General features: G+C 37.4%; 6 protein-coding genes across 7 annotated transcripts; 4 read left to right on the top strand and 2 right to left on the bottom strand.

Annotated features, from left to right (window-relative positions):
* Nucleotides 1-1,227, top strand: LOC116179464 (the record flags this gene model as incomplete). The annotated part of the gene is given in 1 exon segment (XM_031499257.1): nucleotides 1-1,227. A coding segment is annotated over 1 exon segment (1,227 nt), but the record flags the coding sequence as incomplete, so codon positions are not given.
* A 6,856-nt stretch (nucleotides 1,228-8,083) lies between these two features.
* On the top strand, nucleotides 8,084-9,286 carry LOC116179466. The gene has a single exon (XM_031499258.1). It carries the CDS (start codon nucleotides 8,084-8,086, stop codon nucleotides 9,284-9,286), a length of 1,203 nt encoding a protein of 400 aa, XP_031355118.1.
* A 10,338-nt stretch (nucleotides 9,287-19,624) lies between these two features.
* LOC116179467 lies at nucleotides 19,625-20,302 on the bottom strand. Its single transcript, XM_031499259.1, has 3 exons — nucleotides 20,104-20,302; nucleotides 19,866-20,051; nucleotides 19,625-19,819 (listed from the first exon to the last, which is right to left on the bottom strand). Exons 1-3 carry the CDS (start codon nucleotides 20,269-20,271, stop codon nucleotides 19,625-19,627), a joined length of 549 nt encoding a protein of 182 aa, XP_031355119.1. The 5' UTR covers nucleotides 20,272-20,302.
* A 29-nt stretch (nucleotides 20,303-20,331) lies between these two features.
* Nucleotides 20,332-25,101, top strand: LOC116178751. The gene is made up of 4 exons (XM_031498336.1): nucleotides 20,332-20,526; nucleotides 20,578-20,657; nucleotides 20,706-20,865; nucleotides 24,922-25,101. The coding sequence occupies exons 1-4, from the start codon at nucleotides 20,370-20,372 to the stop codon at nucleotides 25,017-25,019; spliced, it is 495 nt and encodes a 164-aa protein (XP_031354196.1). The 5' UTR covers nucleotides 20,332-20,369; the 3' UTR covers nucleotides 25,020-25,101.
* On the bottom strand, nucleotides 25,094-58,571 carry LOC116178749 (histone-binding protein N1/N2-like). Its single transcript, XM_031498332.1, has 3 exons — nucleotides 58,383-58,571; nucleotides 29,364-30,221; nucleotides 25,094-25,404 (listed from the first exon to the last, which is right to left on the bottom strand). The coding sequence occupies exons 2-3, from the start codon at nucleotides 30,219-30,221 to the stop codon at nucleotides 25,228-25,230; spliced, it is 1,035 nt and encodes a 344-aa protein (XP_031354192.1). The 5' UTR covers nucleotides 58,383-58,571; the 3' UTR covers nucleotides 25,094-25,227.
* Nucleotides 30,221-58,216, top strand: LOC116178750. 2 transcript variants are annotated; one of them, XM_031498335.1, is made up of 6 exons: nucleotides 30,221-30,614; nucleotides 32,804-32,823; nucleotides 40,367-40,927; nucleotides 45,366-45,485; nucleotides 56,272-56,409; nucleotides 57,450-58,216. In XM_031498335.1, the coding sequence occupies exons 3-6, from the start codon at nucleotides 40,600-40,602 to the stop codon at nucleotides 57,722-57,724; spliced, it is 861 nt and encodes a 286-aa protein (XP_031354195.1). In that variant the 5' UTR covers nucleotides 30,221-30,614; nucleotides 32,804-32,823; nucleotides 40,367-40,599; the 3' UTR covers nucleotides 57,725-58,216. The 2 variants fall into 2 exon arrangements, with proteins under 2 accessions (XP_031354195.1, XP_031354194.1); XM_031498334.1 differs by lacking the exon at nucleotides 32,804-32,823.
* Nucleotides 58,572-67,957: the final 9,386 nt, after the last annotated feature.

The raw sequence follows: 67,957 nt of genomic DNA on the forward strand, positions 1-67,957 counted from the left end.
AAGTTTCAAATTTATCGAGGTGCCAATGCCCCAGTGCAGTTTATAAATATGCTACAGAATGATATTCTAACCATATACAATCAACATTTTAAGCAAAGTAAACCTTTACAAATTTTAACAGAAGAGGAACGGAGACAAATTAATCTTGCCACAAGTTGTGGGATTTGTGAGAAACCTTTTGTTGAGGGAGATGTAAAAGTGATCGACCACGACCATCAGACTTCTTTCGTCAGGGCCGGATTATGTCATTCTATATGTAATTTACAGCTTCAAAATCCAAATTTTATCCCTGTATTTTTCCACAATTTGACCGGGTACGACAGCCATCTTTTCGTTAAATCCCTGGCTTTAGAGAATGAAACTATAGACGTTATTGCCGGAAATAAGGAAAAATATATTTCTTTTTCGAAGCATATTGTAGTAGATCAAATCGTGGAGAACGGAGTTCCAAAAAACCTAATATGGAGAATACGTTTCGTCGATAGTTTTCGTTTTCTGGCCAGTTCATTAAATGTTCTTGCCAAAAATTTGAGTGATAGCGAGTGCACTGAAATTACACAATTTTTTGGATCTGGACGTGAATTTGAATTAATTCGACAAAAAGGTGTTTTTCCGTATTCGTTTGTAGACTCATACGATAAGCTTAATCTAACTACGATCCCCAATAAAAGCGATTTCTTTGATATGTTGCACGAGCAGGACATTACCGATGAAGAATACAGACGTGCTCAGGAAGTTTGGAATTTATTTAATTGCCAGACGTTGGGCGAATACTCGGACATTTATTTAAAATCTGATGTGCTTTTATTGGCCGATATATTTGAAAACTACAGAGGCGTGTGTTTACGCGAGTACGAAATTGACGCTGCCCAATATCTGACCGGTCCTAGCCTTAGCTGGGACGCTATGTTAAAAAAGACGGATGTGGAATTAGAATTACTGACAGATATTGACATGCTTCATTTTTTTAAACGTGGTATTCGAGGCGGCGTCAGTACGTGCACCAAACGCAAAGCAATCGCTAACAATAAATTTCTTCCCAATTACGATCCTTCCAAACCAAGCTCTTTTATTATTTATCTGGATGCATGCAATCTTTATGGCCATTCCCAAACACAATTTCTCCCACAAAGTGACTTTGCTTGGCTCACACCCGAAGAAATTCAAAATTTTAATGTTTTCGAAATATCAGATGAGTCACCGATCGGGTATGTCTTAGAATGTTGATCTACTGTACCCTGAGGCCCTCCACAATTTGCAAAATGACATGCCCTATTGCCCCGAATCTATAACCCCGCCAAATTCAAGGTCAAAGTATAAGAAACTAATTCCAAATTTAAATCATAAGGAAAAATACGTTTTACATTATAGAATGCTAAGACAATGCCTGCAACACGGATTAATTTTAAAAAATATTCATCGCGGGGTTAAATTTATGCAATCGCCTTGGTTAAAATCATATATTGATCTAAATACGGAACTGCGTAATCGTGAAACTAGCGAATCGGGCCGTGACACTATAAAAACTATGAATAACAGCATTTATGGTAAAACTATGGAAAACGTTGACAAACGAGTTAACGTTGCACTTGTAAGTCACTGGGAGAGGATCGGTAAGAAGCCTGGAGCTGAGGGCCACATATCTAAACCAAATTTTAAAAATTTATCGGTGTTCTCTGAAAATCTCGTGGCAATTGAAATGTCCAAAGTATCCGTAAAGTACAACAAACCGGTGTATGTTGGTTTTTCAATTTTAGATTTATCCAAAACAGTTATGTACGAGTTCTTTTACGATTTTCTAAAACCATTATATCAAGATAAAGTATCTTTGTTGTATACAGACACCGATTCCCTTATATTGGAGATTTTTACTAATAATTTCTATGATGACATGAAATTATATTTGGATAGATATGACACATCTAAATTTCCCCTTGATAATGTACACGGTATTCCACGCAACATTTCAGTTGTGGGGAAGATGAAAGATGAATATTGCGGTGTCCCCATCGCTAGTTTTTACGGTGCAGGTGCAAAGTCATACTGTGTCAATGTAGGTGATCGTGTAGATAAGAAAGCTAAAGGGGTAAAAAAGTATGTAATAAAGAACGGCTTAAAAGAGGAAGATTATAAGAAAGTAGTCGAAGAAGGTGGCGTGATTATGAAGCAGATGAGCGGTTTTCGATCTCACTTGCACACCATGTACACAGAAATGACAAACAAAATAGCCTTATCATCAACGGACGACAAAAGATACATTATCCCTGGCACCTGCAGAACATTGGCATGGGGACATCGCGATATTAACGCAATTCAAAGTTTGGAAGATTTTCTTAATTCTTTGTAATCATCAGTAACAAGCTAAGTTATTTAAAATGTTTATTTAAAATGTTTACAATACCATGTGCCATAATTACAATAAAAAAAATAAATCGCATTGTTTTATTAAATAAGATGAGCGCCCGGACTACAACCACAAACGCAGTAGGTCTTCTCTGTTTCATTAATCTTCAAGCAGGCCATACGATTTAATAATCTTGCATATCTGCAACGTGACGACCAACGAAGGTGCTCAGCTAAGGGTACATCGGAGGCCTCCCACTTATTAATGCGCACTTTACAATAAAAGCATTCCACCGTATCGCCGCTATGCGTGTAGAAAAATCCAGCATTAGCAAGTTCAACTGCCGATGGAACTCCTACCCATGAATGAAATGATAGGAGTCGATCTTCAAAGTTGGTATAATCAGCTGCGCCGTCTTCTAAACACATCTTACTTGAAGTACAGCTTTGAAATGCCAAAATTTATAGAATATCTTTATTTAATACCCAAGAATTGTGAGAACTGTCAAATCCTAACCACTTCACTAAGGATTTCTGGCCCTTTCTTCGAATTACTCGCTCAACCAAGTGGATGTCGGGGTACTGCGCTTTTTGTAATTCTTGTTCGTAAAATCTTCCTTTTATTTCTTGATTTGTACTATCTTTTAGTATATATGTCGTAGGATTTGAACGTTTCACTTTAGCAACTGTGAATGTCTCGTAAGTCCAATTTGGCGTGTAACCTTTTGCGAAAACGGTTCTGTATTTACTAATTCTCACAGAATCGTCCACTTTAAATTTAGGTGGTTTTGGGTTAATCACATTTATATGACTGTAAACTCTCTTCAAAATACTTGAGGCGTTCTTCTCGTTAACATCGATAGGTTTATATCCCGTAGTTCGATGTTTAGTTGAATTGTATTTGTCAACTATTTGAGGTAAAAGTGATAGCCACTTGTAGGAACCCTGTAAGCTGAATTTCTTGAACATAATTGACTTAAGCGTTCTGTTAACGCGCTCAACAATAGAGCTTTTTAGGGTAGAATAGCTACTATAATGATTAACATTGAATTTCTTCATTACATCTCCAAAATCCTTGTTATAAAATTCCTTTCCCATATCTGTTTGTAAATGTTTCGGGGTCGTTTTAAGTCCCGATAAAAGTTTATTCATAACATCTGCCACCAGTTTTCCATTTTTTCGTTTTATAGGGTACGCCCAAACAAATTTAGAAAATGTGTTTATAACCACCAAAATGTAACGGAAACCTTTGTTCATTGGCGCATAAGGTATCATTTCCACCAAATCGGCTTGGAATAGGTCATTTAGTCCTTTAATAATTACGTGCCGCCTAGGAAAGTTCCTTCTTGCAGGTTTATGTAATTCTTCCACTAGCTGTACTTTACTCATTTCCTGAGACGTGATTGTAATAGTAGTTCCAAGCAAAATAACTGCCCTGCATTATTCTTCGGACATTTGGCTTTGATGATGTCACCTTTACGTAGTGTTATCCCTATTAACTTCAACGGAGTATTGTACAAACGTTCGTTTATAATAATAGTAGTTCCATGGCGCGGGGACCAGGAACTCTTAATTACAACACATTCCGTTAGAGGAAATGCAAACGCTTGTGGTGTTCTACTCGAGGTGTGCCAACGTATGAACGGCGTATTCTCGGCGTGCGTTCCCAACAGATACAAGTATGACTCATACGTATAAGAAGACACCTCTTCAGCTTTTGATTGATTTAGAATGTGTTTACCGAACTTGTCAATACTCATCTTTGCTTCAGACTGATCGATTAAAGATACAATCTCACTATTTATTTATTAAGAACACATTACCAACTAAATTACTTTATTATTTCAGCATTCCGCAATTCATCTATGATGTATATGATTTCATTGTGATTGTTCGTGTTCCCTGCGGATTGAGATCCCAATAAAACCCGCAGCCAGTTAACTAATTTGTTGGGGTTGCTCCAGGGCATAAATTCTATTCGCTTGTTGTTTAATTGTAACATTTGAATACCTTTCCCTTTCCTTGTGCTAACAGAGGAAGTTTGAATTCTGGGAACTGATACACGGGTACTAAAAAGTGGTTTAATGATGCTGCTGTACTTTTTTCCGGTGCCTTGAATTTGTTCATTTGGATTGTAATGACGTCGTATTGCATTAGTGCGGAGCAATATGTCACGATAGTTATTCTCATCTGCGGTTTTGTACCCAAGAGGTTGCCTCTTAAACAGTAGCTCGTATAGACCAGGAGTTCCGTTATATGCTACTGTGTCTCCTGTAGGAAGTTTGAGAACCAAATCTTGTTTGTCAAAGTCCAACTCGGAATCTCCAACGTAGAATTTATTGGCTTCCGGGATGTATCGTACACCATATCGATGATCAAATTCATTCTCTGTAGATCTGAACATCTGCTCCACATAAATCTTCGCCAATCCATCGTATTGATCTAAGAATTCCGTAAAAGATGGATGGTCGCCAGCCCGCGAGAGCTCAGCTCTTAATTCATCTAGAGTTGGCGTTTCATCATCGCGAGTGGTGTCGGCAATCACGCTCGTGTCTAAAAAGCTCGGTTGTTCCTCGTGTTCCGAAAAAAGGGTTTTAGGGATTCGTTGAGCAGTAGACGCTTTTAGAGGGGTCCGAAGTAGGGTCTCTGTAGATGAGGTCACGTCGGCACTATCATGTTTAATATTTTCACGTTTAAAATTCTGAGGTGTAGCTTTAGTAAGTAGTTGCTTCAGCGGTTGTGTAATGGGTTTAAGATGTTGCTCGGATTTACGTTCTGCCAGCGCAAAATCACGCTTTAAGGATATGTATTTATGTTTAACAGATTTTCTGGCATCAAGGAGGTCTTCTATTAAACGCTGTTTCATATTGACTGCATTTTTTCCATATGAAACATCGATATTTATATTAAAATGTAACAATCAAAACCTTTCCTATATCGACCCGAGTTCATGTCACTTTCTTTATCGATAACTAAGAATCCATATTTATCATTCCAGCACCTCACGCACATTTCCTTAAAGCGATCAAATGGCATATCGACATTCACGTGATCTTCGTGCACGTGTTTTAAATTAGTTTGATCCTGTTGAAACAACACAATTAGATTAGCATTGTCTCGAATAACTGCTTGGGGATGGCCGAATACGTTTGACATAAATAAAAACAATCGTTATTTTTATGTCTACCAAAACAGAAATGTTCTCTAATCTCGTTTTGCTTATGGCAAGCAACGTCATCGAAAATCATTACCGAGTTGCTACGTGCGAGGTTAGGTGGGACGATGTCTGCACTGTCAGTATATTCAAAATACCCAATTTCCTTAATTGGGGACAACAACTGACGCAGATATTGGTATTTCGGTTGCGGCAGCGATTTACAATACACGTATACATTTTCAAAGCGTAAACCGTTGGATTGTTCTAATAATGCAATCATAACATTCGTTTTACCACAACCTGATCTACCTACAATGATGCCACGTTTGCAACCACCCTGTAACAGGCTACTGTGTTTTGAAACTCGTTTATCTCTCGAACACGCGTCGTAATTTTTTATAGGTAGTGCCGTTTCTTGCGGTTTGAAGCGTATGGAGGCCATTGCTCTACTGGAAGTGTATAAAACACTGAAACCTACTATATAAGTCCGTATATGCTTAGGAGCTCAGTAGTTGCCTGTCAACCAGCGAGCATGAACTTTCACTCTAACGTTAAGAAAAGAAGAATAACGTCTAAAACGGGGAAAGGTCTTATTAACAATTTAATAAATAACCTGCCAGTTGAATTGCATCTGCCCGGATACCAATTTTGCGGTCCTGGCACTCGTCTAAGCAAGCGATTGGCCCGCGGCGATCGAGGTATAAATCCGTTAGACGAAGCGTGCAGAGATCACGATATAGCATATTCAAGGTCTAGCAATATCAGTGACCGCCACGAGGCCGATAAAAATTTACAAAAAGCTGCGTGGGAGAGGTTTCGTTCGAGAAACGCCACTTTTGGCGAAAAAGCAGCCGCCCTTACCGTTGCAGGCATTATGAAAGGTAAAAGAACGTTGGGTATGGGTACGCGACGACGTACCATCAAAAAAAGAAGAAGAAACACAGCATCAATTTCGTTTAACAAAGGCGTTCAACTAGCTAGAAAGTATACTGGTGGTAACGTTCACTATGATCTGAATACAACTGTTCGACGAGCATTTAACGCGTTAAAGAAGAAAAAGGTCAAACCGCCAAAACAGCGCATTTTACCCATACCTAAGACTGGCGGATTCATACCGTTAATTCCATTGTTTGCTGCACTGGGAGCGGCAGGTTCGTTAGGAGGAGGAGCGGCTGCTATTGCTAGAGCAGTAAATGGCGCGAGGAATGCCGCCAAACAATTGGAGGAGAGCAAACGTCATAATGAAGTGATGGAGGCCGCCGCGATAGGAAAAGGTTTATACTTAAAACCGTACAAGACAGGGTTAGGCCTTTATTTAAACCCCTATCAAAAAAACTTCCAGTGAAGCTACCACGCCGTCCGTTAACAGACTTGGATTTGTCGAAATATGTCAACAATTTAGGAATACAACATTTTAGAGGTATTTTTATGCGGAATACCTTACCGAAGAAAATAAATCGGAACGAATGCGGTATCGTAAACCTAGACGATGAAAATAACGACGGTACACATTGGACAGCGTATGTTAAGCTTGGCACACGTATTTCCTATTTTGATAGCATAGGACGGGTAAAACCACCCCACGAGCTAGTGCGCTATTTTCGAAGCGATGGTAGCAGGAACATTATTAAATACAATTACGATCACATACAACTTCCTAATTCTTTTAATTGTGGACATTTAGTGCTACGATTTTTATACAATAACGCACACTGATTGCGTTAGTTACATTATTATTGTCAAACGACAATGTCTTATACATTGACATTTACTGGTACGACATCTATTTTAAAAGCCTTCTTTCAACCGCCGCTTTTACTCAATGATGACGATTATGTAATGGGGCTAACAAACTTTGAAACCTATAATAGTATACACAACGTTACACCAACAAATAATAAATTCAAATATGGTAATCAGATGATCACAATACCGCCAGGATGTTACGAGATATCCGACATAAATAACTACATAAATGCCCAATTAAACAGGACATCTGGAGATTATGTCGAACTTCAAGCTAACAATAACACTATGCAGTCGGTTATTAAAGCGAACCGGCCCATAGATTTTACTATAGAAAACTCGATAGGAGAACTGTTAGGGTTCGAGAAAAAAACTCTCAGTGCAGAAGAAACTCATACTTCCAGTAATACCATCAACATCTTAAAAGTTAATTCTTTGTTAGTGGAGTGCAGTATTACCACTGGAAACTTTAAAAATGGCGTACCAGCCCATACAATTCACCAGTTCTTTCCAAGTGTGCCAGCGGGGTACAAAATAATCGAACGACCTCTTACTGTAATTTATTTACCTATTAATGTTTCTTCGGTTACCAGTATAACCCTTAAAATACTTGATCAAGACGGCGACATTGTCAATTTTAACGGAGAAGTGATTACGATAGGGTTACACCTTAAAAAGGCGAATCATGGTTAAACGATATAATCAATGTGGGTGCAAGCACGATCACAATAAAAAGGCTCAAGTTGTTCGGTCGAAGATTAGTAAGGGTGCAACAGTCAAACCACTCACAGCTGTTAACAAAGCTTTTCTAAAATCTCTCGGCTTTACTACTTTACAATGAATATATTGGACGTAAATGAGAAAGTGCTTGTAGATAACAGCATAATAAATTATCAATATCATACTCATCAACCGTACACTACGAGATTTGGAAATAATGACGAAATTAGAATTCCAATACAAGAAGATATGTGCACTCTTCCTTCGGAAAGTCATCTCTACATTGAGGGAAAATTACTGCGAGAAGATGGGACGGCGTCACTTACCGCAAGATTTGTAAATAACGGTGTAGCATTCTTGTTTAGTGAAATTCGTTACGAAATAAACGGGATTGTAGTGGATTCCCTTACTAAAGCCGGATTATCATCGACAATGAAGGCTCTAGTTTCTTTAACCCCTAACGACAATACGCGATGTCAAATTTCCGGATGGTTTCCTACTGCTAATAGTACGGTTACTAGTCCAACGGGCCATTTTAACGTTTGTATTCCATTAAAGATGCTCTTGGGTTTTGCGGAAGACTACAGAAAAGTCATATTAAATATACGACAAGAACTTGTTCTAATCCGAGGTAACACAGATAATGACGCCGTAATATCTACAGCTGCCGATGAAGCTCTCAATGTTGACATCGAGAAAATCTATTGGAAAGTACCTCACATTATTCCGGCGCTGGCCGAAGAATTAGCTTTGACCAAATACATTGACAAGAAATCGGAGACGCAGATAGCGTTTAGAAGTTGGGAAACGCACCTATACCCAGCTCTTCCACAAACTGATAAACATACGTGGGCGATAAAGACAGCAACTAGTTTAGAAACGCCCCGATATATTATCGTAGGTTTACAAACAGATCGGGATGGACAAGTTAGTAAAGATATGAGCAAATTTGATCACTGCGATATTAAAAATATTCGAGTCTTTCTCAATACAGAACGTTATCCTTACGATAATTTAAATATTAATTTCGGCAATAATCGATACGCAACTTTATACGACATGTACGCGAAGTTTCAATCTTCTTACTACGGCACAGAGAATCGACCATTACTTACACCGAAGCAATTTAAAGATTCTGCTCCTTTAATCGTAATTGATTGTTCAAACCAAAAGGAGGGTTTAAACTCGAAATCGGTGGTATTACGAATTGAATTTGAAACTAATGCGAACGTAGCGAATAATACTACAGCGTATTGCTTGATTTTACACGATCGGCTGTTTACGTACAACGCATTAACGAAAGCCGTAAGACAAATATAAAAACACCAACATAGGAAACGGATATACCACAACAAGAATGATGGTCGTAGTTGATGTACAAAGTTTTAAAACTTCAAAAAAGTGTTTTTCGCCAAAAGAACTTGCAATTTATAATGGAAAACAGATGGCTCATTTTGTCTTCAAGCCTCCATTTCCTTGGAGCAGCTTAGATAACGAGTTTCAACGTCAAGCTAATTGGGTAACTCACAACCATCATGGAATTAAATGGGAAAGTGGCCATACACCGTCTCACCTATTTCCACTCATACTTCGTCATTTAATATCACCGTCAGATCACGTATACGTCAAAGGAAAGGAAAAGGCGGATATCATCCGAAAAGCTCTATCGCGGGACGTTATCGAGGTGGAAGAAGAACCAGCTCTTCCTTCATTAGAACCAAATTGCTATTATCATATACGATCACCTTGTCATTGTGCTTTATCTAACGTCTATTACATTTATAACACCTATGTAATGCAGTAATTTTTATTAAATAAACAAAATATATTTTTTTTACTTTATTTATTGTACAGTTGGGACATTTTGATATGATTACATAATATGGGTTCTAACACAGATTCCGTGTTTTCAATTCTACATTTAAAACGATATCGATCTAAAGCAGCAGTTTGCCATTGGCCTTTCCTTGCTTCTGTGTAAGCAAAGGACCAAGCTCTTATTACATGAACTGTATTTTTTGTTTCGTCAAAGCTAACACGTTTCATTTTACAAAGTCTTTCAGACCCAATACACACATTTGCGTTTTAAAACATTTATAACAACCGTTTCCATTAATAAACTTATAACATACACGTTGAGCAGTTTTGTATACTTTAGCTAGTCTTAAACGATACACTTTTCTAAATATGAAATGTCTGTTATAGGCATCCCTTTCTAACTCTACAAAATTATCCAGCAAGCAACTAACATTCATCTTGCTCTTCGTTATCTTCTTCTTCTTCTCCTTCGTTTTCTGCTTCATTTTCCTCGTCACTGGAATCTGAATTATCCCAATGCTTCAAATCCTCTGCGGCACCTTCCAATCCAGCTTCACAAAGTTTACGTCTCAGACAAGTTAAACAGTATTTGCCGTTCAGGAATAAATTACACAATTTAATACCGCGACTATATTTTTTAACAAGATCATTACACTCTTCTTCAGTACAAAAACGACCTAGTCCGTACACCGCTTCGTGTTCTGCGTCCTCCACTAAAGCTGACAATTCTTGTACTAAACGTTCCACGGCCGTGTGTGCGTCAACTGCTTTCGTCCAATTTTCGGCAGCGTAACACATCCACATTTTGTCAATTACACAAAAAATACTAAACTAACATGCTACACGAATGAGTATTACTTAAATACTTTTGCCACCTCCACATCAAGTTCCACTTTGCCAGGTAACGAGACCAATACTTCTAGCATGATAGCTGCATTATTACAGTTGATCGCCATTAAGGGTTCTAAAACACTCATGATGTTGTTTTTGAGATCGCCACCTATTTCTGCAACTCCGGTGATTAAGTTCCCATAGAAATGTCCAAATTCTTCAGACGACAAACACTTTAGCCGATACTTTATAACATCCAACTTATTCCACAATTCCATTACGCTTTCCCATCCTAAATACACCTCCGATGGTCCCTCATCGCGAATTTTGATAACCTTCCTTTCGTGAATTGTTATGAACTCAATCACCTTTGAATTTACCTTGATTGGCTGCCAAATGGGATCCGTTGAGTAAAAATAATGGGTAAGTACCCCCTGTTGATCCACAAATGCTGCCCATTCATTTTCATTAAACAAAATAGATTGATTTTTAACGCCACTAATTTTCACAATGGGCGAAAACAAGTGATTTGCAGATAGGGCAATCCATACATGCTTCGTTTGCGATTTATTTAAAGGATACACATGTTGAGCCACTAATTGCACGATTTGCTCTTCATTCTTCTTCTTATTTTCTGACACTTTCTTTTCTGCACTTTCCGCTTTCTCTTTAGCGCCTTGAATTAGTTTAGCAAGCTGATTCATTTTGCATTACTACTACTATTACACGTATTTTCAAACAAATATATACTTTAGGAGCGCTTGAAATCCCACCCGAGCTAAACGGCTCATTTGAGACCCCATCCGTTAAGGAAGGATCATTTGAGACCCCATCCGTTAAGGAAGGATCATTTGAGACCCCAATGGGTTGTAACTAGGTCATCGAGGATTCTCTGAGACCCCACTCGCATTTTAAAAGTAGGTCAGAGGATTCTCTGAGACCCCACTCGCATTTTAAAAGTAGGTCAGAGGATTCATTGAGTCCCCATAGGATTCTGATCAGGATCTGCGCATCCCCATCCATATAGAGCCCATATGCGCGGAACCCAAGGTCAAAGAGGATCTGCGCACCCCCATTCTTTCCCTACTAACAGAAACACAACTAGAGCATCCTGCAATAAAAATTCTAAGACGACATACGACCTTTTTGTACACAACCCGTTCACAGAACGGACATATCAAAAGAAAACAAAACAATTCAAGAGATCTCAAGAAATGAAAAGTGAGTATTCACAGAAGTTCAAACAATATCCAAATTAAAGTGATCTGTCCAAGATGAAACACTTTCACATTGCAGCTTTTACAAATTCAATTCGTAAAGAGCAGCTTCTTCTACAACCTCGTAGTACGTACGCGAAGTGTACCGGGTGACCCAATAAGACTGTTCCACGGCCATATCTTGGGAACCGTTCGTCGTATGACTTAGGGGTAAAAAAATATCGGTCATGAAGAATCGCTGGAAAATATTTTCAAGTTCTAAAAATGACCACCAGAGGGCGTATTCTATTCTATTCTCAGGGGAGCCCGACCGGGCAGCACTTAGGCACATCAGAGGCCCATTGTGCCTACCCCCTTTCTTCGCAACTGAGTTCAGAGCCCGTTCCTCTCAATGAAGGATAGGACCCTGTTTAGCCTAAGTTGCTTCACCCTCCTCGGTTCCAGGTATCTGTCTCCAAGGAGTTGATATCTGTCCCTGATCAAAGCGTCACAGTGACAGACCACATGCTCGGTAGTTTCATCTGCCTCGCCACAGAACCTGCACGTGGACTCCTCCGCGAGCCCAATGTTATGCAGGTGATAGTTGACCATCCAGTGTCCCGTAAGGACACCGGTGATCTTCCTAATCTGGCTTCTATTCAGTTTTAGAAGCTTAGAAGACCCCGATTTGCCAAGGGGCCCTGTTAAAAAGGCCTTGGACTGCCGGAGTCCGGTTACTTGTTGCCACTGAGCCTGGAATTGACTGGTCAACCAATCTTTAATCCTGGCCCTAACAACGGAGGGAGCAATCCCTAGGGTAGGCTCGGGCCCGACGAAGACCCCACCACTGCCTTCGCGAGCCAACTCGTCCGCCCTTTCGTTGCCCCCTATTCCGCAGTGCGCTGGCACCCAAATCAAGCTTACCCTATTAGACTCACCTAATCTATCTAGGGTTCGCCTGCAATCAAGCGCCGTAGCTGATCGGAACCTGTCTACCGACAGGGCCCTCAACGCCGCCTGACTATCACTGCATATGTATATATGCTTGTTACGGTAACCTCTACGGAGGTTTTCCTGTGCACAGGTCATGATGGCTAACATCTCTGCCTGAAACACGGTGCTATGCTGACCAAGGGAGACGCTGACGCTGGCTCTCGGTCGATCACCATATATACCCATGCCCGTTCCCCTTTCTGTTTGGGACCCGTTTGTAAACCACACGAGCCCCTCAGGTTTGAGGAACGAGCAATCCGAGTTCAGCCACTGCTCCCTATCCGGGAGAATTACTTTATAACGCTTTGGTCTTAGCAAGATAGCCCGGATCACGTCCCTCCTTGCGAGGAGGGGATCGGTCCTGAGGGTTTCCTCCCAGATCCGCCCGTGCCCAAGGCTGCCTCGATCCTTCCATTCATCCCAATCGTTTAGCCGTATGGAAGCCTTCCGAGCCTCTGCCTCCACAGCTAAGTGTAGAGGCTCTAGGCCCAGAAGTGCCTCCATGGCCAAGGTTGGCGTGGTTTTTAGGGCTCCAGTGACTCCCAGACAGGCGAGTCGCTGGACCTTTCCTAGCTGCTTCCTGTAGGTTACCCTGCGCATGGCAGGCCACCACACAAGTGCACCATACAGTATTATTGGCCTTAACACTGCAGTGTAAAGCCAGTATACCAGTCGAGGGTTCAAGCCCCATGTACAACCAAAAGCCCTTCTACATGCCCATAGACATGCAGTGGCCTTTTTGCTTATGCGCTCAATGTGTCCTTTCCAGGTCAGGCGGGAGTCAATGATGACTCTCAGGTATTTCACTGACCTGGTCAGACCCAGTTGACGTCCTCGAAGAGCGAGTCCAGCAAGATCCGCTTTCCTTCTATTCGTGAATGAAACAACCTCGGTCTTTTCCGGGTTAACGGAAAGGCCATGGCTACTGCACCACCTATCCACCTGTTCGAGAGCCCCCTGCATGAGCTCTTTCACGGTGTTTGGAAACTTCCCAGTTATGACGATCGCGAGATCGTCCGCGTATCCCTGTGTATACGCTCCCCCCTCGTTCAAGATGCGGAGGAGCCCGTCTAGTACCAGGCACCACAGAAGTGGAGACAACACCCCACCCTGCGGACATCCTCTAGTAACCGATGAGCTCATCTCCGTCATCCCAATTGAGGATATAATGACTCTGCTTTCGAGCATGGCTCGGATCCATCTTACGATCGACCCATCAATACCAAAGCTCTCAGCAGCCTCACTAATCGAATCGAACGTGGTGTTGTTAAACGCACCCTCGATATCTAAAAACGCTCCCAGAGCTATCCCCCCGGAAGACATTCCCTTTTCCAGCCTGCACACCAGGCTGTGTAGAGCCGTCTCCGTGGACATACCAGCCCTGTAAGCATGTTGGAACGGATGTAGTGGTCTACTAACCAGTACGCCATTCCTTATGTATGCATCCACCAGCTTCTCCACCGTTTTTAGAAGAAACGATGATAGGCTGATGGGCCTATAGTCCTTCGCCACGTCATATTTAGCACGACCCGGCTTAGGTAGGTACACAACTCTTACCTTCCTCCAGCTTTCGGGGATATACCCTAAAGCCAGAGAGGCTCTGAAGAGATGCAACAAGTGTAAGAGCAGCGGCTCCAGGCCCTTCTGTAGAAGAGCCGGGAATATCCCATCCGGTCCTGCACTCTTAAATGGGCTGAACGTGCTGACCGCCCATCTCAGAGATCCCTCGGTAACCACCCGGGAAGCTACCTTCCAGTTGATCGGCCTTACACCGACCCGAGTAGCTCCCTTTGGTGGGTCCGAAGTTAAGTAGTCCCCAGAGCCTGGAAAGTGTGTTTCCAGGAGACATGTGAGAGCCTCACCCGCGGTAGACGTATATCTACCGCATGGAAGCCTCAGTGTCCCCACCTTTTGCCCCGGGTCCTTCAAAAGGATTTTACGAAGTTTTTGAACTTCAGGAAGACCTTCCATGTTACCACAGAAAGTCCTCCAAGATCCTCGTTTCGACCTCCGAATATGGTCCTTATACCTGCGCTGGGAGATCTTAAGATCTTCCCAGTCCGCAGGTAACTTAGTTCGCATGGCCCTATTAAAGAGCCTGCGAACCTCCTTACGAGCCTTTTCAAGGTCTGAGTTCCACCAAGGTGTTCTCTTCTTCCCTCGAAAGGTACGCAGTTTACAGCTGTCCTCATAGGACGCTGTTATGGCGTCGCTTACTAATGCGGCCGCCTCTTCCACCTGCCCTGCTTTCCGACAGAGCAAAGGTGGTCTATCCAACCGGTCCGACAGTTTTGCCACATAGCAGTCCCAGTCAGTGGATCGGGGATTCCGAAACCGGCAGGGCCCGCAGTGCAATGACAGGTTCAGTTGGAAAAGAATATGCCTGTGGTCCGAAAGCGACGGCTCATCAGACACTCTCCAATTCGTGATCATGTGAGCTATTGAAAAGGAGCCCAGCGTCAGATCAATGACCTCCTGCCTCCGCGCTGTGACGAAGGTAGGGGCTGCTCCCTGATTTAAAACATTCAAATCAGTTGTTTGCAAGTACTCCAGAAGGTGGTCGCCCCTCGAGTTCGTGTCCGTGCTGCCCCACACAACATGCTGTGCGTTTGCATCACAGCCAACCACAAGAGGGAGCCCACTACTTCGACAGTACTCTATCAACTCAGCCAGCTCCTTGGTTGGTGGAGCCCTTTCTGAGTCGTACGGGAGATAGGCGGAGCAGACCACCAAGTGCCTGCCCCGTCCTCTGTCATCTTTCAGCTGAAGTCGTAGAGCTACGAGATCCCTGAAACAGAAATCAGCCATTAGATAAGACTCGATTCGTCTATCGACATAAATCCAAGTCCTCGGGTTCAGTTGGCTGTCCCTCTTATAATAAAGAGAGTCCTCCACCTGGCCCAGACCTCTTACTCGTCCCTTGTAAACCCAAGGTTCTTGTATGAGGCATACGCCTGTCTGCTTTACAGCAAGTTGACGACCTATTAGACAGGTCGTCCCCTTACTGTGCTGCAAATTGCTCTGTAAGAAGGTTACTTTGTCCATCACTGATGTACTAGGTTCCCTCCTCCGTTAGCGATGCCGACGGTTCCGACCCTTGGTCGGAGCCAAGAACCGCCACACGAGCCAAAAGCTCGCTGACATCTTTCTCGATCTCTTCGGGTGCCGGGAGCAATTCCGCCGCCTCTTCGAGATAAACACCGCGAGGTTGAGCCCCCTCCGTCGCAACGGAACTAGGTCCCGCTGCTTCGGTGGAGCTCTCTCCCTTACCTTGCGCAGCCGAAGCACCCGCTTTCGTCACAAAAGTGACGCGCGAGACCCCCGCGTGCGCCTGAAAGTTCTGTCGCTGGAGTGCCTGATAGGACGTCTCATCGACACCAAATGCGAGGAGAATCCTACCAGGCTCCTCCCTGCGAAAGAACGTCCTCCATAGACTAGTCCTGAAACCAGGATTTTGCCACCAGAGGGCGTAACTACCATCTTAAATTCTAAAATTGCATTTTCTTTAAATTTCGCATAATGAAGTAAACATTCTTTTTTCACATTTTTAAAGAGAACCAGTTTATCTATCATTTTCGTAAAAACAAAATTTTAAAAACAAAGATGGTGTGGGGCGTTCAATTGTTTTTGCAATCACCTGCTTTAACTTCTTAACCGTTGGACTGATTGTAACATGTAAAAGAGCATTCCTTGGGCAACAAGAATCAACCAAAATATAGTTAATTTAGTTGAATCCTTCTCCGCCAGGGGGCTAGTTTTGACACTATAATCCAAAATCCTAAAAAAATAAAAGAATAAAAATGCTTAAATTGTATCTTATTTGACGTATTTCCGGTATTTGTCGATGGCGTGAAAGAAAAGCACCCTCTACACTTTTAGGTAGGCATTAGAAAATTAAACAAATGAAACATGATGCATTATAAAATAATGGCCAAATAGGCTACTTTTTTATAAAGAAAAAGTCATATCATTCCATTTGATTTTTTTGATTTTTTTAGGATTTTGGGTCATATTGTCAAAAATAGCCCCAAGGAATGCTCTTTTCAACAATACCAAATTTGTTAAAATCGGTCAAACGGAAGTTAAAGCAGATTTATTACAAAAACAATTAAACGCCCCACACCATCTTTGTTTTTGAAATAACTTTTTTTTTGTTTTTACGAAAATGATAGATATACTGGTTCTCTTTAAAAATGTGAAAAAAGGTTATTATAGGAAATTTAAAGAAAATGCAATTTTAAAATTTAAGATGGCAGTTACGCCCTCTGTTGGTCATTTTTAGAACTTGAAAATATTTTCCAGCGATTCTTCATGACCGATTTACCCAATAATTTTTGTTACCCCTAAGTCATATGACGAACAGTTCTCGAGATATGGCCGAGGAACAGTCTTATTGGGTCACCCGGTACATTATCAATTAATTGACGTTTGTAATTTAAAGGTTGACAGTCTCAAATCGTGTCTCATCGGACAACTTCGGACAGACTTTTTTTACCCTGAAACTCGCATACACCCAGGCGACGTCATTGCCCATATTTGACTTGCAATTAGCAGTCCATGGTCTAAGATAACATTTCACTTAAAAATGACGTACGTACTCTTTCAAAATAACCCCACCAACAGCGTACTTACAGGCCGCGCGCTATACCATAACGAGCGCGCAGTGAACGAGTTTGCGCGGTTTGAGGTCGATTCGTATTTTACGGAACGTCAACGTCACGTCACTGACCGGTAACGTCACGTCAAAATATTGTATCTAAACTTATCTCGACGGTTCGTGACGCTGACAGTGCCCTCCGTTACGTCTCTATGTGAGTGTTATCATAAGAAATATAAAGCGTTTTCGAAAATTGAACCGGTTTAACCAGGTTGGTAAAAATTACCATGGAAACAATTGTGGCAATAATGGTTACCATAGCAACATCTACCAACTCCCTAAACCGGTTGAATTTTCGAAAACAGATTTAAGTTACGCAATTGAACTATACTGGCATTCATTATAAGAAGGTAGTAGATGGCGCTGTGTTTGAAGATAAACACACACAAGAAAAATATAAAACGGCACCAAATTATTGTAGAAATATTCAGCACTGCGAACAGAAATAAATCTTTGACAATAACAACCAATGACACTTCGGCAGTTACTACCACCTTACAAAATTCACCAGTCGTTTTATGTTTCATTGTAATACTGACTCGTGTTTTAACCAATCACAGTGAAGGTCAAAGCCTCCCTATGCTTTCTACCGCTACCTTCTTAAAATGAATACAGTATAGGAATCTCAATCCATAAGTGTTCCCGACAGTTGCCGATGCTATATTCGGTCTGCGCCGTTATTCTCCACGATATATAGCGCGCGTCCTGGATCTTGCTCACTTATTTAAGCATTCACCACCTATACTTCATTATCCGCATCGTTGTTGATCCCCATATGCGTACGATTATCATGCAGGTGTTATTTTATCACGCCCAACCAATTAATTCGTCCGATAACGGCTTGTATGGACATAGGTATTTGTCCAGATAAAAATTCTTTCTTGCGTCGATTTCAAATAAAATGAAGGGTGAAGGGTATTATTATTTTTTTTTTCACCCTTCATTAGAGACCTATTAACGAAATGGAGTCATTCATCAAGCATATTCAAATAAAATGTTTCCTTATTTATGCGTTCCCTGAATTTCTGACGCTCATTAAATACAATAACAACCCTGACTTACACAAATTCTAAATTTACAATACAAAAAAACTAGCATTACAATGATCATTAAATAAACTCAGCAAATTCTGTGTCCATTTGACAGAGTTTCCCTCAGGCCGTAGCCAAATAAATTAAAACATTGTGCAAGATGTCCCGCCTGAAACCTCTAATGGGCTCGTTCATAAGACACAACAGTTACCGATACGCTACGAGGTAGCGTATCGGTAACAGTTGGGGTCTTATGTCACGTTCCCTACTTTGACATATGTAGCGCTACTAAAAATGGCCAACTGCTCCGTAAAGAGCGTAAAAGTAGCGACATAATTATAAGACGTATCAGTAACTGTTCCACAACAGTTGTGTCTTATTAAATTACGTTTACAGCACGTAAATTTTCAACTGCTGATTGGCTCGCTCCCATCGTCGGCATTATTTCAACATATAGAAACGGGCAGTTTAAACAACAATATCTTTGGCGAGCAGACCGCATGTCTCTTAGTTAAATTACTGCTTGCAAAACAGGTTTTGTGGTCGGTAACGTTGTTTAATCAGAGTCGGATTTCCTGTTGGATTACGTCTATGCATCCTATCAAGCGGTCAAAATGTGCCTACTCGGTAACAGCAAAGTCTTAGGTAATAGGCCAACGGAGCAACCAGGGACACAGAGTAGGTACGGCTCGGTATAATATTTTTCGTTCTCGAAACCAGCACACTGCCAAAGAAGATATTGCCACTTTTCATGATTAAGTATCTGTGCGGGATAGAAAGTCCCTTCTCAGGAGTACGCCATATACCAAATCGGGAAGAAAATGTACCTACTCTATATTTATGCTTTATCAGACGAGGACACCTGGCGACGCCACCGCCTTGTGCTCCAGACTGCTACCGCAACCGCACCTGTCAACGTTTTTGGGTCACCGTTTTGTATATTTTCTTTGTGACGGATATGCCCCGTGGGAGGAGCACAGTGAAGTTTTTTGAGAAACGTGAACCCAGTCAGGAGATCTGCGTAAAGGCGGCTATGTCTCCATATTTCGTAACAGTACACAACAACCCGTCCGAGTGAAGGGAAACCTTACCTACAGTATGTCCTATACTACCAATTAAGAAATTTTAATTGTCATCTTCCGACATTCATATGGACAAACATACAAAAAATGGCCAGCCAATTGTAAATCAATACAATGGACGAGATCAAGAATCGCTTCTCAAAGTCGATCCCTTCCTTAAACAGTTGTATGGTAACCACTGTCATATCTCCGGCGATTACAAGAGCGTATAATGCCAGCCATGGCAAAAATAAGTACGGATTTCTCTGAAAATGAAATAAATTAATATTTGTGTGATTAGACGAACACTACCATTGTAGAGCCAGCGACCAGTAGAGCGTAAGATTGAAAAGACAGAACCAAGTTAATTAATTTACAATCTCTTTCGTGTTCGGGCGTTAGGCATTTGATGTGGAGATCGATCTTCCCACGATAGAACGAGCAAGGTAACGTTCGACCGCCTTGCACTATCTTCAACATATCGTACAAACACACTCCCTAAAAACGGCCGATACAATGCTAAATCCTGATCGTGAAAGGCAACTTAAACCATGCCCAACAGTCCAACAAATGCTCCATACATATTACATAAATCTAACAAGGGAAAATGACAGGCTTTTTTCAAAGCGCTTTGATCTCTTCTAAGCGACGCAGCCAAAAATTGGAATGGGTTCGGAAATCTGGAACTTCTACACATTTTAAATTTGAAAGAGAACATTTTCGGAAATATTATATCAATCAATTTTGCAAAAAAAAATACAATCAATTGTTATGTCAAAATTTTGAGACGGTGTAACAGTCAGTTTTCGATCCAAAATGAATTGCTATGAAAATAAGACTGCGGATAACAGTCCTGTGCTAGAAAAACCTGCGAAAAAAGGTAGTCTCTATGGCGGGCTTAAATTTATGTGTCTATGGTTAGTTTCTTCTCTAATTACAACTGCGTATACCAACACAAGTACTAGAATATCAGGTAAGGGTGAACTATATTCGATAGTGGTTGGTAATTATCGTTGTATTTCAGCATTATGGCTGATTTTTAACACAAGCGATACGTTTTTGATGCTATTATCCACTATGCTGTTGGGGTACGGTTTGAACACTGTAAGTTATTTTTTGCCTTAGTACTTTTTATTTCGTGTAATCGTCTAGGAGAATCCATATGTGGTACTTCCATGGATCGCTGTATCTGGTTGGAATATGTATCATTTAGAACTGAACGGGTTTTTAAACTTCTACAATATCTTTACTAAAGCAAAATATGCTTCGAGACTGGGATCGCTAACATGTGGAATCATGTTTTTAACAATAGGTATGTTTTTCTGATAATTACTATCAGTACATATCACTTGCTGTCCATGGCCCGTATGAATAAAAGTAAGCAAATGCTTATACTTGCAAAATTCAAAGTAAATACTCGTAACTGCCCCTTCATACTGGTCTATTTAGCATGGTTTAGCAGCGCTGCACTGCGTCCTGTCCTTCTGCTTAGCAGCGCTGCTAAGTCGCCCAGTGCGAAGGAGCACTTACGAGTATTTACTTTGAATTTTGCAAGTATAAGCATTTGATTACTTTTATTCATACTTCACCATGTATGTATTCGAAGTAGGCCAACGATAGCTCTTCAATGCACTCTATTCTGCTCGTATGATACACTAAATTTCGAAATTAAATTGAGAGATTTAGGGCCAATCTTTTCATCTCCCCATAAACTTATTTGGTAAATAAGTACCTTGACAACGATTGGATCAACAATGGAATTTATTCGGAAAATAAACCCAATTCACATTATCGACCACGTCACGGTCAGGTCAATGAATTATTGCAGCGTGTATTCCTGAAGGCCCATTCGCATTTAGGTTACGGTCAGAGCATGTTCATAAGCAATACACGCTACAGTAATTGACCGCACCGTGACGTGGCCGATAATGTAAATCGGGCTTAAAGTTATTGTGAAGTAGAAAGAGTAAGCTTTGATAAAACACCTAAAAATACGAGCCCCTACGGACCTGTGTGACATCCTACGTCAACGTTGAACATTAGTCTGCTCAAATGTAGAAATAGTAAAATATAAAATTTAAAAAAATTCTACGTCGACTGGGAATCGAACCCGGGCCGCCCGCGTGGCTACAACAATTAGACGAACGACGACGACGACGGCTAGCATCTTACACGACGATACTGTATCTGTCGTCAGAATTCGTGTCCAATACGCTTCTCGAGAACAGGCATTCTAAACTGCTCTTGCGCAGTGAGGTACTTTTCCGGTGAAGCGTTTTGAGTGAAATGAAAAAGTATCCTCACTCCATATGGACCAATAGACCATTAGTCCACCAAAGTTGTAAAATCTCCGGGCGACTGGCACTAGCAAGAGAGCGAAATTAAGTCGCCGATACTGTGTACGTGCGTGAATCCGAGGATACAGTCGCCGTAGCACTCTTTGCACGGCATAACTTAACACAGAAGGAAACCAATTAATAGATGGTGCCTTTAGTAATTATTATTCCATAAGAAGTCTTTAACAGCACCGTTAAAGGCAAAGTAGTGAATTCATCTACCTACCGCGAGTGGTCTTCAAACCGGTTTGAACATCTTACCGCTAGTACCAGTGAAACACCCGAGTGAAAAGGAACTCCCACGAACCGAAGAGGCACGAAGTAGCGGTAAGGTGTTGTTTTCAGAGCAGGATATCCCTCGAAGGGGTAACCGCCATCAAACCCGCTACAGCCGCCACCAGATCGATAAACTCTACCGACGTGGACGCCCACCCCCTCACCAGCACCTACAGCGCAGTCATTTAAGGTACCAGTCCTCAACCCACCAGCGCCGCCACCACCGAAAATCCAGCCGACGAAACGACGGACGATGAATAAGAACTCCGCCGACACGTCTGATATGCACACCGGTAACGAAACTGCCGCCAAAATTGCCAAATAGGAAAGGAAGCTCGCATCGCTGCCGACAGCCCGGACGAATTCTGCGTAATCCAAGATTTCGTACGGAAAAATCAGGTCGAGTTCCACACCTACGCACTGCCATCTGAGAAAGAGCTGAAAGTTGCAATTAGAGAATTAGCAACCTCCAAGAAAGAGAATCTATTAATCGGTCTTGAGCCGTCGCAAAGATCACGTCAAAATAGTGATTTTTTAGATTCGCGTTGGAGCTTCTGTGGGCTCAACTAAAAGACCCGTAACTAAAAGAATAGTGATAAATAATCGAATTCGGAAAATGATTAGTCACTTCGCGTACATTGTACAAAAACAGTGAAAAGAAGTGTAACCAACAGGCAGTGGGTTCGTATTTAGAACTTTGGATCAATTATGAAAGTACTAAGGAACTTTTCCCGACGGCGAATATGACGGGGAGAATTTTCCTGTGGGCGAATATTCCGCAGGTGAAATTAACTCCTCAAATCTTTACGAACATTCCATGTTTACGGATTATTGCATCCTCGCATCTAAAGAGCAGTAGAATGCGGAAGAATGCACCCGAATCGAGGAAATCTCTCGAGAAATTCAAACTTTCCGTCGAACTAAAAGAGAACACATCGCAGTGCACGTATTGTCAGTTACCAGAACAGATACAAGAAATCTGCCGAAAGCAAAAACGAGGCGAAGCTAACACCACCATTCAGGCGGCAACCGTTGCCTGCCGTCAAATCCGACCACACGGAACCCATTTATGCCTACTTAAGGCGAATCTGGAGTAATCCGTAGTTAGTGCCACAAAAGCAATCCTTCGTCTTCAACCACCGCCGTGACAGATGTGCGAATGTTCCTCGCAAGCCCCGTGTTCATTATGTGCTATGCTCCTGGGAAAGCCAAAGTGGTCACACCAGACCGCCGAACGAGCTAAAGAAAATAAATTGATAGTTTCGAGCATTCCGGAAAGTCCCCCGTCGACTTCTCCCAGGACATATTATCGCCGAAATAGACAGGTGTGACTTTTTTCGGTGACGCAATAATTTGGTACCTAATGTACCGTTTCGGTAGGACATAAAACATACGCAAACATTTACAAAAAAAAGTAAAAATTATGTAATCATTGTGAACACATACGTTGGTTTACTACCTACTATTCAACATTATGAATTATGTATGTATCTGTTATGTTTTTGTTACGCTTATGTCCATTGTGAACAAGCACTAAGTTTTGTGTGTGTGTTTGGCAATTTTGCCGTTATCGAAACTTTTTGAAAAAACAGTCAGAAGAAAGTTAGAAAATGTTTAGAGAGTCGTTGTGATAAAAGTGAATGTTTAAGTCGGATTAAAGAAGTGAAGTTTACAAAGGAGTTAGTTGGAACGTTGTTTTTATGGAGCGCTTATGTGAAGTCTTTCTTAGTACCAGTTAAAGGGAGTTTTTCCACCATCAAAGAGCCAATTTTACATCTGTAATTAGAGAAAACGATAGTGAGCATATAGTTTGTCATGAATCATAACGTATCTACCATCTAACGCTACGAACTTTCCGTGAGGCAAACTCATAAAATCAATTTCGACGGTAAGGTAAGGTTCTGCTCCTATGGTGGAATTACTTGGGTAAGGAGCTGCCGCCTTTCAAAAAGTACCGCTCGGAGCAGTCCCCCCCCCCCCCCACCCCTTCGCTACTGCACGTTAGGGGTAACCTGTTTAAAAAACAATGCCTGTGCTATATTCAAACAAGTCAATGCATTGATATGCCTGACAGTTACGCAACCCACCTTACATACAGGTTTAACAGCATTGTTAACTACGAGCATTGAATAATAAATTCATTATTCAATGCTACGAGTAACAAAAGAAACTTGGTAGTTATTTCATTCGGTCAATTTGTTTAGCTAATATTAACTGTGTAATTGTCTTTGAAGTGGTTTAATAGTGTTTTTTCAATTACTTTTTTACATTTTACTCATTTGGTGTGATTGGTAGAACTCAATACAGACATGTGTAAAATTTCAAACTCTATTATAGCTAAATTACCAACAGTGTTATATATTATATTTCTACAATTAAAACATGGCAAGTTCTTTTTCTGGTGCAATATGCATTAACAATATAAGATTGGTTGCATATCTTAAGGGGTACTTGACTTGTGTATTTAAAAATTAAACATAGGAGATTGGTATGTTCAGAGTTAAAATTTGCGCCCTGCAGGAGCACTTATATACCAGTAATGTGGAAATAAAAATATTCTACAAGGCCATTAAAAAAAAGGGCACCTGAACAATTTTACAGAATAAACAAGGTGTTTCAAATGAAAAAAATAAAGGATTAATTTAAATTACATTAAAAAACATTCAATCTTCATATGGCAAGTGAAAATGTTGAGAACAATAGACCTACGCCCCAACAGTTACTGTAACACAATTAATTAAATATTTTTCTTACAGTTACAAAAGCCGTGCTAATTATAAGAGTGGCCAGCTTAGGAGCGAAGATGTGGTATCAAAACAAATTGCAACAAGATACATTAAAGAAGAACAACTAACACTAATCCGAAGATGCTTTTATACCAAATTTATTACAGTAATATTACAAATATTCAGATAATAAAAAAATAAATAACACCACTTTTAAATTTAATCGATATTTGCACTTTTGCAAAACTAGAACGTAATGCAGCTCTTTCAAATCTTGGTGTAGTAATACATAACAACTCTATTAACACAAATTCACGTAAGAACAATTAAACGATACTAGGGACTAATTTTCTTTGATGGATTTTCCTCCTCTTTTACATCGTCGTCTTTTCGTTTGCGTTTTACTAGATGGCTAATATTGGAAATTTTCTTATCGGATGATCCAGCTTCAAATGACGATTTAGTTTCTGCCACAGGTTTTGATGCCATAGCTGCTACTAGTTTCATTGTGGCCTAAAATTAATAGTTGTTACCTGTGTTTATTTGTAGTGAAGGTGAACATGCAAACACCTTTAAAAGAGTGTGATTTTGTAAGACAAAGCTATTTTACATTAAATGTTGCTTCGGAAGGTCATTTAGAATAAGCAGGTAAAAATTAGGTAAATTGTATAAAAGGAGAAACACAAGCATAGGTCTAATAAATAATAAAACCAGAAAGATTTGAAGCAGGTAAAATATGGATGAGCAAAGCACTTCGGCAAAAATCGTTGGTACAGCACAAGGTTGGTATATTACAGGTTGCCTCGTAACTGCAATAATGGGGATCAAGTCGTCTGCTCGTGACGTCACTGGTAGCCACTCAAATTTCGTTATCTTGTCATTACCGCTTATGTGACATACGCGTAAGGTTATAAATATTGAACCTCCTATACCTGTGCATTTAGAACCTAGAAATATTATTAAAAGGGTCGTGGAATTCTTTGACAAACAGAAAGCTGCCAGTATGTGGGCATTTCCTTTGGAAAAGGCTACAGAGCTAGCTGCTGCTGTGACGGCAAATCAATAAAACTCATAACTAAATTAGGTAATGTTAATTTCAATTTCAATTATTGATGGAACGTAGCAACATTGTTGATTGGCGGTCACGATATTTACGGAGAATGAAAGAAAATGATGCTTTAGGGAAAAATAAGACATCCGGTCAAATTTTTTGACGGAACCTACATCTTATTTAGTGCTTGCGGGCCGGCAGAAGATGAACGTGTTTAAAACTGACCGAAGCAGGAGGATCATATGGTCTCGTTGATACCGCCTATCTCATCTACAAATCGAAGACTTAAGTGTAGAGACGATATAAACTGTGACTATGCAATTGATTGTTAGATGAAGCTGTTTATCTTTCACGGTAAACACTGGTACATCAGACGAAGATTGACTGTATTATATAACGATTTATAATTACTAAATTTTAAAATATAAAATGAATATTTGTGTTTCACTAGTTAAACGATTCAAACATCATCAAAGAACTGTAAACAATAGCTACGCATCAAATTTTCCAGCTGTATGGCTGCATGCATTTATTATTTCGTTTAAATCGTGGGATACCAGTGACGTATTCGCGCCTCGATTGCTATTGGTCGATAGTTACGAGGCAACCTGTAATATACCAACCTTGGGTACAGCATACCACATAGTTGCTTACTTGATTTTGGTCGGCGGCAAATTGTTTCACATCCCAGTAGCAAATAAGTAGAAAATGTACACATATACCGCTTCATAGCGAACGTGAACAAAAGTATGTCTGGAATAAAAGCTGTGCATTTTCGAAATAAGAAAGCTAGTGAGATCGAGTTGTAAAGTTGTAGCGCTCTTATCCTTCTTTTATTAGTGTTCTCAGTCTCACTTTCATACATAAAAAGCTCCATATACATAAATACTCATATCAAAATAATCCTTATAACCTTTTAATTATTTATTCTACCTGAATCACGATCTCGGTTTTGAACACTTGACCAAGTGCTTTAAAGGTTGCTAGTAATGTTACTTCAAATAGACTTATGAAACTGTCATCTGGGGTTGAAATAAAAATTTTCTTAGGTCACTTGTACTTCCCTTGACTTATCCTTTGTGTGAAGCTTTCACAAAACGCGTGTAATTAGGGTATGTTACCACATCTGTTCCATTTCTTAACCGCAGCATTGATTGAAGTTTTGAATTAATTACTTTGACATTTCCTTCATATATGTCAGGATTAACGATGCATTTAAGACCTTGTGTGAAAGATGCTTCCTATTCTGACCTATTTTCTTAGTTGAAAAATCTACCGTTTCCAATGTAAGTATATGGAATCAGGTAAAGTAGTTATCGGACTTAACCTCATTTTTGTAAATGGAACATCCTATATATTTTAATCTTAAAGATAGCATATTAAATTCTCCTTTCAAAAATATAACAAAGATAAATTCAAGAACTTTGCATATTGATTCAAAAAAGATTTCTAAAAAATCAAAAAATTCTTTTTTAATTTTTTTTGTAATTTTGTTGAATCACTTTTTTTGTTTTTTTATTCTGTTTGAATATTTCTGAATCATTTTTATATAATCCCTCTCTTTTCATTCCAAGTGATTTAAAAAATTTCAAAGATTAAATAAACAAAATTTTAAAAACTTTTAAAAAAAGGTTTAAATTGTTCAAAATGTATTTAATTAAATTTGACTCTCCCCCACTTCTTGCCTTATATTTATACACACATATACTCGAGCAACTCGTTTCACAACACAACGAAGGCCCTATCACTAGACAGGTTTATTACTTGACAATCATGTGCCATGAGTTTGAGTTAGTTTTGGCGGGAGATTTTTGGTTTTGAGTTGGACCTGGGTTACTACAGAATCTTGGTGCCGTGACCAGGATTTGAACGTCCATTACAGTATACAGGATCTTCCATTTAAAAAATGAATAACCAATAACTTTATTACCTAACCCCTAACAACTTTTTTTATTTTTCCTCCGCTATCTCTTAAAGCAAACGAATATTTTGAAATTTTGATTTCACCCAAAAAACACACATACCCCCCACATTACTTTTTGAGAGCATTAAGTCAAGATTGTATTGTTTCGTAAGCGTTTTTTTCCTTTTGTTTTTTTTGACATAAACAATGATATACTGTAGAAGCGGTTGTTAAATTACCCACGCAGGTAGATACCAGAAAACTTTACCCAACTATAAATGGCATAATTTCAATTTGATACTATAGTCCCTATTCAGATTGCATTATATCTAGATTGGGAAAATTACTTTATACAATGACAAATAAGAAAACTTAATTCCGGTAAATTGTTTCAATATAATAAACATGAATTTACTTCATTTGTTTAACTCGTCTTAAATGTTTTCCATCCCCTCGATCGCATAGTTCAAATTGCTGGGACGAACGAAACTGGGATTGCCCATCGCGAGATTTAGATGACCGGGATAATCGGAGCTGGGAAGTAAATGGTCGCCGGGATGGCTTGTCGCCGGAATGACGGTGGCCGGTGTAGCAATGCTGTCACTCTTGGTCACCATAGTGAGAATGCACATTAGCGTTGCGACATTTTGAAGCGCGACATCGCGTCGCCGATCTGAATACAGGGCAAGTGGGAATTGACCTTTAGTGAGTGTTTGTTTTGTGTATGTCGCGAACGTCGCTGGATATCACTTATCATTCAGCCAAAACCAGCACTGGTGTAGCGATTCTGTCGCTGTTCGCCGCCATAGTGGGAATGCACACTAGAAATTCGACATTTGCAGCGCGGCATCACGTAGCGTCGCCCAGTTGAATGTAGCGCAAGAAAGAATCGTTCCGTAAAATACGAATCGACCTAATCTTATACAACTGAAAATGTTTGACTACATTCTGTCACTTGATTTGATTATATAACTGTGTAAAAGCACAATTTAGGAGAGGAGGTAGAGACTTTTAGTTTCAATAAAAATGACCTATCAGGGTAGGGAATCTTAATTTTAAAATTGTCGCCTCCCATACCTTAGAGGACCTTCAGTTCATTGCATTTTAATGAATACAATGGATTAAAACTGCGCACAATTTTCCGATAAAAATATCACTAAAATGCTATGGCTACAATCTAGGAATATCCCAGGAATATCCTGTCACGTGTTTTCTAACACTATTTCTATGTCTAATATTTACAGACCAGTGTGGTTTTACTTTCTGCAATATTTTTACACAATTTTTACGCAATAGTAAACAGCGTAAGCGTAGGAAAAAGTTAGCAGCATGCATAAGCAGATAGGAAAAAAAGGTTGGAGTAGTGCTTCGAAAATCATGCGATTACTCGATTATCTTTCATTATTCGCAATTAGCATCATACAAGCACGAGCAACTAAACTACAAACGACATTAGATTTGGACCTTCTCCAAAGCACCGCTAATAACATCCTTGCAATCGCATTGCGCATCACGTACCTCCTCTTTGAAGTTTTTCATGTCGGAAATTTTCTCGAGAATATCGGGGATCAGGTCTTCGATGTCCTTTATCTCGTCCTTCTGCTTTTCTTCGTCCTGTTTCAGCTTGGCCAGGCGCTTATTTAATACTTCCAAGGATGTCGTGTAACTCTGGATTGCTTCCTCGATTTGGTTATTGGTCGAGAGTGCCGTTCCCAGTTTGTAATAGGTCTCGGCTAGAGTTCTATCGTTCGGTTTACAAATTTCCTTTTGGATTTCTAAGCCGGCTTTCATGTCGGCCACGGCGCTTTCGAAGTTTTCGCTCTCCAAAGAGACTTCGCCCAGAACTATTAAGGTTTCCGACAGGCCTCGGCGACCGGCGGCGTCGCGCTGTTCGAATATCAACTTGGCGATTTCCAGGACTTCCCATGCCAGCTGTAAGTCGGTCGGCTCCTCGTCGTTAGAGCCGTTTGTGGGTTCGCCGTCGCCATCGTCGCCCTTCACCTCCTCTTTGTTCTCCTCGCTCGTCTTTTCATCGGGCTTCTCGTCATTTTCGGCTGGCGGCTTTTCAACTTCTTCAACTTTGTCTTGCGCACCATTGGCCTCCTCGGCGTCGGACTCGGAACTATATTCACGTTGAACTGCATCTCCCAAAGGTTCGGCTTCATCTCGCGATATTTCCAGCAGGGTTTTCCCGTAGGCGAGATAAATTTCGCCTAGCGAATCGTGTTTGTCGCCATGCTCGGCCACTATTATTTCAATCGCTTTACTGTAGGCGGTCGCAGCCGCATTGTAATCGTGGATGTGTTCCGCTTTCGTAGCTAACTTTACCAATTCTTTAGGATCCTTAATTTCGGATTCGACCGCCACATCTGCCATCTGCAAAAAAAATTCGACATAACTAAACAATTCAGTTTCACAGGTTACGAAAGGACAATGGGGAAGGGACATGCGTCGCGACACCATATCGACGCCGGCCGGGTAGAAAGTACGCAACGCGTTAAATCAGTAGTCGTGACGCTGCAGTTGGGGGATGAATTAACGTTGGCGATGACTCGAGAATGAAAAAAACACGAAACGTGCTCACGGAAATTTGGCAAAGAATAGTCTACCGAGCTTTGCATTGATAATAATGTAGCGAAATTAGTATTAACCGTTGAGTCAATTAAATCTCGTTGTGCCTGTGCTTTATAGTTGCTATTTTGTAGTGCCTAAGTTTTAACGCAAGTGCCGGTTTTTCGTGCTTTTCAAAAATTGGCGCATTAACCTAAGGTAAGAATGATGTAATGCGATGTCGGCTTTTGAAACGAAATTGCGTACAGAATACGTAATTGAGAAGGACTGTCCAAGTTTCCGCTCGTTTCGTGTATAGAACAAAGTGGTCATCGCATTCATAGAATCGTAATTGAATTCGGGACAAACACTTAAAGCCCCAGGGTGGCGTTATTAACATGAAATGGCCGTAAACAACAGCCCTTCGTTATTATTCCCACAAGTAGCAATCGCATTTATATTAAGCACCCTCTAAAGATCTTGAGCTTTATGGTAAACTTAATTGCGGGATGAAAATTTTAAACGACGAAATCCAGAGAATTTCATAATGGAAATTCCGTAGTAGCTTTGGAGCGTGACCTTTGACACGTGTAATGGATTATTATTTATTATCCATTAGAGATGGGAAAACTTAAGACCTGATAGTCCCGATAGAACTTTTAAGAAAAAGTAAAACTGGGCTCCCCTCGATGTGTTTCAACCCACACTGTAGGGCTAATTTTCGGATGAATAATTGAGCATCGATATTCAACAAAATATCATCTGTAAAATGAAACACCCTGTATATTTTTACATACTTTCGAAGAAGTTATATTAGTTATATTTCTTCCAAACGTCCCAATCGCCCTTTGTAGGTACTTTCCTTTGACAATTGACTCTTAAGATATAAGGAATTATAACCGATCACGACAAGGGATCGAGGAGGAAGACTATGGTTAGTATAAATTAATTCCTTTCGTTGATACCTTTCATTAGAGTACCATGAAGAATAAAACTAGTTCCAGTCCCTCGCCCCCCTTCGCCCTCTACTTCGTACTTTGATAAGAGGACAAAAAGAAGGGCAGACGTTTGTAGAAAACTGTTCTTTTCGTTGAGACCTTTAATTAGAATACAATGAGATAAAATTAATTTTTAAACCCTCTCCCCACCCCCCACCGCCCTCAGGCCCCGTCGCTCACTAATCTCGAAAAAGAGTCGCAAGGGAAAGTTATAGTTTGTACAAACCAATTCATTTCGATGAGACCTTTCATTAGAATACCATGGAGGGTAGAACATGTGTATACCCCCCCCCCCCCTTTTCTAAAGTTTAACTTGGCACCACTAAAGGCATGCGTATGCAAAATCTGAGACCAATTGGTTGTCGTATGTAAGTTATACACGTTTTACTTTCCAAAACAGCATCTCAGGAAATAATTCGTGGGGGGGGGGGCGTTTAGACAGCGAAATTTGATGACCGTCTGGCACACCTTTAAGGTATAGGCTACCTACTGCAAAAAATTCCAGGACTCTATGACCATTCCCCTAGAAGTAGTTCAAAACGGTAGAAGTGGGTCCGGACGGACGGACGGACAAAACACAAACAATAGCACATTTTATTTAATTCCAAAAAATGCGCTAATTAGGGTGAAATTTTTCCCTTCTCGGAGCAGTGGCGCAGTTGGAAGTTGGAAAAAGCATTGGAAGCGGAATTATTGTTTGACAGCAGAGTCATCCTTTAGATCCACGTTCCATTATCATTGATCAATTTACAAAGTACCATCTCTACATTAAGGGCCTTACAAAGCTTGTATTATAGGAAAATCATCGTTCTCAAAGAATTTGAGGTAATGTAAACATTGTCTTGATTTGTATAAAAAATATGATTCGTTCTCTTCAAAAGAATGGTGTAATAGTTTTTTGTATAACTACTTTTTTGATAGTGATACTTTTTTCATAAATTTGCAGCAAATAAATGAAAAAACGAAACTTTCAAAACACGTTGTACATACACAACATTTTCATGCATACTGATCCTTAAGAACCTATAATTGAAGAATATTACTGACATTCTCAATTTACTGTCACTCAAAAATGGACGTGAAACTTATTACCTCGCTTATTACTTATCGCGTCAGCCAGGAAATCCATTTTTAACACGATTAAAACCCTCAATACATACAACCCTAGTCTATACATCGTATTCAAAAAAACATTTGCGAAAACAGCCTTAGAACAATCAAATCTTCGAACCCACGCTAGAAATTCATGTTGGATTCTTTGAAATCTTCCTAGTATCTAGAAATTTTCCCAAGAATTTTCCTAGAGACCTACGAAAATCTTCATGCAAAACAAAGCATTCATACCGTTTAATTTTTGCTTTTACATTAAGTTTATCGCACCGTATCTATAGCTTTTGCTTTTTCTTACAGAGTAATTTCTACCGTGCAAGGTAAGTTTTTTGATACTCTCAGTTTCATTAATTGTAAGTCAAATTAATTCACGTTAATTCAGGCAATCATTCGCGTACATTCAAATTAATTCACGTTAATTCAAATAGATTCATATTCATGTAAATTCAAATTAATTCACCTTAAATATAATGAATTCACGCTAATTCAAATGAATTCTTGTTAATTCAAAATAATTCATGTAAATTAATGTTAATTAACGTTAATTCAAGGTAATTCACGTCAATTAAGATTAATGCACTTTAATTCAAATTAATTCACGGTAATTCGCGTACATTCAGATTAATTCACGCTAATTCCAATTAATTCACGTTAATTCAAATTCACGTAAATTCAAATGAATTCACATTAAATCAAATTAATTCACGCGAATTCAAATTAACTCACGCTAATTCACTTTAATTCAAATTCAGTAAAATTAAATTCATTCATGTTAATTCAAATGAATTCACGTTAAATCAAAATAATTTACGTAAATGAATGTTAATTCACGTTAATTCAAAGTAATTCACGTAAAATTAAAAGAAATATAGAAATAGTATGTAAATAGTACTTACCAAATAGCTAATGGCCACAGTAGCCGACGCTATATAAAAAAAATATCACCTTAAATAAAATGAATTCACGCTAATTCAAATGAATTCTTGTTAATTCAAAATAATTTACGTAAATTAATGTTAATTAACGTTAATTCAAGGTAATTGGCGTACATTCAAATTAATTCTCGCTAATTGAAATTAATTCACGTTAATTAAAATTCACGTAAATTCAAATGAATTCACATTAAATCAAATTAATTCACGCGAATTCAAATTAACTCACGCTAATTGAAATTAATTCACTTTAATTCAAATTCAGTAAATTTAAATTCATTCTTGTTAATTCAAATGAATTCGTGTTAAATCAAAATAATTTACGTAAATGAATGTTAATTCACGTTAATTCAAGGTAATTCACGTAAGATTAAAAGAAATATAGAAATAGTATGTAAATAGTATGTAATACTTACCAAATAGCTAATGGCCACAGTAGCCGACGCTATATAAAAAAAATCACCTTAAATAAAATGAATTCACGCTAATTCAAATGAATTCTTGTTAATTCAAAATAATTCACTTAAATTAATGTTAATTAACGTTAAATCAAGGTAATTGGCGTACATTCAAATTAATTCACGCTAATTCAAATTAATTCACGTTAATTAAAATTCACGTAAATTCAAATGAATTCACATTAAATCAAATTAATTCACGCGAATTCAAATTAACTCACGCTAATTGAAATTAATTCACTTTAATTCAAATTCAGTAAATTTAAATTCATTCATGTTAATTCAAATGAATTCACGTTAAATCAAAATAATTTACGTAAATGAATGTTAATTCACGTAAATTCAAATTAATTCACTTTAAATCAAATGAATTCGCGTTAACTCAAATAAATTCACGTTAATTCAAAATAATTCACGCAAATTAATGTTAATTCACGTTAATTCAAATTAATTCATTTTCATTCAAATTAATTCACGTAAATTCAAATTAATTCACGTTAATTCAAGGTAATTCACGTAAATTCAAATTAAGTTCTTGACGAGAAGCGTGCAATGGAAACATTAATGAAATATCTAAAAATAACGGGACTAATAAAAAGAATCTAAAGGCAAATAGTTACAGTAATTAGTTAAGAAATAAAGGCAAATGACCATAGCAGTCAAGCCTTAACGAAAAAAAATTCACGCTAATCCAACTTAATTCACTTTAATTCTCGTTAATTCAAATTCACGTAAATTCAAATTAATTAACGTTAATTCACATAAATTCTAATTAATTTAATTAATTCTAATTAATTCACGTTAATTCAAATGAATTCAGAGGGGTGTACACCAAAAATTCAAAGTTGTTTCCCCCTAGCTACAATTATTGTTTATATGCTTCTCAATTTCTCCATATAAGTGTCTGGTTTGCTATGTTTTCTTTGCTATGATTTTAGCTTAAAGTGCACGTAATATCTGACCTAGCGCGATATAATTTACTTAATATGCGACTTTTCACGAATAAATTCGATGTATGCGAATTATACAAGTGCTTAGGAGCGTACGCACCTTAGCTTGGAACCTCTGGAAAGAAAAACGCAGGTATTGTCTTGAAAACTCGAGGTTGTAAGAGAAGGTTTACTGTACTGTAGCGAATATTCCAGAAATTCCGATAGACATCGAATCCCCATGAAAGATTAGCCAACGGCGATAAAGAACTAAGACGGATGTGACGCAATCTTTCCGGGAAACATGGCGTGTTTTGTTCTAGAACATTCGGCAGCACTCCAGAACACCCGAGTTTGCTATATATAGAAATCGAATTGCGTTTCAGGACAGTTTCAATTTCGACGCCGAAGTAATAAATAGTTCGCGCTGTTAGAAATTCTGCATATGTGAGTGATAAATAACGTTTTAACTGTTAATTAATTCACTTCAAGACTTATTACATATTGTAAATAAATAAATTATGCAATTAAATTTACGTTACAATACATTTTCGCTTATAACACAGAAATACGGTCGGCCAAAGTTGACACTATAGCTACTTTCATCTTACGAAACAATGGACTAACTTTCAAAACCATTTCACCTCCTGTTTCCCATTAATGAATGAGTAATAAAAGCGCTAAAACGCAGAATGTAAAGCGTTAATGGCTAATTATTCCCCTTTCGTTCCTGAAAGATCAGATAATCATTTCCGTTTAGTGTAATAGCAACAGGTAACATCTTCTAATTATAACCAAATAACACGGAATTTCGTATAACACTAACCTTTATAAAGCAGACGTATAAAAATTGGATGGGGTGGGTAATCAAAAATAAAACGACCTCGAATGTTAGGCTAATTTATAAGTGCCGCAGGCTAATAATAAAAGGGTGCCAGTCAATAATATAATTATTTACATGTAAGGGTGTATATATAGTTCGATTTGTCCTGGAAACCTGAATCTTCCAACCTTCACCTGAATAAATATATTGTTGCATCGGCAAGCTATGGGGGGGGGGGACTTCGGTTGACACGGTAAGAATTTGATTTGATTTGTTTTGTATCGAAATTTTAATAATTAATTTGTAATCGCACTCATGTTTTCCTTTTATCGTGCACGCACATTTAACAACCTTCGTTTCAATGTGTTTCCAATACTTATTACTCTTATTGGAATTTGACAATTTTTGTATTTCTCTTCTTGGACCTTTCGATTCTTAGACAATTTCGCATTCTCAAAAGTACAGGATTGTCATAAAAGTTATTTCTAGGTCATTGTCACTCTTTAAATAGACCGATAATAAGATAAACATTCGAAAGAAACTGCGTGAAAAGTTTCTCAAAGAGACTGCTCCAGAAATATTCCTAAGAATCATTTGAGAGACTTCTCAGATTTATAAGGCCTCCTAAGAGAAGATTTCTCCTAAACTTTTTCTCTTTTTCTAGAGTGTCTTGTAAGGAAGTTGTAAATAACATTTTTGGAAGATAATCTAAATAGGTTTTCAAAAAGCTTTCTAGAACGATTCCTAATACCCGTAATAAGAGTTGTCGAAAAAACTTTTCAAAGGGTTTGTAAGAGAATATAAAAGTGATAACGTAGAAATATTATTTAGAAACATCCTGTAGTATGTGTTATAAAATTCCTCCGTTAGATGTCGCCGTTGTCCCCATCCTTTCAATTTAAATCCTTTATCATTTCTCCACTTCTTTTGTGGTTCTCCTTATGAAAGTGTGATTGTCAAGATTTCCAGGGAGATTTTTCCTGTACCTCCTACCCACCAGAAACCAGAACCATACTCCATACCCCGATTCGAAAACCAGTAGTCCTTTTAATTTATTTTCCGTTTTGATTTCATTTCACCGAGAGTTTTGCTTTTTAGTTTTATTATTATTTCCCAGACCTGTTAATTTGCTAATCAGTTTTATTTTGCCGTTTTACTCACCTGTAATTCTAGCACTCAAGCTTCGATTTAGACGACACTGATTTCGTTGCAATTACCATTATAGTATTGGCTCTTTGATGGTGGAAAATACTCCTATTAACAGGTATGCACAACAACAGTCCGAATCAACTTCTTCGTAAACGGTAAAACACTTCTTATGTACGACCGGAGAAAAACATGAGATAAACCTTTATCCTTATTTAACCAACGCAACATAACCTTATAATAAAATCAACAAATTAAACAATTCTGATATAGCGTTGTCCTCGAATTCAACCAACATGATCGGATTTAAGTTTCCTCTGAGAACTACCGACCACGCTTAAGACAGCGACATTTTATGGCCGTCAAGGTAGGCTAAAGGCATAGACGTATTTGGTCTATGGTATAGGCTACTTATTGGAAAAAATTGCAGGACTTTACGACGTTTTCCCTAAAAGTAGTAGAAGTGGATCGTGACGGAGGGACGGACAAAACGCAAATACCACATTTTTTATTTCTTAAAAAATGCGCGAAAAATAGATTCAAGTTAAAACAACCCTAATTCGTGGTCACGTTCTTTTCTAACTACCCTTATTTCAATTTCAACAACAGTAAAAATAGATGATCATTTTTAGACAAAAATACACCTTATGGCTAACACAGTTGAACCCATTATTTTTTGGGAACGATTTTCGTATAATGCAAACTGCATACGGCCCTTCATGTAGAGAGGGTACTTTCTACATTGATCAATGATAATAGAACGTGCATCTAAAGGATGACTCTGTCGTAGCCTTCAGGATTCTCTTGGAAATTGACGCGCCTGACGTGATTTCAAGGGTATTGAACTATGTTTATTATCTGCTGATGAATTACCACATTTTTCCAACTGCCTTAAATTGTTCCGAACACTAACTTCCGAAAAAGAAAAATTGTCACTAATTAAAACTGTCATCCTAATTTTTTGCGCATTTTTTAAGAATTAAAAAGAATGTGCTATTGTTTGCGTTTTGTCCGTCCGTCCGTCCCACTTCTACTGTTTTGAACCACTTCTAGGAGAATGGTCCTAGAGTCCTGGAATTTTTTGCAGTAGGTAGCCTATACCTTGAAGGTGTGCCAGACGGCCATCAAATTTCGCTGTCTAAAAGGCCCCCCCTCCCCCACGAATTATTTCCTGAGATGCTGTTTTTGAAAGTAAAACGTGCATAACTTTTACATACAACCAATTGGTCTCAGATTTTGCATACGCATACCTTTAGTGGTGCCAAGTTAAACTTTAGAAAATGGGGGGGGGGGGGGGTCTGTTCTATCCTTCATGGTATTCTGTTGAAAGGTCTCATCGAAATACATTGATTTGTACAAACTATAACTTTCCCGTGCGACTCTTTTTCGAGATCAGTGAGCGACGAGGCCGGGGGGGGGGGGGGGGGTTAACAATTAATTTTATCTCTTATTGTATTCTAATTAAAGGTCTCAACGAAAGGAACAGTTTTCTACAAACTACTGCCCTTTTTCTGTCTTTGCCCAATTTATTACTAGGTTTTGTTGCGCGGAATATCAACAAATTAATTGTCCTTAAAATCTTTACCGTATGCCGTTAAATGCAAAGGTTCCCGATGTGTAAAACCGCCACGCAAATAAATTGATTTTGAATTTTGCTTAATTATACTAATACGAACTTTGCATTAAGTTTAAATGATTTAAATGGTGCAACCGAGGGATTATAGAACGCACTTTAGTCCTGTGGTATATACGCTATTTATCGCATTTTTTAAGAATTAAAAAAAAATGTGCTATTGTTTGCGTTTTGTCCGTCCGTCCGTCCGGACCGACTTCTACCATTTTGAACTACTTCTAAGGGAATGGTCCTAGAGTCTTCGAATTTTTTGCAGTAGATAGCCTATACCTTGAAGGTGTGCTAGACGGCCATCAAATGTCGCTGTCTAAAAGCCCCCCCCCCTGCGAATTATTTCCTGAGAGAGAGACAACCAATTGGTCTCATATTTTGCATACGCATGTCTTTAGTGGTTCCAAGTTAAACTTTAGAAAATGGGGAGGACACATGTTCTACCCTTCATGGTATTCCAATGAAAGGTCTCATCAAAATAAATTGGTTTGTACAAACTATAACTTTCCCGTGCGACTCTTTTTCGAGATCAGTGAGCGACGTGACCTGAGGGGGGGGGGGGGTTCAAAATTAATGGTATCTCTCATTATATTCTAATTAAAGGTTTCAACGCAAGGAACAGTTTTCTACAAACAACTGCCCTGCTTTCTGTCCTCTTATCAAAGAACGGGGTAGAGAGGGAAGGAGGGGGGTGGGACTAGTTTTATCCTTCATGGTACTCTGATGAAAGGTCTCAACGAAAGGAATTCATTTATACTAACCATAGTCTTCCTCCTCGATCCCTTGTGATCGGTTATAATTCCTTATATCTTAAGAGTGAATTGTCAAAGGAAAGTACCTTCAAAGGGCGATTGGGACGTTTGGAAGAAATATAACCATCGGGCATTTAAATAAAATTTGATACATAGCCACTTGGAATAAAACCAAATTTAACGCCAGTTTCAATATTTCGTTTTGCGCATGCCCAGTGCCAACTTTCTTATTTATGGAAGAAATTTCGTAAGGGTGTTTAGAAAAAATGCGCTTTACCTGCACAAGGGTTGTGCGCAATTTGTACTTGTTTATTGATATGGTGAAAAAACGCTCCCTCATATTTTTTCCATAAGTTCTAAATAAGACGTTCGACCCCATCTGGTTTGTTCGCGGAGAAATTTATCTACACTTAACGTTCACAATAATCGAACTTAGTTTCACGTTGAAGAATAAAATGGCCGAAAAAAATTTAAATTCCGTGATCCTCATTAGGGTTGAGCTCTTCTACAGCTCCAAACCGAATGCCTTACGCTTAGTGATCGATAAAAATACTATTATCTTGGACCACGCACTTCGCTATCTGGTGGCCCAACACCAAATGCCCAAAAATCTCCTTTCCCTCTCATGGTTATAATCTATCCAAACGCCCACAAGATGGTGATAAACCATTCTTAATCACAAATTAATCTGATTCGTTTAGATCAACCAATTACGCGTACGCTAGGGCCAGTCAAAATCTCACGACCGTTGAAATTTACAAATCTGCGGTTAGAGACTACTAATTACAATTTCATTGAAAACCCCACTTGAAGCAGGAAAGCGCACCGCTGAAGGGCTTAAAGAACTCATCCCCAAACGGCACATGCGATTTTAGCACTGGCGTCCAAGGAATTGGAAAAGTCACCCCTTATTCAAGAAATATTTGTTTCGGTTTAAACATTACAGCAGTTAAGTTTATTTTGTAGCCTGTGCATTTACACAACCTAAAAATGCTCCCCTTACAAACAGTTCCAACGAGATAACACTTTTAAGGGAAGATTTAATAACCCACTAAAGGAGAAAACACGATTAAGTTACGCTAACGTTCTTCTCAACCCCCGAAATAAATCCCTGTGACCTAAATTGCGAAATACAACATTGCGGTATGGATAAACGTGGAAAGCCGTTATCATTGACTGTCACTTTTTTTTTGTTACAGAAATCGACGAGCGGATAATGATGGCTGCTACGTGCCAGAGTGAAATGACGACGAGAGCCACATGGGGCTCCGGTGCCGAGATATTATCGCAATCGGTGAAGTAGTTTCAGTTATGCTCGGGGTAAAATCGCAAGGCGGCCCGAATACACGAAACTTTTCGAGTGGTTAAAAAGATCGGCAAACTGAAGCGCGATCAAGAATACGATCTCCTGATCGTCGACAACGACGGATTAATGGAGACCGCCAATAGTGAGGGTGGAACCGAAGATGAATCGGGATGGAATTGCAGCGTGCATCCGAGCGTTTTCTTTCTGTTGGGCACGCTTGTGCTTACGACGTGCGCGACCGCGATGCTGTGCGGTTCCATTATGACCGACCACTGGGAGGAGGTCACGTGGAATAGGGAGGAACTTGAAGCTCTCAATAATTACACAATGCATATGCAATGGTACTTGGATGGTAAGGTGGCGAAGCTGTTGACCAACGACGAGCGAGAAATGACCGTCGCTTTTTTAGTTCCTATGCATGGGGGGATATGGACTTTGTGTCTTAGTTTAACAGGTATGTCAGATTACAATGGCACTTCTCAAATCTTACTTGCTTTAAAACACACTACCAGACTAATATTGGAAAGAGAGACCCTGAGTTATTTTTCTAGCTGAAACTCACTTCGGAAAATACAAAATCCTAATTGCTTACCATTTCGGTTAAATAACCTCCATAAAACCTCTGATAATGAATTAATTGTGCGTATTCAACAACAAAATTTTGCGAACACAAACAACATTTTCTACATTTCATTTCAATTTTGACACGTTGTTTTCGATAATTTATATGACGTCGTTGATCATGGTCACTATACTGATGTGTATAGAGGAGCAGCCCGAAATTATTGTAACTTAGCTTTCTTCCTGTAGTATTACTTACCTCGTATGGTGCTAATTTGTTTATGAAAAATAGGAAGCAATAAAGGAAAAAGCTTACTGTTCCTGAATCAGACATTAAATTAATTCCAAAGAATAAATTGCAACACTTTTAAAATTAGAAGTAAGCAATAGGATAAACTTAGGATTCAATGATACATTTCCGTTTATGTGATCCTCATTAGAAACGTTACCTGCAAATATATTAACATTTACCACCTTCCGTTTCCGTCATCCTGATAAAAGAATTTCTTTATGAAAAATGTACATCGTGAAGATATAGTAAGTTATAAGGTACCTGGCAATGAAGTGGTTCTGTGATCCTGATACAAGAATTTTCCATTCCTGTTATTCTGATCTAACATGAAAAATTTGTATTAGGAGAACAAAAATAGTTTAAGGAGAAACTTGTATGAGGGCAGTATATAAATAAAAAGCGTGGGAATAAATGTTATCTTTTTTGCTTTTTGCTGTGATCCTGCTCCACCAATCTTTAATTTGAATGTATCAGGCGTATGCAGAGTGTTCCTAAACATTATGTACATACCGAGGTACATACAGAAGGGGATATAATTCTTCGACTTATTTAATGTTCATATAAACACGGGTCCGCAAACCGTTCGTTACCGATCTACAGATTTACCGTTTCGCAATTTTTTAAGTCTTTAATTGTAGTAAGAATGTACAGGGTGATGTTTTTTTTTCAGGGATCAAGTTCCATTTATTACCCCTGAACTTTTTTCGGCGCGCCGCTGGTCAATTGTAAAATAAGAAACTGATTTTTTTAGAAACTTTTTCGTCTCGTATTTTTTTAGTATCTGCGACAGTTATCGAGAAAAAAATAAAAATCAATTTTCTGTAATTGGCTAAATGAAACTAAAATTTGTAAAATAGTTCAGTAGATTGACGTTATTTGAAGTCACTTGTTTTTATAGTTTTTAACAGTTCGAATTTGAAAATTGTATCTTGTATTTTCAGGAGATATAAAAAAACTTAAAAAATCGGGAAACACCCTGTGGATCGATAAGGACGCGTTTGCGGACCTCTGTATATATGAATCGTAATATACGTCAAAGAATTAAATTATTACAGAACTTGTCAACACTTGAAATAAATCTTAGCGCGAATAGAAAAACAAATCTGCGATGAAAACTCTAACTGGATCGCACTTTGGATTCGAATAAACACACAATTAATTTATTGACAATGACAAACATTTATTCCGAACAACAATGCGCCAAAATTAAAGAAAACTCCTGAAAGAAAGAAAAGCTTACAATGATTGAACCTCGGATTGAACATATTACCCCGCACGCAGGCGGGCAAAAAATAAAATAAGAAATTTTTAATAATCCAAATAAGCTGGCCGTGCAAGGTTTGCGAGGCGCACTACACTCACACAAACGCTGACAACTTGATTTTGGTTTATAACAGAATTAGGTGAGAAACTGGCTTGATGAATATGAACATATGTACAGTGGCTGTTAGGACGGTGGAAACTTTTAATAAGAGAACCTTAACAAAAAACCTCGCTGTACTACACTGCTTCCTTTTTCAACTCGAAACTTTGGTGAGCTTGCTCCTGCACAGATTTATTATGAAAAATTACGAACTGCGTCTTAAACAAATAGGGCTGACTGCCCGTACTTTAGCGTAAAAAATGTACCTTTTACTTTTACCCTTACGAAAGCAGCAGCCTCGTTTTTTCGTCGTCTCCCGTATTTAAGGAAACACCACTTCCACTGCATCTGGAGAATACATTTCGTGAGAAATCGACCTAAAAATCGTAGATCTTTTATGTTTCTGAGAAGCAGATGAAAAATTCCGTAATCTGAAATTTCTATCAGGAGAACAAGAATATTTTAATACGAAATCTATATCAGTAAAACATAATGTGTGACAAGGACTGTGAAAACATATTTATACCTTCTTTCGTTTCTGTGATGCCCATATAACAATTTTTAATGAGACATTTGTATCAGGAGAACATAAAGTGAGAAAATGTCTGGCTAATATATTCTGTGATCCTGATACCAGAATTGGTATCAAGACAATTTGATTGTGAGAAGTTGATTTGTTTACAATTAAGTTTCTTCCCTTTTTATGATCATGAGAATCATCATAAGAAATTTGTATCAAAGAAACGTAATTCGCGACAGAGTTTGACAAAACTATTTAATTGTTGCATACGTTTCTGTGAATCTGGTCCATCACGAGAAATTTGTATCAGGAGAACATAATTCGTAACAAAAGAACAAGAATAGAAAACTTGTATCAGGGGAATCAAATAAATATGGGGAGTAACAATAAGTTTTATACTTTTTTACGTACCTATGTGTAATTCTGATACATTTCTAAGTGTATCAGGAGAATATAATTAGTGGGAAGGAGTCTGAAAATCAATTTTATACCGTCTTCCGTTTCTTGAACCCTGCTACAATGATCCTTAATGAGAACATACTAATATTTAAACGAGATCTAAAAATAAAATTTGCGGAATCTTCTGTTTCTGTGATCCTAATACACATATCGTAAAAAGACCATTGTACCGGCAAAGTATAGGTACTACGGAGTTGAAAACAAATTTACACCTTCTTGCATTTCTGTGGTCCTGACACTACGTTCTTAAAAACAAGTAATCAACCGTCGCACTAACGATTGGTTCAGGTGTATTTTTCAAATGTACTTACCGAACCGACATACTTATATTTAATTTGCTTTTAATCTCAAGGACATAACAAAATTTCATGAAAATCACTTCATGCGTAATAACGTTAGTTCTGCACATGCGCAAATTCACTTTATAGTACGTTTACTAGATCCACCTTTATGAGAAGCACCTATAATTAAAATGTAAAAAAACCAAGTTGGGATGCATTCGCGCAGAAACGGAAACGTATTCGACCTTTTTTTTTCTTTTCGCCCACCCCACGTCTGAGTGCTGAGATTTCAAACCATCAGACGTCCGTAAGAACGTACGCAAAGTTGTATCTTTCATGAAACATAACTTAAAAATTGTATTAAGAGAATATAATAAATGAGAAATGATTTGGCAGTAAATGTTATACCTTCTTCTGTTTTCTGTTATGCTGATACAATTTTTAATGAGGAATTTGGATCAGGATAACAAGAACCTTTTAATGAGTAATTTGTATTTGGCATTTGGGGAACAAGGTCCATAAGAAGAATTTTACACCTTCTGTTTCTGTGAGTCTGATACTCGAATTTTTTAATGAAAGTGAATAAGTGATAAGGATATCACACCTGCGTTTAGGTGATCCAGATACTTCAATTTCTTAACGATAAATTTGTATCAGGAGAACAAGAAATTTTAATGAGCAAATTGTAACTAGAATGACAACTCGTGCGACTCGGGCAGTAAATTTTATACGTTCTTCCCGATACAAACATTTTGTAATGACAATTTTTTATCAAGAGAATAGAATAAGTGAGAAGGATTCTGACAACAAATTTTGCAACTTCTTCCGTTTTTGTGACCCCGAGACACAGAGAAATTTGGATTCTGGAAAACTTCAATGCTTTTTTTGCGTTTCTGTTAAAAGATATGGGGCCTGGATTAAAGCTTCCGTAGGTTAATTCAAAACTGTTTGCTTAGAAATAGTATCAGGAGAACGCGAATCTTTTAATGAGAAATTAGAATAAGGGACATATGGAAATACTTTTTTCGTTACTGTGATCCTGGTCAAAGAAAAATTTGTATCAAAAGAAAAGAAATTTTTCAGAGACAGCCGGGAAAACAATCGGTGAGAAGAAGTCTGGAAACAAATTTTGCAGCCTGTGATCCTGATACAATAATATTGAATGAGAAATTTGTGAAAGTGGCCCTGTCAACAAAGTTTTCTGCTTTTTCCATTTTCCTAATCCTGATACAAGAATTTCTTGGCAGGAGAAGGATTTGAAAGTTACGAACATTTTAAAAATAAAAAATATTAATTTAAACGGAAAGAATATACAGGGTGTTCTAGATTAAGAGGAATTGCATGGGTAACTTTGTTAGTATTGAGTACATCTTACAAAGTTAGTCAACGAACCGTAACGATTTCCTTTCATTTCAGCCGAAGACATCCTCCTTTTACAACAGGTTGGATTTCCAGTAGTACAGCAGTGTGTGAATTATTTGGCTGACGGGATCGAGGGTGTTAAGGACTACGATCCCAGAACGGGCTGGCAGCACAGTAAGTATTGCGCTCGGACTTAATTTTTAATGTTAATTATCTTTCTAACGGATCGCAAATGAAAAGATTAAAAATTCATTGCGTAAATCCGTGAAACACAAAATTAAAATGGCGCCCATTCCATACAACTTGTTTAAAACAATAACAGATTATCCAATACCAAATTACACTTGAGACAGCAGTTCGATTGAAACCAGTGCATCTTTTTAAAAAAATTAATAAATTAGGATGGATCCTACCTAAGAAACTGCTATTAATCTCTATTGATTCGCACTCTCAAAGCCCTTATTTCTGGATAAGGCTTCATCCGTGATTATTCTTGATCGCCGATGATTCTTTGTTCCTAATGACACTTCATTCTTTGCCCTTGAAGCTCCTTATTGCTTGATCCTTAAGTCTGAGACTTTTGATCATGTTTCATCCATGATTACTTCATTTACTACAATATTTGTTTTATGATGAGTTTGATTTCGTAAAGATCCGTGAAGCTTAACGATCTTTTATCCTTCATCCTTACGACCATTACTTTTTGACGGGTCTCCCTCTTAATAATCATTCATTTTTGATTCCTTGATTAACAACGAATTACTTGATTAATGACGAACTTGATTTACGGGTATTGATCATCGATCTTTGAAGATCCTTGATGATCATTTATCCATAAATCTCGTGGAACCTTATTTATTGTTAATTTTTTAAGATCCCTAATCTGTCATGCTTTTTGATTCATAATAATTTGACCTTTTACCATTGATTATCCTTGAACGTCGATAATCATTGGTATTTGATGATAAGTGTTCCATTTGATACCTACTTGATTTTGACGATTTCTTTATTACATCTTTTGTCGATAACCCCCACCAATCTTCAATCATTCAGCATTATCAACCTTTGACGATTATTGATTATCGATCATTCTTTATCCTTGATTCACGGCGAGCTTTCCACGATTTTGAATCTTGATGTTAGTAATTTTTTATGATCATCTTTATTCCTCGATTATCCTTTTTTCGTAATCCTTAATTAATGATTCTTTTTGAATACCTTTGATGCTGAATCTTTAATCCTTATTGTAATCTTTGATCTTTATCTTTGATCGTTGTCTTTGATCTTTATGTTTGATGTTTATCTTTGATCTTTATTTTTGATCTTAGTCTTTAATTCTTAACTTTCATTCTTTTACCTTTAATCTTTATTTCTAATCCTTGATATTTAATATCACTTGATTATCCATAATATTACGTTATTGTTTACTTGATTAATAACCAATTTGATCCATGATGATTTTTAATTCTTGATCATCTTTGGTCCTTGATTCTCATCCTTGCTGCTTGATAGTACTTGTTCCTCCATGATTCCATGTTCCTTAGTGTCATTTGGCCCTTGACACTTGACGATTGTTGTTTAAAGGTCCTTGACAATCTGAAGTTTTTTAATCCTCTTTTTTGACGGTCCTCGATTCTTAATTATCCTTACTTCATCCTTGATTAGCCGATTAACAATGAACGTTGATACATGAGTATCCTTCGTTTTGAGGTTTGGGTCAAGACAATGACTTTCGATGCTGATTCTTCATAAACGTCATTCTTTTCTTCTTAATTTTCGACATTCATCAACCACTAATTATTATTAACCATTTTTTGATTCTTGATTATGTTTTTATTATTGGATTCATGACGAATTTGGATTCTTAAAAACCCTTAATATTTTGTTGCTTTCCTATCTTTGAGAATCATTAATGGCTCATGGTTCTTGATATCCCTCAATCCTTGATTAATCCATTCTCGGCAGTCCTTCATTCTCGCTTAATTAATAATCTTTGATATACATGATGATGGTAATTATTATGATAATTGACTTAGGACCGGTTTTGATGTTTCAGTTTAACTTATCTGATAAATAGATAACCTTCCACGTGAATACATTTGTACCCGCGTAAGTTAACTGTCCGATAGATTTAACGGTAGCATGAAAAACCAGCTCCGGTATCGTCCGTTGATAAGAGGACGAAACAGGCCACCAGATATATGGGCTTGCTCGTGCTCGAAGGGCAATAACTCCTCCCAGTATCTCAAAAAGAAGCTGATATTAAGAGAACCGTCCGATAAAGTTAAGCGACATTAGATTCTTAATAATCCTTTTTCTTGTACATTTCCTCATAATGTGATTATTGCGGCTCTTTGATTATCAAGATCCTTTAACTATTTATTTTTCAGAACGATCCTTAATCTTTGAATACTTGATTTTTGATAGTATGTCACTTGACTACTGGATTCATGGTCAAATTGGATCTACGATTATTGTTGATGATAGTATACATGATCAGCAATGCCTTATGATCCTTGATCTTTTATCAATCAATGATCCTTAATTTTTGGCGGATCTTGACCCTTGATAATTTTCGTATTCGCGGGGAAACTTTAATCCATGATCATCTTTGATCTTTAATGAAATTGACATGCATTCATACCCTTGATGCTTCATGACTTTTGATCCTTAATTATTGTTAAGCCATGACGATATATGTCCCGGGTGACCCAATAAAACTGTTCCTCGGCCATATCTCGAGAACCGTTCGTCATATGACTTAGGGGTAAAAAAAAATTATTGGGTAAATCGGTCATGAAGAATCGCTGGAAAATATTTTCAAGTTCTAAAAATGACCAACAGAGGGCGTAACTGCCATCTTAAATTTTAAAATTGCATTTTCTATAAATTTTGCATAAGAAACTAAACATTTTTAAAGAGAACCAGTTTATCTATCATTTTCGTAAAAACCGCCAGGGGGCTAGTTTTGACACTATGATCCAAAATCCTAAAAAAATTAAAAAAATCAAATGGAATGATATGACTTTTTGGTTTTCTTTATGAAAACGTAGCCAAATAACGCCCAAAGAGGCCAGTGAAAACCGTTTTTCAAAATCTCGTTCCTAACCTCAAATAGTGGGAAAATGAGATTAATTAATTAATTAATAAAAATGCTTAAATTGTATCTTATTTGACGTATGTATTTCCAGTATTTGTCGATGGCGCGAAAGAAAAGCACCCTACACTTTTAGGTAGGACTTGGACAGTTAAACAAATGAAACACGATGCATTATAAAATAATAACAGCCGTAATTTGTAAATTATTCGGCTGTGTTTACGCATTTAATATGCTGGCGGAGATGGTTCCTGGTCGATTCGGATAACGCAAATATATAGAAGATGCGAGCAGCGATGGTCGCATTTTGAAAATACTCAAAATATATCGCCAGCATATTAAATGCTTCTTGGTTAGAAATCGGCATTTTAGAAAACATTACAAATTCAAAAAATGTTCCAAAAACCCACTCGCGGGTATTGCCGCGTAACACAAGTATTGAAACGATGCATGGTCATCGAAAGCTCACAAAATGTCGAATCTGCATATTGAAGTCCACGTCCAGAGAAAGAGAGGAGTTAAATAAGTAAAATAAAGTTTCAAAGAAATATTACCATACATAAGAAAGTTGGCTATGAGCAGTCTGTGCAGTCACTGCGCATGCCCACATAATTTTTACCATGTGCGAAATGTTTGCCTTTACTAGAAGCATCTGTTGTTAAAATTTCAAAGAAATATCTCCATAAATAAGAAATTTGGCATTGCGCAGTATGACCACACAATTAATTAATGAATCTCATTTTCCCAATATTTGAGGTTAGGAACGAGATTTTGAAAAACGGTTTTCACGGGCCTCTTTGGGTATTATTTGGCTACTTTTTTATAAAGAAAAAGAAAAAGTCATATCATTCCATGGTCGGGTGTTCGAACCTGGTTTGAGGTGAATTTTTCATCTGTGGCAGAGGAATTTCCTTAGATCAGTTTCGAGCATTCTGCCGGCTACTCCGAATTAGGTTTTCCTGCAGTTTTCCTAACTCGTAGGGTAAATACCGCAGTAGTATAGAACAACTGACCTTCTGCAGGGGCACCTGTAAAAAGCATTATGCGGGTCACTCTGTAATTGGGCGTAAGCCTGTTGAGGGACTTGAACAAGAGGGACAATAAATAAATAAATAAATAAATAAATAAAAATAAATAAAACTAGTCTCCTGGCGGAGAAGGATTCAACTAAATTAACAAGGAATACTCTTTTCAACCATACCAAATTTGTTAAAATCGGTCAAACCGTTAAGAAGTTAAAGCAGGTTATTGCAAAAACAATTGAACGCCCCACACCATCTTTGTTTTTGAAATAACCAAGTTTTTGTTTTTACGAAAATGTTAAACTGGTTCTCTTTAAAAATGTGAAAAAAAATTGGTAAGTTTCTTATGCAAAATTTATAGAAAATGCAATTTTAAAATTTAAGATGGCAGTTACGCCCTCTGTTGGTCATTGAACTTGAACTTGAAAATATTTTCCAGCGATTCTTCATAACCGATTTACCCAATTTTTTTGCCCATTAGTCATATGACGAACCAGTAGTGTAGCAGAGGGGTTCCTGGCTCACTTCAAGGTCGCTCGCTACCTGGTGGTGACCTTGGAAAGGAGGTCAAGGTGACATGGCTGTGACCTTGGGAATTGGGTCAAGGTGAGAGTTGAGTGACACGTGCTCGGTGACCTTGGAAATTAGGTCAAGGTAAAAGTCACGTGCCACGTGGGCGTTGACCTCAATTTTCATCCGAGACCATTGACCCCATTAATGTTCAAGGTCATCCGAGATCATTGACTCCATTTAATTTTCAAGGTCATCCGAGCTTATTGACTCCATTAAATAGGTCATCCGAGATCATTGGTTCCATTAATTTTGAAGGTCATTCGAGGACATTGACCCCATTAATGTTAAGGTCATTCGAGGTCGTTGATCTCATTAATTTTCAAGGTCGTCGGAGGCTATTGGCCCCATTTTTGGGACATCAAATTGCATTTCCAATGTCATCAGAGGTCATTGCCCCCATAAATGTTCAAGGTCACCCTCACCCGAGGACATTGGCCTCACTTTTTTGTTATCAAATTAGATTCTCAAGGACATCCGCGGTCATTGGCTCTCCTAAAATATTAAGACCGTACGTCTGTCGTTTACTCCGTTTTGTTGTGATATCAAATTACATTTTCAAGGTTATCCGAGGTCATTGCCCCAATAAATTTTCAATTTCATTCGAGGGGATTGGCCCCGTTTTATGTAGTGTCAAATTGCATTTTTAAGGTCATCCGAGGTCATTGAACCATATAATTTCGATGTCATTGCAAATTTCAAGGTCATCAGCTGTCATTGACCTCATTGATTTTCACTCATCCAAGGTCATCGACCCCATAAATTCCCAAGGTCATAGACCCCATTAATTTTGTCATTGATTTTGGCCGTTAATTTTCTCGAGATATGGCCGAGGAACAGTCTTATTGGGTCACCCGGTACGTTGACGGACTTTGATTTTCAATAATCATTTATCTTTAATTGCTTACGAACCCTTCAACCTTAATCCTTAGTGATCTTTTGACTCTTGATGATGATTCATTATCATCGTCCTTCGTTTTGATCCTTAATCCTCGGTGACTTTTGATCAATAATTATTATTATTGATCATTGTCATGAATCTTGATTCTTGACAGTCATCCTTGGATAATAATGATCTCTGATTCATGATTATCTTTAACTGCCGATGATCCTTGGGAGTTAATACTCTTATGTTTGACGGTCTTTAAGTCTTGATTGTGATCAGTTGCTTAATGTCGAACATTCTTATCCATAATGATATTTCATTACGTCCATAATCCTTGACATTTGGATTGCCGATAATCCTTTTATATTTATGCATCGTAAATCCTTGTAGATCTTTTACTGGATCCATTGATCTGGCAAATGATCCTTAATCAAAGATTTTTGGTTCTTTATAAACATTAATTTTTTAATCTTTGATTTATGATTAGGTCCTTGATCGCTTGATGCAAAACGAGGTTTGATTTCATTTTTATCAGTAATATCCTATTATTTTTCTACGTAATGTGCACGTTACATTATTATTTTTCTTTCTTAATGAAGCTCGACTCTTGATGCTTCATGATTCTTAGTCTTTCTTTAACATTCTTGATCTTAAAACATTGACTTTTGAAAAAAGATAATAAAAAGCAAACACAGTTATTTATTTAAAGAAATTGAAGCAAATAGACGTAGACATCAAGACATTTTAAATAATTATGTAAAAGACATTTTGATAAAGTACAGAAAATGCGTTTTAACGCATTTTCTGAAAAGAAATCACTTTTAAATTGCATTTTCGAGACCCGAAAAACAAAATGCATCTCAGTCAGCGAATTCTAAAAAGATCAATACCGGTTAGTATTAAAATAAAATGTTCACGGCTTTCAAAAAAATGGCAAAGCACGCGACGCAATAATTTCATATATTTAGCCCGGCGACATCTGAATTGTATAACCTCGCCGGCGAAATTATTTCATAAATGCAAGCGAAAAAAATAGCAAATCAATAGCGTGTTTTGTTGGCAAAACAACATCGGTTAGCGTGGTCGACTATAAACCGAATGTAAATCAACATTTGCTATTTAAATTACAACATCGTGATATCGCCAATTCCATTTGAAATTGTTTTATTACGAAATTACTGTCATATCGCTTGATGGATGAGGGACGATTTCATTTTTATGCTGTCACTAATCGATCACGGGAAAATGACGCCTCAAACTTGTAAACACATAAAAATTTCATTTTTCTTGTATGCTTATCACTTCATACGTTGACGAGTATGACAAGTTAATTAGTTTTCTTTTATAAATCGGGGAGAAATGCCTCTTTTCTATTTTATCAATTGCGCCGTAACAATGAAAACCATCTGCTCCATTGTGAGGTAATTTCCAAACAAATTTTGATGAAGATGGAGTTTTTTCCATTATGTGTGTGACAGTATTTGACAATTTTTTTTGCCAATCATTGCATATTGTATACACTTGTGTTTGTTAGGAAAGAAAATGTAGACGTTCTTGCCAGATCTTTGAAGGTTATGAAAAAGCGAGTTGATGTGGATTTCGTGACCAATGTTCAGCGCGTCTGCATACCTGTATGAAGTTAGCAATAATTATACAACAATAAATATGCAAAAAAAGCATATGCATGGAGAAATCATATTTGGGGTTGTTTGGACCCCAATTACCTATGTAAAAAGTATTGAGATTGATATTAAATTTACACATCTCATCCCTTAAACCACGCGAATAAAATTTATACATACTTATAAGCTTTATTTTTTACAACTTGTTTGTTTTTCTTATGTGCATACATTTTATTGGCGGTTTTTAAGGGATAATATGTACAAAATTTAATATCAATCGCAATAAGTCTGTAAACAATCCCTAAATAAAATGTATCCATTCATGTGCATATTTTCGCATATTTACTGATACTGCCAATTTCTGAAAAAATATGCAGAATCTATTACTGAATGGTTATTGCCAACGTCAACATCACATGTGTTGTCTACATTACAAAGCGATCTGACGAGCAACAAAGAGCATTTCAAGTTCGAGCAAAGGATTAAATCAAGCCTTCAAAAGTTCATATTAAAATCTTATTTTCGAAGCGTAAACGTAGACAATTATTATTGTTTATACATAGAAGTCGGTTACTAGAAACCACGATAGACCTTCTTTCTTAGCTATAGGTACACGTTTTTCGAAATATTACTAGAAAGCTTTAAAAAATCGTGGAAAATTCCTTAGAATTTTTCATCATTTCGCTAGAAGTCTTCCAAGCAACGCTCTTTCAAAAACTTCTTAAGAATTTCTTCCAGACATCCCAATTGCCATTTGCGAGTACCATCCTCCGACAATCTGTTCTTGAGATATAAGGAATTATTATTATTCGATCACGATAATAAGTCGGGGAGGAGGCTATAGTTGATAGAAATTAATTCATTTCGTCGAAACCTTTCATTAGAGTACCATGAAAATGAAAGATAAAACTAGTTCCACAACCCCCCCCCTCCCAAACCACCTCTTTTGATAAGGGGCCAGAAAGAAGGGCGGTAGTTGGTAGAACGTGCGTTTACCTCCCTTTTCTCCGTAACTGTTAGTGCTATCAAAACAGTAATGTGCCTATATTCTGCTCTTTTTGGGTCAAATTTAAAATGGCAAAATCAAAATTTGCCAGAAAATTTGCCATATGAGGGAAAATAACAAAATTATCAACTTCAGAATGATCCTATAATAAATAAGAAATACAGAAAAAACGACTGTTGAATAATCCGCCATTTTCAAGATATGTATACGGGGTCAGGTAGAAAACTATAATTATATACTTTAATCCTCGCTGTAATCTAAAAAGACAGCATATTAAATTCTCTTTTCAAAAATGCCAATTTTTTGATAATAACAACAGAGATCAGATTATTAACGAGCTCCTAGCGAGTGTATAATTTTGTGGGGTCTGTCCGTCTGTTCGTCCGTCTGTCCGTTAGCACGATAACTCATAAACAAATTGACCGATTACGATGAAATTTTGCAGGTGGATTCTTTATCAAATTTGTAGATCGGAGTTCGTGAATTGGCAATGGAGACCAAAAAATAAAGTAGGCCCTTTTGGCATCTCCGTTAGTTATGAACCGAATTGCATGAAATTCAATATGCGCATAGCTTTAGCCATATAAACACAATTCCAAAAGTTGAGCCTAATCGATCAGCATTCACAGTGCCCTTTGCGCATCTCGACCATTTATAGACCGAATTGCAAACTTTCTTATTTATGGAAGAATTTAAATGAAATTTGATACATAACCACTTGGAATAAAAGCAAATATAACGCCAGTTTCAAAATTTTGTGTTGTGGATGCACAGTGCCAACTTTCTTATTTATAGAGGCATTCCAATGAAATTTGATACATGGCCACTTGGAATAAAAGCAAATGTAGCGCCATTTTCCAAATTTGGTTTTGTGTAGAATGTGCAGTTCCAACTTTTTTATTTATGGAAGCAATTAAATAAAATTTCATACATATACACTTTAAATAAAAGCAAAACTAACATTAGGTTTAAAATTTGGCTTTACACATGCTATAGCCATACCCAGGAGCTCGTTTGCTATATTTCTTTAATTTATTAGATAGCGAGGATATTAGTTTACAACTCAGTTTACAATACATTTTCTTGATAACAATTTTCGATATTAATAACAAATAAAGGTATTTTACTCTTGAGAAAAATTCATATTTGACATACTTGCCTCGTACACGACTCAAAAAATTTGATATCTGACGGTTGCAGATTACGTTTCAGACCATGCAGAACGTTTAATGAAAAATAACTTTTTTGCGCATTTTTTCAAATTTATTTGTAGAAAGGTAGCTTTTAATCTCACTATGGCTGACTGGCTTGCAGTAAATGCGAGCCCGTAGAAGAACGCTTGTAAAAAGACGAATGTACATATACCTATATTGGGGTCATGTAGTGTAGTAACAACTTTATGGACGGGGTACAAGATGTGGGGTCGGCGACATCTGGGCGCTATCACCGAGCGTGTTATACTAACCTGGAGATTTTTCAGTTTTTTTCCATCTACAGTTTTTCTCCGATTGTTTTCAAATAGGTGTCGGAAAGATCTTGTCAAAGCGAGGAATTTTGTTTTTTTTCCTAGGAGCGAAATGAACCACCTTTTGCACGGCGCGCTTCGAGGAGTGGTCGACTTTGGGCACCCAAAAGTTTCTTAAAGCTCGAATCGCGGTTTCTCTTTCTCGTGTCACCAATAGAAGCTCGAGCGATGAGAAGTACCCCAAAATTGAGTACTATTTTGTGCCGGGTTTTTAGCGAAATCCACCAAAATCCGAGTAAGAAGGGAGTAAACTGCAAACTCAAATTGTGGGTGCACGCGAGAAATGGGAAGCGGGTACCGACAAAGTGAATGTGGTAGCCTTGGATAAGATCTTATTTATGGAGGAGTCAATACTGGTTAATAAAACACTGATCTGCTACACAAAAATGCGCTGAAGTCCCTTCGATCTCACACGAGGACTTTGATAATGTTTTCGTAATATTAATAGTAAAAAAGTTTCCCATATGCTTGGTACTTAAGTGGACACGCTGTAGATTCAAACAGATTACAATAAAAAAATTCAAAAATATTTTTGAAATTTCTGTACTTATTATTTCAAAATTTTTTTAAATCTTTTTTTAATGTTTTTGAATTCTTTTAAATTCCTAAAATCTTTTTTGAATATAATCCCTTATGTGTTGTATTTTTCAAAAGAAAAATATGCCAAAAAATATGCCATCTTTTTAGATCAAAATATACAGGGTGTTCCATTATAAAAAATGAGGATAGGTCCGATAACTTATTTACCTGACTTTGTATACTTATTTTGGTAGATTACTCAACAGTCATTGCAAAGAACCTTTTGTAATAAACATAAACAATAAACTAAGAACTCTGAAATTGACCATTTTTTTCCCGTAGCTCTTACGCGGGCGAATATTTTTAAATTTTCACCAATTTTACCATTTTAAATTTGACCCAAAAAGGCTGCATGATGCTCGTATTACTTTCCTATCCTTTCCTAAATTTGTACTTGTCCAGTACCGAGTCGATGAATATAAACTTGAAAAGGGAAATGTGCACTGTGTAGTGCATATACTCTTTGTCATGTTTGGTGTCTAAAACGAGGTCTAAAATGTACCTAAAATAACATTGAATTTTTCTGAGCAATTTGAACTAATTGCCCATCATCAGGCGCCCGGCGCTAGATTAACATGTAATCCGAACAGCAGAATATAAACACTTCCAAATTTTAACAAGAATTAATTTTGGCATTTTTTTTCTGTTTACAGGAATGCAGAATCTTTCCATATCATGCTCATTGGTCTGCCTCATAATCATAGGAACCGCTGCGTTGGTCGGAGCTTTCGGGGTTTGTCAACATCAAATTAGTGCCGTATTAGTGACCGGAGTTATGTATTTATTAGCAGGTAATAACTTGAACTTTTCGGAGTATTCGAAGCGTTTTTTGTAAAAATTACAATATTCCAACATAAGGCTTTTTACTCATTGCAAATACAATTCAAACAGCAGAACACAAAATTAGACACAAACTTAACAGTAGGTGTCGATATCAAAATACCTTGCAAAATACTGAAATAGAAAGACAATAATTTCATTGGTCTATTTTTCATAATTTTCAGTTTTCTTGCACTTCTTTTGTTTTATTTTGTTTTTCCCACAGGTGATTTTCATCTTCTCCATAACCTGATCCGCACTAAATCCGTTAATATAGAAAATCAGAAATCAAAAATATCAATTTTAAAATTTTTTTATACCTATTACAAGTCAATATGGATTCAAAAAAATTGAAAAAATTGTTTTTCAAAATCTAAAAAATTTGAAAATCTTTTTGAAATTTATTTAATCATTTAAACCTTTTTTTGTTTGTTTACATTATTTTTAAATCTTTTTGAATGACTTGAACCTTTTTTAATATCATCCCCGGTGTGTTATATATAAAAAATGAGGATAGATCCAAATCCAATAACTTTTTTACCCCAACCCATATACTTATTTTGAAAACAATCGTTTTAAAGAAACGTTTGTAATAAACATTTTTCTGTACATGGACCTGATAGGAGAATAACTTACGAATGAAAATTAAAGGAAATTTCGCGCTCTACAACTTTGTGTTTGAGTCACAGTAAAAAACTGAAAGATGTCTAAAAATGGATTTTTTGAGTTCCCTAAAGCTAGTAAGTTTTTTTACGGGTAAATAGGGTGCATCAGAACTGCCAACTGGTCTCTATACAAATATTCGAGCAAATATTTCAGATGCTTTACGTTAATTTTAGTTGGTTGTACCCCTACATTTGGAAGTATCCCCCCAATCATATGTAAAAGAAACATTTCTCCCCAGCATTTTTTCAAACATTGAAGTACAGTACAAGAAACGCTTGAAAATACTTACCCGCAACTGTTCATGCTGAAAAACATTGTAAAACTAATTTTAAAAAATCTGTTTTAGCATCATTCGCCATCTTCACATTAATGATAATACACTTCAAGAGAGTTCAGTCGAAACCGCAAGTGAACATGGACCCCGACGGTACAATGGACGGCGTAGTCAGTCCGAGCGGCAGCAAGGGCACCAACTATCTTCTAGGCGCTCGAGTATTTACGACGTCGTGGTCGTTGGACTTGGGTTGGGGCGGTGTGACATTGTGCGTCATGACGTCCGTCTTGTGGATATTGTTATCGAAAATTATGCGATTTAATCCGATTTCGTCTATGATTAATTAAGCGCTCGAGCTCAACGTTTTGTCGTGACGTACAAGTATCGTTCAGGCTGACAAAAGCACAAAATGGTACGTGATACTACACGTTGGACTAATATTAGGCTCCCATTTATATGTAGCGAACACAGCAATTGCAATTTTTTTAGAATTTCTGTGTCGAAATAACTCACAATCAAAATTACCCACAACTGAATTCGTGTGATAGTGATAACGACTGATAGGGCAAGATAAATACCTAACAGCTTTGCGAAGCTTTATAATTGTAGAAATAGTTTGTAACTTTTTTCTATTTTTCGCAACATGCCGTCCATTTATGTAGCGTTAAAGCGCATACTACCTTAAGTGTAACGATACTTTGAAGACAAATAAGCAGGGTTATTGGATTATAAATGTTTCGCTACTTAGATTTTATAAATGCGTTATTAATACAGATTTTATAGATTAAGAAAAAATAACAAAAGCTAAGCTGCACTGTTGTTACTAATGTAGGCGAGCAATAAATGCAAGTATAACCTTTAAAAAATTGCATCGCCAGAGATATTTTTAATATTGTGCAAACATTTTTTTGCTTATTACTATGTATATATTTGTTCAATAAATCTTGTATGATGTTAATACCCGTTGGAAATCATTTCGAGTAAACCAAGAGAAATTGTACTAACCTCAAAGTCCGAAGTGATGGATGAACCCGATTAAACACACAAACGATACAATTAAGATGTTAGAGAAGAGTTTAATTTAAATTACAGCAACAAATATAAACAGTTAAACTACACACAATTTTGCAAATTTGGAAGTAGAGCGAGAAGCCCCCAGACAAAAGGGCGGGAAACGTAAACTATAACAGCACTACCAATCTAATGTAGAAGTAACTAATTAAAAACGGAATCGTACCAACCTTCATGTCTACAACCCCAAGAACAGTGGCGGACTGTAAGAAATTGATCTGGGAGTTCAGAGAAAAATTTAAATTATTCAGTGCTTAAAACTAAAAATATACGTTAGTATTACCGTTACCGGTAATGCTACTGATTAGTTTACAATGGTAATCTGTAGTCAATTTGTATTTCAATGTTATTGCAATTGGTTAGACCACCAACAATACACATCTCTAGACGATGTACTTTTTGAGTGAGATCAACGATGTATCTCTATCCTTCCCAGTTTTGCACAGCATATTCTCTTCATTTATTGTTAAACACAATAGACCATGTATAATGATCAAGGACTAATTATGTAAACAAGGTTATCGAAAAGCTGTACAATATTTGACTGGAGATGCACAAATGCCTATTTCTTTTACCATTGAGTAAATTACGTATTCAATGCATTTACTGCATTTTTCTATAATGACACCTTCTGATGTAAATTACCTGGTTCTCAGGTCATTTGGACTAGATTAGCATTGTTTGTTAACATTTTTAATTATCCCTTTATTTCCTGTGATTTGTTCTAATCAATTTTACTGATTTATAGATTTTTATAGTTATTAGGTAGACATGTGCATTAATGAATTCTCTTAGGTATGGTAGAACCTAATAAACCGGCACTTCGAACACCTAAAATAAATCTCTCTTATTTTATTATATATAAGGGTGAACAACAAAAAATGTATTTTTTTTATAAACATGGTAGCTAACATTTAAAATTCTGTTACAATGATTAAAAGTATAACATATACCGATTTTTAAATAAATTCTTATCTTTTCAAAAAATAATAATTGTACATTTAGCGTTATACTTATTTATATTTATGCACAACCCATGCAGAATTTTTCCGAATATCTTTTGTGCGGCAAGATGACTTCGTTTTTTTGTCCTAAATTGAGAATTCAGTTGTAAAATTTGTTGATTCCGCAGTTGATCCTCTATTTTCTGAGAGGCAAGATCCGAGATGATATCATTTCATATTCGCTAAGTTGATGTGAAGTTTGCGAGATTCCATCATATTCTCAAACGGAAAAAATAAATACTTGAAATTTCTTTTAAGTGGGAGAATTTTTTTACCCACCCCTAATTACCGGGAAAACCCAAAATTTCGCCCATGTTTTGATACAAATATTCATTTTCGTGATGTCTCGCTACCTTGACTTGACATGAGCAAAACAAAGACACTTTTTTTTAAATAAACTCGTCAGTGTCGCCCATTAGTTATCGTATCCCGCTTAGAAATTTAGCTCAAAAGGGACATTGAAACATTTTTTGTAACAGTTAAAATGAACAAGTGCAATCGAATTTCTTTGAAATGGTAGGCTCAGAATGTGAAAACCGTTTTCTAATATTCTCAAGAATAAAAAAGGACATCAAATTTAGAAAACTATGCGGACTGTATTTATGTCGGTATCGTTTCTGTTATTGTATAATAATATACCATGACGTTTCCTATGTTTATGTTCCGCTAATAGGCGAAAAAATGCCTGTGTGTCATTGGTTATCTATCGGGCGCAACTTTCTCGTCAATTTATTTGTAAAAATCGAAATTTGTCGTTCCTTTATTTTTTTGATAATCGGATTCCTGATATCTGATCATATTGAAAAAATAAGCACTTGCCTCTAGTCTCTACTCAGTAGTCGCATTTACGAATTGCGATATTGTGCTTCCCGCTTGTGTGGTGGTCATGCGTTCGTCCAAAAAATCAAAACGGTGCCACATTTTTACACAAGAACAAATTTGCGGCAAAAATACTTCTAAAAACTGGTACAGCCGTATTCTGACTAGGGGATTTAGCTAAAAATTGGGCTACTATTTGATACCTTCCTAAACAAATTTCTTGAAGCATCCTGATACAATGAAAAAGGTTTTAGAAATCAAAAATTACTTCCAATGTACCTACAATAAATATGCATTTAGTGCACTTTTCGTCTTGGGAATATGTGACATTATGATTTAAAAATCAACAGCATTCATGAACATTAGCTAATTTATCTAATCCATATCATTAGGAACGGCGTAACAATGTGCAGGATAATGCCAGATAGTTTCTTTTGTTTTCCTTTCAAGTAATGAGTTGTCGCCTCAGGAGTTATATTAGTCCGGACGACAAACGCGATATTTTTTAAGAATCGTGCACTTTTGTATAGAAGCATGAATTTTTGTATACGACTTACCTATACCTCAACAGACATTTTAAACATTAGAGCCACTCTGGCTCTCTCTCAGGGGGGGCGTAGCGTGCCCATTCCAAAACGGCCGTTTTAGCAGTGGTATCCATTCGGTAATACCTCTGCCAACTCGCAACCACTAGGGCTAGAACAAAATTAAAACACGGATTTTGTTGAGCACCAGCTTAGCTAAAAAAAAATGTTAGGTATATTGATATTTACCCTAAATGTATTGAGTGTGGCTTTTTTTTGGGGTCAAAGTTAACCTTGATTGTTTTTCCCACAAAAAGTCGAGAATTTAGGCTTTCTTCATTCAAAATACTGTTTTTATTCATCTTTTTTAGATGTATAGTTAAACTTATTAACATACATAAATTAAATTAATTAAATTAAATTAATGAAATTGTATAATTTTATATTATTTGTTGTGTCCTATTCTTCGTATAGTAAAATCTTATATGTAGTTTGAAAAGAAAATTGTTACTTTAGAATAATAATTATTATAATTAATTATACAATTAATTAATACTGTACTATAGCTATTATTCATGATCGCATCCACCACACTTGCAACGTGGAGTGCAAGTTCAATTTCGTACACTTGCAGGATGTACATACGCTGCGCTTAGAGTCACATTTCACCACTCCCTTTATGCAAGCTTCGATCGCTGGGGGCAGGTCCATCCGTTTCATCTGATATAGAATCGAAAGCTTCAATTAATTTATATAATTGCAACTTTCATTATTTTGATGTACTGCAATTTGTCCTCACTTACCTCCCACCTTTAGTTGCTGCCCTTCCACCCGAAATCGCCTGGATCAGGAAGAACAGGGTTTCTTTCAAGGGCATTACCCCAGACATGACCTCCTTGGTAGGCAGCACGGAGCAAATGGAGACGAAGAGCATCCTGTGTAGGGGGAATATTCTCAATTTACCCTTGTGAACAAATGGGACTCTTCTGCAATCATTGACAGTTACCTCAGGACTCTGCTCCGTGCTACCCACCAAGGAGGTCATGTCTGGGGTAAAGCCCTCGAGCGAAGCTTGCAAGGAAGTGGTGAAATGTCACTGTAAGCGCAGCGTATGTACTTCCTGCAAGTGTACGAAATCGAACTTGCCTTGCACTCCACGTTGCAAGTGTGGTGGATGCGATCGTGAATAATAGCTATAGTACAGTATTAATTAATTGTATAATTAATTAATTATAATAATAATTATTCTAAAGGTACAATTTTCTTTTCAAACTAGGTACATAGGTATAATTTTACTACTATACGAAGAATAGGACAAAACAAATAATATAAAATTACAATTTCATTATAATTTAATTTAATTAATTAAATTTAGTTTATATATAGAATAAGTTTAACTATACATCTAAAAAAATGAATAAAAACAGTATTTTGAGTGAAGAAAGCCTAGATTCTCGACTTTTTGTGGGAAAAACAATAAGGGTTAACTTTGACCCCAAAAAAAGCCACACTCATCAATACATTTAGGGTAAATATCAATATAACATTTTTTTTAACTAAGTTTGTGCTCAACAAAATCCGTGTTTTAATTTTGTTCTAACCCTAATGGTTGCGAGTTGGCAGAGGTATTACCGAATGAGTACCATTGCTAAAGCCGCCATTTTGAAATGGGCACCCTACGCCCCCCCTGGCAGAGAGCCAGCGTGGCTCTAATGTTTAAAATGACTGTTGGGGTATAGGTAAGTCGTATACAAAAATTCATGCTTCTATACAAAAGTGCACGATTATTTGCTAATCCTCCGGACTATATAGTGCAATTTGAGTTGCCTATTATTACGTTAGCGATTTGATTTTTTTCTGAAGATCGCGATATACATATGCGTTATCATAATAGGTGGAAACAATATCTTTAAGTGCCGCCATAGGAAATATTGTCGGATTTCCAAATTGGTGCTGTACGTTTTTCTACTCCCATTACAACGGCGGTTATTTACGCAAAACGATTTTTCTATTCATGGATTTTCCTAAAAAGTAAGACCGATATTTCAACTTTTTTTAAGTACCGCCGTTCTTTTCATCATTGCAAAGAATATCCACTATCGAGAATTTGTTAGACTGCAACTACAAAAGCAGTATTTCATAAGAACGTTTAGCTATTTTTTCCAATATGGCGGATTGAGTACAGAGGAGCCTTAAGAAAATCTTCTTCACGAAGTTGTTGTAGTACTAATTATGATCTTTCTACAAAATAACGCAAAATGTTGACAATTGACTACATTCACGCACACTTCATTTTGAAACATAATCTTCGAAATCCTTTGGTAATGGCAATTTCCTCGCAATTTAATATTGAATGATAATTTATAATATCCCTCTATCGACACACGCCAGTTCGCAATCATATCACAAACCCGATGCACCATGGTTCTTATTGTTATGTCAATGATCACAGCTAGAAAGAAGGTTGGATCGCGGCTCTTTTTGATATTTATCGATGCTTTGGTTTTTGGTTTGTGGTGATATTGTCGCGTCGGTAGCAAGAACGTCGTGCTTTCGTGGTTTCGTAAAATCGTTGAAATTGCCGCACTATGAGAGCTTGGCGTCTGTTGTCGTTTTGCCTCGCTATAAGTCGTCATGGTACCTACCTCACTGTATAAGAGCTTGACGTCGTCGGGTGCCCCACTATGGTTTTCAGTTATCCAGTTGTTTAGGGCTGCTTTGGAACCACGTAACCGCGAATCCATTTACATAAAACCATAGGAAGTGGCTTAAGAGCACACGCATGTAATCTTTATATTGTACCTACCTACGTATATTTCTACGGCGGCGTCAATATATGCATTTACGTCGCTGTCTCTGAATATATGGTCTAAGCTCTGAATCCAGCGATCGTAAATTGTACGCGTTGCAAGTTTCCTCGATACACAGTTTCGTAGCGTACTAGTACAAGAAAATTAACTACCTACTTAAAATTAACCAGGTCGAATTTCTTTAGAAAATGCGTTGGTTCGTGACTATAGAAAAACCAAAGCCATTATACCCTGTAATAATCCACCCTTATGGTTAGGCAACACACCTTTACATCTAAAACAAAAATATGATATGCTCTGTATATAACCAATCGACCGTTTTGTGCGGATGCCGAATACTAGGGGATTTTCGAAACGAAGCTAGGGGAAAAAAGAGCGAGCCGAAAGAAAAAGAAGAAGATGGTGACGGGGTCGACGGAAGGCATCACGCGTTCCCGGTGTTTATTCTTGATTATTTTGGTTGTGGTGTTTTGATACACCTTCAAAAAAGAAGATGGCGACAAGGTCGCAGGCATCCATATATATACTTCTCTTATATATATGCAGGCATCACGCGTTCCCGGTTTTTTTTATTCTTGATTATTTTGGTGGTGGTGTTTTGAAGTTGTATTTACAGGTAGTACTTAACCACTTTATTCTTTCTTGTACTAACTATCATTGAATTTCTTGTCACAATTTGATATATTATTTACATTTTACTGTACAGGTGATTATATAACTCATTATTTCGTCAGCCAATCAAATTTCTTATTTTCCTTAGATACCATATGATATTGACATATGAATCTACTCTTCACGACGTGGTATAATCGTTTAGGTGTTTCGCTTTAGTCTAACGATTACTAGATTCAGAATAGGTTTATCGGTTTCGGTTGTTTCAACAAACGTCAAAAAACATTTCCGCAAAACATGTCTTCTCCATTACATAAAGTTTTCGTGTTTTTTTCGTTATGGAACGTTTTGGAAATACTTCCGATGCTAAAATTAGTGAAGAACTAAATAATTTAATGCCGGCTAACACGGTGAAAACTCATAAGTATGTATGAAAAAGTTTATTTCGTAATCTCTCCAAATACCCCTTAGGTACGTTTGGAACCAGTTTTCTCAATTTTGCAAACACAGGAATTGCGTTTTAACTAGCCAAACTTCAAACGAGGAACTTTCAAGTGTCTTAAAAGACTGGGCCTTTAATATGAAAAAAACTGATGGCACCGACTATAAAGAAAGTGTAGTAAAAACATTATGGAATACCTATTACAGCCAAACTCCAAAAATACTTCGAAGAATTTAAGTGCAAAATTGATCCCTTTAAAGATATTATTTTTGAAGATGCTAGAAAGGCACGTTCCGCCAAAAGGAAACTTTTGCAAGCAATTCCCGAAAAAAGGAAAGTTAGTTCTGCAGCTCTTACGAAAGACGAAATCAGCAAAATTGTTGAAAGTTTTGACGAAGCAACACCCGATGGTCTCCAAAAAAAGTTCTATCAGATTGCCGCCGTGGAACTCGCATGGAGAGGTAACGAAGCCGCTTTTTGTTTGCTAGAAATTAGAATATTTTAAAAAGGAAGTCAACAACGAGGGCGTCTTTACTGGCCGTTATGAATACAATACTGTATTCTCCAAGACTGCGCATGGGTGGCGAAAAAAAGACTGCCGAATGTAAATGGTTGACGCCAAATGTGAAATGCAAAGAACAATGCCCAGTACGTCTTTTAGAAAAAATGCTAAGCAAGAGAACAGCAAATATAAAAACCAATCGTTTATTTTTGACTCCAAATTCGGACTGGTTGCAGACAGGAATTTGGTATAAGAATTGTCCAGTGGGGATTAATCAGTTAAGTAAATGGACGTCTCAGGGCGCAGAACATATTGGATTGGATACCAAAAAACATAAAATTACGAACCATTCGAATAGGTCTTCAACAGTAAGCAATTTGAGTGAATCTGGCGCAAATCTACAAGAAGTAATTAAAATCACTGGTCATTCTTCTACGGAATCTTTGAAACCGTATTTAAAGCTCAGTAACCAACACCATTCGCACATAATAGAAAAAATACGAAAGGAATCTTCGCAGTGCACTACTACTCTGCATTCTACCGCTATTGAAAATTCAACTACGCAAAAAACTGACAATAATGTAACCAACATTTATTATAACAACTGCGTTTTCCATATCAATTCAAAATAAATTGAATTTTGTTGTTGCTAATACCTATATTGATTCCGTGTTTTTAGTATTATAACATGGGACAAATTATATATTATTTAACTTGTTTATTCATTATATAATCTAACGAATACTACTCTTGTATTAATTACAATCAAATATACTATATTGATACACTCAACGTATTTTTTTGGGAACACCACTCGTCCTTCGGACTCGTGATGTTCCCAAAAATACGTTTCGTGTCCAATACAGTATATTCGATTATAATGAATGCACTCGTGGTATTATAAGTGATTATGCCATTATTTTGTTTTATTAAGTATTTATTTCTGTATTCACGACGAGTTGATTATCAGTGCGATGTTGCTCTGTTCGATTGATTCGTAACTATTCCGTGAGGGAAGTACCTATAATCATTGAATAAAAACACTATATAGTGTTTTTATTCAATGCTATAATACAGTTTGATTGTTCGCTGTATCTGTTACTTTCGGATTCGTGGCGCGCTGCAGTTCTTGTGCGTTAGCTATACGAATGGGGGCCCTCTTATTTGATGTTTCGATGTTTGTGTGTGTGTGAGTGGTTCATTCTGTCTCCGTGGAGTAAGTACCTATACAGTTCGATCTTTAGGTGTATCCGTTGCCTACTCGCATCTCGTGCGGAATGCAATTTTTAGCATCTTAGCAATGTGAGATATTTAGGGGCCCTCTCATTAACATTTCCTCTATTTAAACTATGTTCTGCTTGAGCGATAATCGATTTTCACATGAATACTTGCTATTGGCATTCTCACATGTACTTTTCGTGTTAAATTAATTTATGTTAACTGAAGGCTGGAGTAGAGCCACACCATTTACATATTTCCTATGTACATGCAATTTATTTTTTTACGAGTTGTGTTAGCTCAATTGAGCGTACAGGTATTTTGATGTGTTTTTGTACTGAATTGATTTATCAGGTTTTTCACTGCATGATGCCTTGTGTATTTTGTTTTCATGAACTTGTTTACTTAATTGCATTTGATTTGATTATCTGATTTTTGTCATACGCAATTTGAGATGATTTATTTATGTGTATTTTCTCTTGCATTTTATTGCTGTAGGTGATTTATTTCATGTATTTGTGTGGTGTTTGTCCCGTAGAAGGTTTCCCTGGTATGGTCTTGTGTGTAATATATTTATTTGTTCTTGTCATTTCTTACGCACAAAAGTTCTGTCTTTTATTTAATTCTCTTCCCGATTATGTCTCACGTCCCAACGCATACAAGAACCGATTACACAACGTATGAGTTGATTCGTGCCACCCATATCGAGCCGACTGCCATCCAAATTCAAAAGTGCCGCGAAACGTCCATCGTTCCGACTTGGAGGGTAGGTGGCTCTGCTTGTAGTTTTTCCCAGAGTTGCCAACGGTAAGTATAGGGTAAGTCAACGTTTTCAGTGTCGGCTTGATAGACCCCTATTCATTGAGTTCTTCGGGTATGGTTAAGGAATTAAGCACAATAAATAATTAAGTACGCAAAACTAAAAATGCAATTTAATGTCCTCATAACATGTCGGCTACTTGAACACAACTTTTAAAACTACAGCGACATCTTACAGTTAAAATAAAGAACTCATGTATAATTGCTTGCTATCAACACTCCCCCTCAATTATACACTCCTTAAAAATAAAGATTTCTATTTCCCCTACAGGGCAAAAACATTTAGAATATAATAAAAATTCTTAACCTAGATATTATGAACTTTAACCACATTTAATAAGTTTTTAAAATATTCAAATTTACTTAATGACAATGATTTTGTTAAAATATCTGCTTGCTGTTCGTTTGAGGGTATATATTGAATATGTATTCTTTCAGATTCCACACAGTCTCTAATATAATGATGTTTAATGTCGATGTGTTTGGTTCGACGAGTTTCCAATGTTGATGCCATTCTAATACAGGATTGATTATCTTCGTTAATGACAATCGGAAAAATATTAAGATGTAAAATTTCTTGACATATGTGACCGAAAAATAAGCAATTGCTAACACATGTCGCTAAAGCTACATATTCGGCTTCAGAGCTTGATAACGCTACTGTGCACTGCTTTCTTGTTTTCCAATCAATAACATTATTGTTCATTTTAATGACGTATCCGGAAATACTTTTACGGTCATTAATATTATTTGCAAAGT

Source organism: Photinus pyralis, unplaced genomic scaffold, assembly GCF_008802855.1.
Source record: "Photinus pyralis isolate 1611_PpyrPB1 unplaced genomic scaffold, Ppyr1.3 Ppyr1.4_LG8, whole genome shotgun sequence".
Classification (NCBI taxonomy): domain Eukaryota; kingdom Metazoa; phylum Arthropoda; class Insecta; order Coleoptera; family Lampyridae; genus Photinus; species Photinus pyralis.

Excerpts from the sequence above, each read along its gene's own strand:
- LOC116179466 (XM_031499258.1), top strand. The coding sequence starts at position 8,084 with ATGAATATATTGGACGTAAATGAGAAAGTGCTTGTAGATAACAGCATA.
- LOC116179467 (XM_031499259.1), bottom strand. The coding sequence starts at position 20,271 with ATGTTCTCTTTCAAATTTAAAATGTGTAGAAGTTCCAGATTTCCGAAC. Across the intron at positions 20,052-20,103 it reads TTGTTGGACTGTTGGGCATG|GGAGTGTGTTTGTACGATAT; the intron begins GTTTAAGTTGCC and ends GGCCGTTTTTAG. Across the intron at positions 19,820-19,865 it reads TGGTCGCTGGCTCTACAATG|AGAAATCCGTACTTATTTTT; the intron begins GTAGTGTTCGTC and ends TTTCATTTTCAG.
- LOC116178751 (XM_031498336.1), top strand. The coding sequence starts at position 20,370 with ATGAATTGCTATGAAAATAAGACTGCGGATAACAGTCCTGTGCTAGAA. Across the intron at positions 20,527-20,577 it reads CACAAGTACTAGAATATCAG|CATTATGGCTGATTTTTAAC; the intron begins GTAAGGGTGAAC and ends GTTGTATTTCAG. Across the intron at positions 20,658-20,705 it reads TGGGGTACGGTTTGAACACT|GAGAATCCATATGTGGTACT; the intron begins GTAAGTTATTTT and ends GTAATCGTCTAG.
- LOC116178749 (XM_031498332.1), bottom strand. The coding sequence starts at position 30,221 with ATGGCAGATGTGGCGGTCGAATCCGAAATTAAGGATCCTAAAGAATTG. Across the intron at positions 25,405-29,363 it reads TGAAAAACTTCAAAGAGGAG|GCCACAATGAAACTAGTAGC; the intron begins GTACGTGATGCG and ends TATTAATTTTAG.
- LOC116178750 (XM_031498335.1), top strand. The coding sequence starts at position 40,600 with ATGGAGACCGCCAATAGTGAGGGTGGAACCGAAGATGAATCGGGATGG. Across the intron at positions 40,928-45,365 it reads TTTGTGTCTTAGTTTAACAG|CCGAAGACATCCTCCTTTTA; the intron begins GTATGTCAGATT and ends CTTTCATTTCAG. Across the intron at positions 45,486-56,271 it reads CAGAACGGGCTGGCAGCACA|GAATGCAGAATCTTTCCATA; the intron begins GTAAGTATTGCG and ends TTCTGTTTACAG.